Here is a 71,907-nt window from a genome sequence, read left to right on the forward strand (position 1 = left end):
TTAAATGTTGCTCTTGTGGCTTCCCTTGCAGCCCTGTGTGAATTCCAGGCCAAAAAACTCTTCTAAGGCAGCACCAGCCAGGAAAAAGACGTAATGAATAAAACAGGGCTAAATCAGGGGCTTTTATTATCTAGTCTCCACCCACCTACCACAATTATATATAATTTTATTTGGAGTAGATCCACTCAGAAAATGATTCCAGGACCTGGAAAATGGGCACCCTCTCTCCTGGTTTTGGAGAGGCTACAGTTCTTCCTTCACTCTTGGCTTCTTCTCCTGTCCTGGAGGTCCCTTTGGCTCAGCTACCTTCTCCTCCTCCTCAGCCATTTCTTTCTGCCCAGCTGGTCCTTCCAGCTTGGTCAAGTTCTCCAGCTCAGGCAACTTCTGTTCTGGTAGCTCTTTCTTCGTAAAAGGTACCTCCTTTTCCTCACCTAACACCTCCTTTTCTGTCACTTCACTTTGCTCAACAGACAGTAGCTATTCAAGAAAAGAAGAGTGGGAGGGACAGAGGGAAGAAGGTGGAAAAATAAACAGAAGCAAGAATTACGCGATAATTATTGTAATTGCCAAGCTGCCTTTCTCTGCTCTATGCCCACAGTTGCGGCTGTCCCAGGCCTGGCTACTGAGATCCATTCCAGGACATTTGCTAGGACTAAAGAGTAGGTACTTTCTTTCCAAGCGGAGAGGTTGTTAGCTGAGAACTGTGGAGCAGTCATTGGCCCTCTGTGGGGAAATGCCTACTTGGGAATGAAGCCAACACAGAGGAAAACAGAGATGGGGAGACAGAAAGCAACTTTGAGCTTCAGGATCCACCCACATCTGACTTTCTCCCAGTTATAGGGGATAAATTCCCATTGTTGCTTAAGCCAAAGAGTACTGTGGTTTCTGACATTTGCAACTGAAAGGGTCCTAAAGAATACAGATGACACCTTCCAGCAGATGGCCTCACTGAGGCATGAACAGAATTAGGAGAGAATGGAGATTGTAGAATGATGCCGGAGGGCAAGAGCCCATCAAGACATGTGGTTACCCACTCAGGAACAGTGGACCCAGGGAAGCAGCCTTAGGAGCTGTGTGAGACCTCAGAGCCTTTGCCCTTCTCAGTGTTTCTCAACTCCACCTTTCTGGTAGTATGTGTCCTTGAAATAAAGTCATCCAAACTGGATTCATCCTCCAATCTCTCCAAAGTGCACAAGATTATGGAAATCTTGGCACCCTCTTTCCTAGCCCATTGAGCTCCTGATGGTTCTGTGTGGGACATAATCATCTAGGGTACTGCTGTTTCGCCTTACCTCATCTTCGTCCTCAGTCTGGGTCTCGATTTGACTTTCCAGGAAGTCAGAAAAGCCCTTCAGGGTATGTTCTCCCTTATATAGTACAGCCTAGGAAGAAAATGGAGCAGGGTCGAAATGGTAGCCCATTCTTGCAAAATACTCAGGGATTGCTCCACAGGGAAATCCAGAGTCAAATTCCTAACAACCTAAGTGCAGTGAGCAAGTTCCTTAACTGCTCTGAGCCTCCATTACCATGGTTCTAACATAAGCATAATGAAACGTCCTCCATCCTAGGGCTGTGATGCAGTGGTTCAGAGCAAGAATTTTGGAGCCACACTATTGGGGCTCAATCCCTGGCTTCATCACTTAGCAGTGCAGTCTGGTTGCTTAACCTCTCCATGACTCAGTTTCCTTAACTGTAATATGAAGATAATAACAGTCCCTACCTCATGGTGTTGTTATAAGGATTTAATGAGTTACTATATGAAGAGCACTTAAAACAATGCCCGACTCATAGTCTGCACTATATATATTTGCTATTATTATTATTATTATTATTACTAAAGAATAAGAAGAGTTATTTTACAAAGTGGCCTATGTTCTTGCTCAGCCATCACCAGCTTCCTTTCCTCTTTCGGTCTTTAAGAAGATTAGGAAACTGCTTACTGCCCTCTGGCTGTCCAAACTCCTTTACAGATAACTGAAGATCTGTGCCAGGTCCACCCTTTCGATCTAGGCATGTGCATCTTTTGCACCAGGAGGATGACATCTCTTTCACCTTTCTGTGGCCAGCCTTCTGCCTATGCCCTTGTTCATGTTATACTTCCTCCCTATACTTCACGCCCTTCTGATTTAAATCCCCACCGTTCTTCAAAGTCTCATGTCTGCATGAAGACTTCCAGCCATATCTGTCCTCCAGTATCTGCCCTATCCAATTCCAGTTGCATTTGAAGATGAGCCCATATCATGACTTTTCCTCCACACTCAGTCATACTCTTCTTAGGAGCAGGGACTTTGGCTTGTGATTCTTTGATTGACATTCTTCCCCACGTGCCGAAGTGGCATGAAGAATGTGTTGCATGAACACTGGTGATGTTCGATGACTCTAATACCAAAGTGTAAAATACTTAATTGTCTCTATTATGCATTCTTTCTTCTTCTGATAGCACCATACCCCCAATACTCACACGGTGACTCCCCCAACCTTATTCCATATAGTCTGAATCAGGCTCAGCTCTAATACCAGAGGGAACCGTTTGACCTAGGCCTGACCATCAAAACACCCACATCGCCTTGACCACAATGACTGGGTCGGGGAGGACCCAATCAGACTGAGTCTTGGGACTTTTGTGGAAGCTAATGGAAAACAATCTTTAACCTGAATATGAGAAGATAATAAGGGCTGGAGCTGAGAATGAAGCTGATTTGGTAAAAGGCAGAGCTGGAGACAGGGAGAGACTGAGTCCATGACAATAATGTAACCTTTCAGTTATGTGAATCCCAAGAGCCCCTCACTTGTTGAGAGTCAGCAGGGTAGAGCCTGAAGACGGGGTACCGGTCCGGGTACGTCAGCTGAAGGTCATTTGCTGTGATGTCGATCTTGGCAATGGTGACTGTGGAGTGGTTCTGATACTTTCTACCCAACTCTTCCAACACTGGGAACAGCGCCCTGCACTTTTGGGACCAGGGTGCATCTGGAAGAGACGGGCCGTCACTCAAGTTCACACTAATAAAGACCCTGAGAGCCACACTCCCACGTAGACACGGTCACTGTATTCCACTAATGGTCTGTTGCCATGTAAATTGCAGCCCCCCTCTCTTCTAATAGTGTGTTAGGTTATTTTACATTTCAACCATAGTACCTGATCATCATGAACTAAATTAGAAAAAAAAGAATAACCTAGTCCCCTTCCACTCAGACACTAAAACTTTTTACATGTTGGGACATTTTCTTCTGTTCTCTGATTTTCCTTTAACATAGCCTTCCACTCCAGCTGAAGAGGAAAACCAAGAAAAATATTTATGATAGATGATTCCTCATGTTCTGCCAGAAAGCGTGTGTGTGTGTGTGTGTGTGTGTGTGTGTGTGTGTGAGATAGCATGAGAGTTTTCCAACAGAGGTTAAGCTCACAGCTCAAGGTCATTTAGTTAATTAAGCAGAGAAGGTGGCATTTGCAGACAGGTTGTTTTGACCTGTGACCATGGTATCACACTGCCTTTCAGTCCCGTGGAGGAGAACGCACCCAGGAAGTGAACATGAGCTTGTGACAAGTACAACTACCCCTGGGAAGGGGACACTGGACTTCCCCCTTGAGCTCTGTGCGTGGCCCAGTCACCGGGACCTATGGAGAAAAAGCTGGGACCAGCTCCAACATGGAAGGGAAACAACCTTGCCTGCTTGTTCCATTAAAATTTCTGACTCTGTGGGAGGAGTGGCGTCAAAGGTCCTGGTTATTACATTTGGATGATCATCCCTCCATTTACAAACCAAGTGCTTCTGTGACCATCTGCTCTCCCAGCTGAATCCCCGAATCTCCCTTGGAGCCCAATGGGCCCTGGGTCGGAACACGAGGGGGCCTAATGGCGGCGGTCCCAGGGAGCCAATCTGACAGCCCTGCTTCCAAGAAAATGAAGCTGCTTTTGCTTTTTACCGGAACTAAGTGGGCATTCTCACGACTCCCAGCGTCAGTGAGTACAGAAAGGCCTCCCTAGCCTCTCACTTAAAGGCAGCAGATCATGGTTATTCAGCCATGCAGACTTTAAACACCGGGCTCTGTGGGTGAGCATCCACTTTAATGAGATTTTTAAAGGCCTGCGTGATGTAATCCAGCCCTTGTTTCACCCTCCAGGCAATGATGGCATCGGAACTGGATTTGAACTTTTTGCCTTGCAATTTACTTACTATGTGACCTGGGGTAAGGTAATTAACTTCTCTGAGGCTTGGTTCCCTGATCTGTATCATGGGGAAATCCACTGGACCTTCCTGAGAGGCTTGTTTAGAGGAGGAAATGAGAGCAGGTGTATAAACTGCAAACTCATAAGTGCACAATAAATGGTAACTCCTCCTGTTAAGTAAAAGAGATGTCTGAAGTCACTGCATTACCACCCTTCTCTGTGTCTCAGGGTGGAAGAGAAGGTCCCTGGCTTTGGCTCTCACATGCAAATCAGAAACAGTGAGGGAAGGGCAGTAGTTCCTGGGTGAGCGCTGGAAATAATTATAACAACAGGGGAAATAATAGCAATAATACCTGTCATTTATCAAATGCTTACAAGATGCCAGACACTGTTGCAAGTCTTTTACATGCATGATGTGGGTCTTCAGTTTGGCTGCACCAACTCAGGTATGTTAAGCATGGGCCATTTGATGAGTTACTTAACTTACACTGGTCACTGGTACAGCAGTTACTAGAGTAGGCACTGGATTCAGGCTGACTAGGTTCGAATCCCTTAGTTACTTAAGTTCACATACTAGCTGCGTGACTCTAGTAAAGTTTCTTTACTTCCCTGAGACTCTGTTTACTCATCTGTAAGGTGGGAGCAATAAAGTAGTCACTTTCAAAAGTAAGGTGTGAGGGTTAAATGAGCTACACAGGCCTGGTTTATCTAGCATTCAATCAGCGTTAGCCATCAGCATTACTGTTGTTACAAATAGTCGCAGGCCTGATTATGAGAAGGTATTCCACACATTGCAAGAATTTGATTTGGGGGGAGAGTTGCTTTGTAGCTGATAGCATCTTTTTTTTTTTTTTTAACATCTTTATTGGAGTATAATTGCTTTACAATGGTGTGTTAGTTTCTGCTTTATAACAAAGTGAATCAGCTATACACACACATATATCCCCATATCTCCTCCCTCTTGTGTCTCCCTCCCACCCTCCCTATCCCACCACTCTAGGGGGACACAAAGCACCAAGCTGATCTCCCTGTGCTATGCGGCTGCTTCCCATGGAATCTAAAAAAATAATAATAATAATGGTTCTGAAGAACCTAGGGGCAGGACAGGAATAAAGACGCTGATAGCATCTTGATCCAAACTCTTTGGATGTCTGAAGACCATTCTTGGCATGGTGCTTTGATAGATTTTGGAGATTCTCGTACCCAAGAATTCAGGAGCTACACTGAAAAGTAATGTTGAAGCCACTGCCTCCAATGGCCTCTGCAGAGATACTTACAGAACATCACAAATACGTCCCTTTCCTTGTCAAAGACAATGACGTTGAAGTTCTTCCCGACAAGCTGCTTAACCGGCCCCTGGTCCCAATAATTTGGAATTTCTTCACTGGACTGATGTTTCTAGAAAGCAAATTTGAGAGATTTTAACGGTCTCCAGAAAGGGATTGGCAGCCAAAAATATAGCCATCCCCAACTACCCCAAGAATCAAACTAAGATCATTTTATGTGACCTCTAAAATATTTATCACACTTCGTTTCTTGACACCTTCTCCAAGCTCATCACCATTCTTCCCTTGCTTGCTTTCTTCAGCCACGCTGGTTTGTTCACCCAAAGGGCTAGCCTTCCACCCACTTCCTCATTCCCACACTCCCTTCTCTATCAGATTTATCTCTAACTCAGATTTATCTTTCAGACTGATCTCAGAGGAGGACTTCCCTGACTCTCCCCCAGACAAGGTCAGGCCCTGCTTTCATAAATTCTCATAATATTTGGTACTTTTCCTGCATCACTTATTTATCATTTATATTTATCTTTCTGGTTATTTGATTAATGTATCACTATCTCAATGAATGGAATGTCACACGGGACTTTTTCTTCCCCCATCATTGAGTACAATTGAGTACTGGCACGTCATGAGACCTCAGTCAATGTTTTGTGAATGAATGAAAGAATGAACCCAGCTCTTGCTTCTCTTTGAAGAAAGTGGTGAAAATCTCAGAACATATATTTTTCTCTGCAACCATTATTTTCTGAATATCTCTTGAATTCACACCCTCCTCTCTGTCTGCACTGCTACTACCCTTGGCCAGGTAGCTTTCATCTCTCGTCTAGGTCGCTGTAATAGCCTCCTAGTGTTCTCTCTGCATCTCCTCCTAATCCTCACCACACCTTTATTCTCCTACAAGCAGATTCTACCTTCACCAGACAAATCTGGCTTCCCATTGCTCTTAGGATACCATATCCTTTATATGCTTACAAGTCCTTGCTGTCTGGCCTTTGCCCAGCTCACCAGCCTTGTCTCCCACTATAGCTTCCCTCATCCCCACCCCAATCTCTGGAAAGGACCTGAAAACTCTTTGTGAGGGAGCGTAAAAAGTGTGGGGACTGGATATGAGAGATGGGGAATGGAGAATTAGGAATGGGCCAGATCAGGCACGTGACATATTATAGGTCATGCGAAGGATGCTTATCTTCATTCCAAGAACACAAGAGGATGTGCTGGCCCTTGAGAGGAAGATAGACACCTGAGATATAACCAGAGCGAGAGAAAGAGGACAGGCAGAGCTTCAGGTAGGTTTGTAGATGTGGTGATAGAAAATGAGGGGCTCCTGTCTGAAGCCTTCTGTTTTCTTAATGATATATGATTAGAGTACTCAGTTCAGGCTGCAAGTAGGAATGGGGTTGGAGGAGAAATAGACTCCAAGATTAAGAGAATGAACACACTAAGAGAAATTTATATAGAAATGTCAGGGCATTTCTAAGAGCCCACAGGGTATCTGGTTTGTGATTCCATGAAGCCAGCCTGCCTCGCGATGAGGTCTTTTTTCTCCAGGATCGGTCTGGAAGCCGTAGGGAAGTTAAGTGGGTTCAACAGGAGTGGTGATTTTGCCTGGTAAATACTACAGGGTGTAGAGGAGGTGGAAGGTGGAGGGGATCGAAGAGTTAAGGGAGTCATCATCAGAGCGATGAACCATGGAATCCAAGTTCATGAAGGAGGGCAATAAAGGGATGGTGAAACAGGATCAGGAGATTGGAGGCCATGAAAAGGGTTAGGGATTGTAGCAATGTGGCTACTAGAGGAAGGAACTGAGAGGACAGGAAGTGTGAAATCAGGCTTTCAGAGGGGCTGCCATCTCTAGAGTATGGCCATCAGAGCAGGTAGCTGAGAGGGCACGGACACACCATTACTGGAGAAAAGACCAGGGTTTTGGATATTGACATCTCTGTAAATGAGGGCAGAGTAGGGGTGGAGGGCAGGTCTGTGACGAGGAGCTTAAGTCCTCAGAGAGTGAAAGGGAAGCGATCAGAACAGCAATGGGAATCAGGAGCAGGTGGCCTAAAGTCCAAAGGCGTGGAATCCAAAGAATCTGGAGTGTTTGAAGGCAGAAGGAGGAGAAATGGTTTGGAAGTGGCATGGAGGACACCAGCCTTACCAACTGGCCTGTGATAATGTTGTACGTTAGACAAAAACCAGCTTTCATCTGAGAAGGCTGCGGGGGAAGCGGTGTCCGTTGGGGGGTGGACGGAAGGTAGTGGGAGCCCCCCGAGGTAAGGTGACCATACATTCTGGTTTGCCTGGAGAGTCCCAGTTTATTCCTGCCATTTCAGAACACTTTTTAAAATTGCTTCCATTACTCTCAAAAGTGACCCCATTTGGAAAATAAATAATATGGTCACCTAACTCAGCAGGACATAACTCAGCAGGAAGGTTGAGGATATAGCAAGAGCTAAATAAACAGCAGGAGGTTATGTTATGGGGCTACATAGTGTTATGCAGCCATCCTTTTGCAGCCTCTCCTCCCTGGTCCCTAAAGCCTTTGAGGTTAACTCCTGATTGCTTCACATATGCCACCCCATCTTCTCCCCCAAGCAAGCATCTACCCTGGGGCCAAGTAAATCTTTCACATTAGAGTCTGAAAGAAGAATAAGAACCTACTTTCAGAGGATGCCAGCCCTGGGAGTGCCTGCATTTCATTTGGAAATTCCTACAAAGAAAATGCCTTTACTTTAAGAATAAAGAGTTAATGGTGGAATTATAAGGTCAGGACAGATCAAAAGTTAAATAGATTCGAGCTGGGGAGATGGGGGTATTTCCTCACAAGAACCATGAGGTTGACCTTTATTCTGCCTCCCCATTCAGATGACTAAAGCCATCAGAATTACAGAAAAAGAATTATTTTGAGGCTCTGGATAAACCTTGTCCAAGGATGAGCTTACCTTGGCCTTTCTATTCAGGAAGCTCTGGCCAAATTTCTTGAGGTTTTCATAGGTTATTTCCTCGAAAGGCATTTTGTACCTTGCATCAGAGCTTAAGTTTAGGATTTGGACACATGGGATATCAGCCTCTGCGATCCGGAAGTATTCGAAGACACGTCCATTTCTGGGCTCGTCTGCATCCACAAGGATGAAAAGGATCTGCCAAACCAAACGAAACCTGTGTCTCTCTGGATCGGAGGCATGAAAAAGGTAACGACCCCCTTACCGAGGGAGAGAAACTGCTGGGAAGCTGTTGCGGGGGGGACACTAATGGGAAGCAAAAAGCAGACTCTATGGAGCGCTTCTGAAAGCCAGGACAAAAGGTCCTTTTCATCAGGCAGGTGCAGCCCTGCACAGACAGACATCAGCTGTCATCCTGGTTTCCCCAGCCTGGTGCAGGACACCATTCACACAACCGCAGGAAGTCAGGAGGTCCTGAGCTTTCATCCCAGTTCCTTGGGCAAAACAGTAATCTCCCCTCTCTGTGCCTCAGTTGCCTTATCTGTAAAGTGGTGATTATAATAATACCCACATTATAGGGTTGCTGTGAGAATGGAACAGGACACTGTATATAAAAGGCTTAGTTCAGTGACTGGGAGGTATAAAATGCTCAGAACATTTCACCTCATTATTATTCTAAATTATTCTTCTATCTAGGAAACTCACGACCTCAGTCAATCATGCATTCAACACCTATTTGTGGAGTGGCTACTAGGCATTTTGCTAAGCACTGGAGGATACAAGGCAGACAAAATCCATGCCCTCATGGAACTCACGTTCTAGTGGAGAAGACAGGCAAGAAATGAGTAAAGAAATTAGTCAATCAGATAGCAACGAGTGAGTGCCAACCAGATGATAGAACAGGGCACTGTGAGAGAGTGACTGCACAGATGGGGTGAGATAGAGGCTCAGTAAGACCACTCTGGTTGTAGAGAAGAAACAAGCATGAAAGAAGGAGACTAGTCAGAGTCTCCTGTAGACCCTGGATTTGGATACTCTCAGGTCATTCATCTATCAAAATATTAAGAGCCCTACTATGTGCCAGACACTCTTCCAGGTGCTAGGGAGATTGTGAAAAACAAAGCAGACATATTAAAGCCAACCATTTATACTTTCAATAAACATTTGTTAGAGGTGAACAAGATAAGATATGGGGGTATGACCTGTTGGAATAATATTCATCCAACTGTTTATCTTTGGCACGAAAATGGAGCACAATCAATAAATGGCATTCTAGAAGTTTCCTAACTGGGGTAAAGGCAATCTACAACCTAAACCCATGATATATGCCAAAATAAGTTCCACCTAAAGAGTTAAATTAAAAAACTTAATCTAGAAGAATTATGGCTAAGCATTGATTGTTATAACAGAAATAGCGTGAAAGCAATCAGATTGTAATCAATTTAATTACATCAAAATTCTTAAAGTTTAAAACTGAATAAACTAGGAAACGTATTTACAAGAGGTGTTTCTGTAATTAGAATAACTTTCCTGGAGAAAAATGAGGTGGGATGTAGCAGACATTAAATATGCTCATGCCTAGTGGCTTTATTCTGTATTTATTTGGGGTTTCAAAGTTTTTAATTGTTTTGTTTACATTTCAGAATAATTTTCTTCAAGAGAAAGAGAACCTACCATTACCTTACTTCTTATAAAAATAAAGAGAAAAGTGAAGTAAGTAGCCCCCAGGGTCCAGATGGTGCTAGCTCTATGAATATAGGTCTAATACTTAGGAAAAACTGATGTTTCTTTTTTTTCTTTTTGAAGATTTTTTTTGATGTGGACCATTTTTAAGTCTTTATTGAATCTGTTACAATATTGCTTCTGTTTTATGTTTTGGTTTTTTGGCCCAGAGGCATGTGGGATCTTAACTCCCCGACCAGGGATCAAAGCCCCACCCCCTGCATTGGAAGGCGAAGTCTTAGCCACTGGACCGCCAGGGAAGTCCCCTGATGTGTTTCTAATGATAATAATAACAATAAAAATAAGCACTATTTATTGTACATTTGCTCATTGCTTTACATATAGCACTTCTAATTCTTCCTATAACTCCCCATTTTACACGGGAGGTGACTGAGACTGAGAGGTTAAACTCATCTAAGACAAAATCACTTGTAAGAGGAAGAGAATTTGAACCCAGGTCTGTTGATGCTGAAGCCTGAACTACAGCAACTGTTTGTCTGTGCTGCTTCACACCTTCAGGCTTTTCACACTCCTTGACCTCAGGCAGGAGTGGTCTTTCCTTCCCCTCACCTCCAAGCTAGCCACACTGCAGTCACTCTTAGTGGAGCATGGTCCATTGAAAAAGCAGCCAGACCAATCATGTTCCCATAGTAGACTTCTCAAAAAGATGAGGGGAGAAGAAGCAAAGGTTTGGTGAGAAAGAAAGAGACACTGGGCAGGAAGAAGAATGCAAATCAGGAGATTGGTATGCAAATGAATACACCAATCCTTCCTGGATTAATTTATAATCGGTAAGGCAGATGGATCGCACTAGGTTCTACAGGTCTTGGATTCCTAAACAAAGAGCCCCAAGGAGCAGTGGCAACTTCCACAAACCTTGTTTTGGAATTTCTTCGATGCCAATTTATAATGCTGCATTATCATACGAAATGACTTGGAGCTTTTGGAGACGAAGAGCAACATGTGATTCAGGATGTTCAATTCGTAAATCAGATCCTTATTCTGAAATTAAAAGGAAAACAGGTCATTCCTTGCACACAGCTGCCCCAGCTACCCTTCTCCCGGGACCCTTTGCTCACTGACCTCAGTGTTGTATTCAATAACAAAATCTGTGAGGTGCTGTTTTATGAGTTGATTGAGGATATGTTTGTTGGTACTGTCATCGATAAGCTCCTGGCGGTTCACGATTTTTCCCTTGGACAAACGAAGAAAAACATTAGAGGGCAGTAGCATCCATGATGTAGGCACTTAATAAATATAATAGCACAATTTTCCCCTTGGATAAAAGGAAAACACCATGGTAACAGGTGTAATACATAATCTAGATACTTAATAAATATGGATGGTTGGGCAGATTAGCCTGAGGGTGGAATATGGGTATGTGGAAGCCATGAAAACCTCCAGCCTACAGACACAGGGAGTATACTTGACGGACAGCGCCAGCTGCCTTGCTCTGAAATCCATCAACATATTTGTGCTGATGCTGAGCAGTTTCTCACACGCTGCTCCTAACCAGTGAATTTGTCAGGGATACTAAGGCAAGCTCATCTCTGGGAGATACAGGACTTCTCTTATAGGGGACTTTGATGAACTTTCTTAGAACTACACTGCAGTCAAGGACTCTTCCATCCCACCTTCCTTCCTTCCAAAGGGTCAGATCTATTGATACATCATGGTCTGATAAGTTTCCCCCAGCTCCCTCTCTATTTTCCTTCAAAGGCATTTCCCCTAATCTTTCGCATGATTAATCCTGCTTGATGACTGCTTCTCAGAAGGACCTGGATTAGCACAGGAAATGACATAATTCTCTGTAGCCCAGGATCAAAGTCTGTGGGGGAAGGAGAAAGAAGCAGCTATCTCCTTATTTCTCTCTACTCCATCTCCTTCTCTTCATCTATGCCAATCCCACCCTCTAGTCCAAACCTATTCCTTGGACTCCTGCAAAAGTCTCCTAATGGTCTTCCAATTTCTCCCCCTGCTTCCCTTCCATCTATCTCCCACACTTCAGCCAGAGTGATGTTGTTAAAATGCAACTCTTGCTTAAACACTTCATAGGCCCTATTGTCCTCGGGATAAAGCCTATACTCTTTTCTGGTCATAACAATAGTTTAATAATCCTAATTAGACTTACGGAGAGCTCATGTTGTACCAGCCACAGTTCTAAATATATGTATTAACTCATTTAATCTTCATAACATCTCATTGTGCTATATACTATTATTTTGCCCATTTTACAGTTGAGGAAATTGAGGCACAGAGAAGTGAAGTGACTTGCCCAGGGTTGCTAAGGTAGTAAGAGGTGGAGCCAAGATTCCAAGCCAGGCAATCTGACTCTAGTGCCCATGTTCTTAACCATTAACAGAGACCAAATCTCTCCTAAATGCGTTTCCAAGTTTGCTATTTGGTTTTTGATTTTGTGATTGGGTTTATTCTGCAGAATTTTAAAATTTTTGTATGATCCAAATTTATCAGTATTTCTTTTCATACTTTCTGGGGTTTCTGTCATGCTTTAGAAAGGGGCTTTCCCCCTCCCTCCAAGGTTAGAAAGCAGACTCTCCCATGGCATCTTCTGGTCTTTCCACAGTTTTATTGTTATATTTTTAAATCAGGGATCAATCTGGAATTTAATTTGGTGGAAGGAGTGATATATAGATTTAGCTTTAGTTTTCTTTTTTCAAATGGCTACCCAATGCTAGTCATTGAATAACATGACTAGCATATTATATGCTATTTTCCCTACTGGTCTAAAATATCATCTTTATCATATACTAAATTTCCATATGCATTTGGATCTATTTCTGGACTCTATGTTCATTCAAAACACAAATCAGCTTATTTTATTCTCCAGCTTAGGATCTTTCGATGACTTCCATGGGCCTAAGTAAAACACAATGGCTCACAGTCTTCTCTATGAGAAGACTTCTCTCTGAGAGTCAATCAGCATCTGGGTATCACTCCACCTACTTCCTGTGTGGCCTTAGGCAAGTAACCTAACCTCTCTGAGCCATGCCTATAAGCAACATGATTATTGTAAGGATTTAGCTTTGTGTGGGGAGGGGGTAATGCATGTTCCAGGAAACAGACCACAGTGTCTAGAGTAACACCATTCAATAGAATTTTCTGTGATGATGGAAATGCTCTGTAAATCAATGCTATTGAATACAGTAGCCACAATCCACTAATAGCTAGCTTGACTGAAGAACTAAAATTTTAATTTAATTTTAATGTAAACAGTCACATGTGACTAGTGGCTGCCATATTGGACAGCTCAGATCTAGATCCCAGAGGGAGAGAGGAGGAAGGTTTGTAATAGAGGTTAGACTGTGGAAGGCCTTGTGGGCCTCATCAGGGACTTATCTTTATCCTAAAAATTATAGGAATCAGTTAAAGGGCTTTCAATTGGAAGGCAGAAAGGGACCATCAGATTTTAATTTTGGAAAGATTTTCCTTTAGAGGACAAAATAAAATGTGGTAGACCAGTTGGATGTATGTTGTATTAGGCTATGGAATATGAATGGTCACTTGATCTAGGATGGTAGCAGTAGAAAGAAATGGATAGATTCACAGGATATTTTGGATTTAAAAATCAATGGGTTTGGGCTGATGGATTGGTTTTGAGGGATGGAGAAGAGGGAGGTGTTAGAATGATGCCTAGGTGTTCTGGCTTTGCTTACAGAGGAGCTGGGAGAGATGGTGACACCATTCATTAAGAGAGAAAAAACACTAGAAGAGGATCTGGAGGGGAGATTATGACTTTAGGCATGGCCATGTTGAGACATCTAGTGATGGATTTAAAGGTCTGGAGATTAGAGAAGTCTGGCTGGAGATGGAGATTTGTAAGTCATGGGTGATGGGGAAAGGGAGATGGACCAGAGGAAAACTCAGGGCAGAAGATTGAGCCTTAATTAATGTCATTTACTGGTTAAGGAAATGAGGAACTCCCAAGGGAAAATGGCTAGAAAGGCCAGAGAGACAGCAGGAGACTGTGATTTCCCAGAAACCGACCAGTCCAATGCCCCTTAGTTCGCAAGTGCAGAACCAGAATTTATACCCAAGGCCCATACATACACACATAGTTCATTATTTTGAACTAGAGCCCCATCACTAGCAATAAGACCAAAGTCCTACCTTTCTGAACACCAGAACACTGTCAAGGGTGACGTGGAAACGTCCAATGGCATTTCTAATCAATATCACTCCAAACGTTAGTTCTGGGAAGTCTTTGATCACATCATAGAACAACTCTGCTACTTCTTCCTCTAAATCCTGTTTGGGGAGAGATGTCTGATGAGGCTTTGGTAGGAAGCAAAATGCCTGGATTTTTTAAGGACAGGGTGAAAATAGTGACTAATTCATCTCTTCACCTTTCCAAGTTCTGTGGTTTTGCTGGGCCACCTAAATCCACTTTCATGGATGTTTCATATCCAGAATACTTCCATGGCTATGACTAAGGCCAAAATACGCAAATCCACAGAGATGAACGGAGAGAATTGATAAACTTGACCTTTTCCAAGTATTAGAGTGAAGGCTGTTCTAACACAGGTGTTAAGACTTTTTAACATTTATTCCTTAATTGCTTTCAGAAGAGGCCATTGATTTGACCACATGTGGTACCAAATATGAACTTGATATCACGATATGGTTGTAGTTTCAGCCTTCTTCTTAAGCTTGAAAGAAAATTGGGGCCAAAAACGATGTCAAAATGTAGGATGGGAGAGAAAAAGGTACAAACTCTCCCCTTGTATAAATATAATCCCAAAGTTCTGACTTCTACTCAGAGAAGGGGAGGAGTCATCAAAGTTATAGGAAATGAGTTAAGATGTATAAGAAGCTCATTCTCCAAAAGCAAGAACAGTTTGCAAATCATTTATCATTCAGTGATATTCTAAATGGACCCCAAAAAGATCAGTTACACTATGAAAACCAGTTCAATATATGTCAATCTCCTCTCCTCTCTCCCCATTACTGTCCACCTTTGTAGTTACCTTCTCTTACCATTTCAGCTTCCATTTTTTCTTTATTTTTTATCCTGCAGTTCCCCCAGAAAACCAGTTCATTGAAAAAGGAAGAATGAGCATGGAATTAACCTAAATGGGAGACCTCTCCTCACCCCACCTACCCTCCCAGACACAGGACTCCTCATCAGTTCAGAAGCCACCTCCCACCTCTTGAATGCAGTACCTGGAAGAAGCCAACGATGACCAAGGGCCTGGAATTCACAAACTCTGCTATCTCATTGGCGTCAGAGAATGAAAATGCTTTCTGGCTAATTTGTCTTCTCAACCAAACAACCAAAGCAGTAGATTCAACCACTCCTGGAGAGAGACATACAATTAGATGGATCCCACAGAAGTTTCCTCTTGAACTGGAGCAAGTCCTGTCTTCCCCAAGTTAAATGAGTAGAAACCTCTTGCCTTGGATTCCCACCCCTTGAAGGCCAAGGTCAGTTTCTCCTCTCCTCCCCACCTGAGCCCCAAAACGTGAACATTAACAACAGCAGCTAAACTTGACTGAGCACTTACCAAGGACCAGGCACCAGGCTGAGCATTTTGCATGTATTACATCCCCACAATAACCCTGTGGGATACATATTCTCCCAATCTTGCAGATGAGGAAATTGAGGTTCAACTTTGCCATTGGCCACTCTGCTAGTGAAGCTGGGAATCAAACCCGGGAGGAAGCATGCCCAGCTGTGTTTTCTTATTCACCCTTCAAAGTGACAGGAAGATGGATTTATTTTTTTAAAACATAAAATTTTTAAATGTAAATAAAAAGGCCAGTTAGCTCTGCACCCTTGGGAGAATTCCATTATCTCCCTGTGTCTCCAGTTCCTTAGCTGAGACCTAGGTGTCCACTGAGGTCATATACCCTGACTTCCATTTCTCAGCTATCATATGGGAAGTGCCAAGCACACAAAAAGCATCTAAAATTGGGACACATCTACCACATCTGGGGAGACATAATGGTGTGCCAGAATGTATTCAAGGCTACAAATGGACTTGTGTTTGCTAGGATCATCAATTTCATATGGTGGCAGACAATGTAAAATATTATTTTCTGTCAAGGCCTTGATACAATGGATCGTTTAAAATGAGTTTATGAGCTAAAGCAATGTTTGTCGTGAGTAGCTTTGGACAACATATTGGGTTGGCCAAAAAGGCCAATACAAAGGCCTTTATTCTTTCTCTTATAATTCATTCCTTCACTCGTTCATTCATTTGATAAATATGCATTGGGTGCCTATTATGTTACTGAATGATGTGCTTAGTCCTGGGGATAAAATGGTGAGCAAAAACAAGACTATGCAGCTCTCATTCTGTTGAGGAGGACAGCTATCAAATAACTGCACAAACAAGTGTATAATCACACCCAAAGTAAGTATTCAAAAGCAAAGTTCTATGAACCTGTAGAAAAGATACACAACCTAGACTGTGAAGTCAAGGAGCGCTTCCTGGAGGAAATCACTTATGAGCTGAAAACTGAAGGATACATAGGTGTTAACAGGAAGCAACTGGAAAAGGAAAGGCAGAGAAAACAGCCTGTGCAAAGGCCCTGTGGCAGGACAAATTGCTGCCTGGGGCTTGAGGAATGCACACTGAGTTGCTAAATCGACTGGAAAGGACACTATTTTCAGTGTCTTTGCTTACTTTTCCTAAGAACATTAGGCCTTTTAAAAATTTATAATGCAGTATGTTTACATGCATAAAGGTATACAAATTATAATGTATAGTTTGATGAATTTTCATAAAATGAACACACATGTAAAAATATCACCCAGATAAAGAAATAAAACGTTTTCAGCCCCTCAGAAATCTCCATTGTGCCCCCTCCCAGCCACTACCCAACGCTCACCTAGAGGTAAGCATTATCCTAACTTCTAACGACCTGCTCTTGAGCTTTATATAGAGTCATACAGTATGTGTTTAGGATCTGGCTTCACTATATGTGTGAGTTCCTCCATGTTGCACCTGTCGATTCATTCCCACTGCTGTGTAGCATTCCATTGTGTGACTATTCCACAACTTGTTTATCCATTCCCTGTTAATGGGCATTAGGTTTGTTTATAGTTTGGGGCTATTAAGAATTAATTCTTGTGCATGTCTCTAGGGGCACATTGTATGCACTTCTGTTGGGTACATGCCCAGGAGAGGAATTTCTGGTCATGGGGACACTGTGTCCAGCTTTAGTAGATACAGATTAGACCATTTAAAAAGGCACAGTGAATCAGGCCTCTAGAAGTTCATAAGAGGATGATGTGGTGGTCTCAAGGGACAGAGGGGGCGGGGGAGGCTTCATGCCACCCTCTAACCATGGCTCTCCACCCACTTGCAGTCACCCCCTCCTCCTGGACACCAGCCGCAAGGTTGAGTTTCTATTTTCACAGTGGTCCAAGCCATCTTTTAAGAAGAAAGAGGAAAAAAAAAAAAAAAAAGAAGAAAGAGGCACATATCATGAAAACAAACTCTTTCTCTTAAAGGCTTTGCCTGAAAAAATTATGTCTTAAGTGACCTGAAAGGAATTGGTTTAGAAATTCTGAAAATACCAAAAAAAGGTGAATAAAACCCTTCCAAATGGGTTTGAATTTCAGGTCCTCAGAACCATTGCTCTGATTTCCCTTTGTGCTACTCTCTCCCTCTGTCCACACTCCAGCCATATCCTTATCACCCAGCACACTGGGCTTGGCACCCAGCAGTCCCTCTGCCTGGGCTGTCCTTTCCTCTCGGCTCTCAAGGGCATCTCACCCTGCTTATTTAATTCTCAATTTGGTCTTTTCTTACTCTCCCCTCAATCATTCCCTATTTTATGACCTGTTGTATTTTCTTCATTGAGTCTGTTTCTGAAGTTATGATTTTTTCCTAACTTTCTCAGTAGCTCCTGAGGGGGAACAGAATATGCCACCTCAAATTCTACTACTTTGGCATATTATTTTGAATTAAAGTTACTTGAGAAATAGCCTGTGCAAGAAGGCTATCTGACCCTCCTTTGTCCCTTCAAAAGCAGGAGATAAGTCTCCCACGTACAGGTACCCTCCCTATACCAGGAGGGTAGACTACATCCTTATCACCAGACACAGGGATTTAAGGTCAAGAAGGCTGTATAAACAAACCTTGTTACTTCCTCACTAATTTGCTACCCCAAGCCCAAACACCTTTGCCTTGTCAATTCTTCACAACTTTATTGTTTTTTTGTCTAAAAGGTATAAAAGCTGCCTGTTTTGGTCACTTTTTTGAGCCTCATATCTTTGGGACTCCTGTACATATGAGATTAAATTTGTTTTTCTTCTGTTACTCTTTCTTATGTCAGTTTAATTACTAGACCAGCCAAAGCACCTGGAAGGGAAGAAAGGAAAAATTTTCCTCCCCTACATCCTGTAATGTCTGGCTCATAGTAGGTGCTCAGGAAGTAATTATGGGGTGAATGAATGAGGTGAATGAATCATTAGATAACTCGGTTTGAGGGAGCTTGATCTTGGACCCTCTTCTCTGGGATGGATGAGCTCCGTTTGCCCTTCTGGACCGCATAGGACCGAGATAGCTCTGAACTTGGCAAACAGTTTGTTTCTGAGTGCCTGCCAGTCGGGCACTGTCCCCACTAGGCAGGTGCCTCTCCTGGTGCTCGGCTCTGAGCCAGAGGACACAGTGACAACCGAGGTATGAATGCCATGTCAATGATTGACCGGGGCCGGAGCTCCGCTACATATTTCCAGGCACAAGCTGTGAATGCATCATTAATTGAAGGCCTGGAGGCAGCCTGAGTCCCCCTCCCTCCAAGGAGATGGCCAAGGCCAAGTCTCCCACCATCAGTCCTTGGAGACGAGAGGAGAACCTGGACTTGAAACAACAAAGACTAAACCCCACCTGCCTCTGAGGGAAGTTTTCGTAAAAGTCACAATGCAGGAGGTCAGTAAGGTACCACCGCCCCCTTAGCTCAGGGAAGCCCTGTCAACTGGCAGAACTGGCACTGGTCATTCTTTTTAGGAAGCGAGCGATAGAGGCTGCTTCAAGTTCTCACAGCCAGTGCTCGTCCTAAACTCAGGGCTCTGGCTCCATCCCAGCACCCCACTGCCTCTTTCCATGGTTGGGGGTAATACTGAGGAAGAAGGGGATGGTCAAGCCCAGTACAAATATGGGCTGGCTCCTTAACTGCGGGGCCCTTGCAATTCCACCCCATTCAAACTCAACATATGCATTAAAAACCCAAGTGTTCCAGGCACTAGACTAGGGTCATGAAACTAATAGTTTGAGGATAATAATAACCACATCTGCTGGTTACTTAGAGGACAGCACGGCGTACAGCAGGGATCAGTCAGCTATAGCCCGTGGGCTAAATCTGATCTGCCAACTAATTTTATAAATAAAGTTTTATTGGAACACAGCCTTGCCCATTTGTTTGTGTATGGCTCCTTTCTCACGGCATCAACAGAGTTAAATAGTTTCAACAGAGACTGGCTTGTAAGGCCTAAAATATTTACTTTCTGGTCCTTTAGAGAAAATGTTTGTGGGTCCCACTGCTAATTAGCTGGGGAGCCTTGAGAGTTATTCCACTCTCTGCACCTCAGTTTCCCCATCTGTAAAAGCACCTCCTATACTGTGTTGTGACATCTGAGAAGGGACTAGAACAGCGCCTGGAACACAGTAAATGCTTCAGACATGTGCAGACTTATTCTTTCTTCCTAGGAACCCTTGGAGGTAGACGCCTTTACCATCCCTACTTTACAGATGAGGAAATCAGAATTCAACAGGAGGAAGTGATTGTTCCTCAGGTATGTAGTGAGGATTTGAAGCCGAGGTGTCCACCAGCTCTGGCAGCCTTTTCGGAGACCCCAGGAAATGAGGTGAGATTGACCTCTGCCCTGTGCTCTCAGTTGAGTAGACAGTGAGGAAGAGATACAATTCTGTGAGATATCTTTGAGGGGGAAGCACAGGTGCTGTGGGACCACAGAAACGGGGCAGTCAGGGGAGACTTCCTGGAGGAGGTGATAGTGAAGCTTCCTGAATGGCAGAGGAGGTTCCAGGCCTGGCTCCCAGCACAAAGGGGGCTCAGACAGTCTGGAAGTCGCTACGCTGTCACCTTCTTACCTCTAAGTGGAGTTGAACCTCACCTGTCCTTCAGGAGGCGAAGGCATCCCAGAGCCTGAGCCACTCCATGAGGAGATATGGACTTTGACAAAGTAAGTTGGGGCTTCTGGTTTCTTCACAGCCTTCCCTCAAACCAACACATCACAAAGGGCTTCTCGCTTAGGGTCAGTGGGTAGCCATTGAGGGTTGTCACTCGGTGCATAGGAAGCAGCAGTCTTTGTCCCTTCTCTCACTCCTGCCCTCTCTCCCCATCTCTTTCTCTTCCTCCTGCACACACCAGCCTCATACAAACCAGCTGGGAGCCTCAAGGCTCCAAGTCTTTTATGCAACCTGCCCTGAGTCTGGCTCTTCAACAAGTCTGGCCTGTGTGTCTCACACCCCCTTTGTGTCCATTCTGAGAACTGCAAGGCATCCTGCAGCCCCTGCACACGGTGGCCCTCTCCTCCCTGTCCCTTTGGTTCTTGTAACAACCCTCAAACAGGCTTATTGCAAACCTGCTAAACGCCAGGCCCTGAAAAATACAAACTCAGTTTTCTGAGATTCAATCATTCAACATACACAATGGGAACATTCTACCAGCATAGTAAGGGCTGTGCTGGGCACTTCTGTGTTCATTAGTTTTATTCCATCCATCCATCCATCCATCCATTGTGCATACATTTATGCATCCATATATTTAACACTCTTTAAACTTAGGACCTGCTATGTGCCACACTGAAGCACAAAATTCTTCAAATTTCCACAACATCAGGATAGGGCTTGACACATGGTAGGTTCTTAATAAAAGGGTGTGGAATAAGTAGATGAATGAGTTAACTGAATGGAGGATGAGAGAAGCGAAAGGGTTTGGTAGTGACCCTGTCTCAAACCCATCTTGTTCTAGCAACTCCCAATCTCCGTTTCGAGCAACTAGTGCTTCCTCGTCCTAAAGGAAGAGTGTGGTGGGAGTGGGGAGATAGGTGAGCGGGGAACTCACTCTCTGGTCTTTCTAGTTTATAAACCATGTACATCACTCTCCCACCTCATGGTGCCTCCAGAGCCCACCAGCTGAGATGCAAGCTGCGGTGGAGGCAGCTACATGTCCACCGAAATCTTTTATTTCCTTATAGACATAGAGCAGGGCCATATTTCCCAGCCTTTCTGTTGGGCGGAGCGATCTGACAGAATTCTGGTCAATGGGATGAGAATAGAAGTGATATTCGCCATCTCCAGGCCTGAGCCACGGACACCACTGGTGGCGCCCCTTTGCATCTCGGCACCAATAGCTGCAGATACAGAGGGAAGAGCAGGAAGCTCGGGGGTCTGGGGGGGGACAAAGTCACAGGCTGGAAGGGGCCTGGGTCCTTGAAAGAGCCCCCTCATCTCCACCTTCTGGCTGGTAACCGGGCTCGTGCAAGCAAGAAATAAACTAGTAATTCTGCTAAGCCACTGAAATGCAGATGTTTGTGTTTCCATAGTTAGCATTACCTTGATTGACGCAGAAGTACCATTACCTTTGCAGCTGATGGGCTCCGATCTATTGCCCTCAAAAAACAGCTTCAACTCTGGGGCCTTCTTGACATCAAACTCCTTCTGAAGGTCCTTCTCAACCGTGATGTCCACTTTGCCAAAGCCAATCCCGTTCTTGCCTTTGCCCATGATCTCCACGGCTTTGCCCAGCTCCTCAGCTAAGTTCCTGGATTGCTTTGAGGACGGGTTGTCTGAAAGAGGCAGTATGAAGACAGAACTCACTAGAGCTTTTCCTGCATCCCTGTCTCCCAAGGAGGAGGCTTTGTCTGGCCTGCTTAGCTCCTGGGCTTTTCTGGTGCTCCGCTGCTAGCGGGGAGATTCAGAAATGTGACAGGATGTGAGACACACGGTTCATGAAATTGGTCAGTTTGGGAGACACACATCAGGTTTCTCTGGGTTCGGCAACACTGAAAACAATACAACCTTGGGCAACTTAATCTCTTGAAGCTCCAATTTCCTCATAGATAAAGTGGGGAAATAGTGGCTACCTTGTGAAGTTGTCAAAAGATTTATTTTACAATCAGTTGTATTGTGCTTATTACTTTCTAAGAGTTTTACATGGATTAAGCCATTTAATCCTCCTAGTACCCTATGGGGTAGGCACTGCTATTATTATCTCACTGTTGTAGATAAGGAAACTGTTGCAGAATTGAAATGACCTACTTGCCCAAGGCCACAGGGCAGCAGGAGGTGTAGCAGGACCCACTCACTCCGGCTCCGGAGTGCTTGCTCTCTAACCTCCACTGGGCATGTCCAACCCTTAGCACAATGCCTGGAACTTGGTCAGTACATAATGCATTCTTACTAGCACTGTTATTACTGTAAATTTCTATCAGAAATTATAGTGAGGGGCAGAGAGGAGAGGAAGGGAGGTGAGAGGAGAGAAAGAGAGAGAGAGAGGGAGGGAATGAGGGAGGGAGGAGGGAGAAGAGGGGAGAGGGAGAAGGGAGAGAGGGAGAGAGAGAGAGAAGGGGGAGAGGGAGAGAGAGGGAGGGAGGAAGGGGGAGAGAGAGAAAGAGAGAGAGAATGCCATCTGGTGGAAATTCCTGGACCTAACAGGCCAAGTTGGGCCCCTCCAGTTGCCCTGTATCTGCATGTAATACGGCAGGGGACTCTCTCCTGGAAAGAAAGCCAGATGTGGGAAGGGTAAGGATGGAGGGAGGTTATGATGATCTCCTACACACTCAGCCCATCCCCTTGGTCGGGGGTGTTGAAGAGACCTGACACTATCACATTGCTGGGCAATGGGGTGGCATTAGGAGTGAGGAGTCCTTTTCTGGAAAGAGCCTCAGGGGCCTGGCATGTGATCCCAGCAGCAGGAGAGGTCTTCCTGGCCTAAATGGGAAGGGCTAAAAAGCAGTCAGTTTTGCCTCCCTTCCTCCTGAGAGGATTGTGAAACTGCAGGCCCCTCGCTGGTCCCTCACCGACTGGTGCCTGCAGCAGGTGTGCCGAGCCAGGGCAGGGGGTCATTAAATCCCTTTCAAGCCAGAACAGTTTATCTTTTTCCAACTCCCTTGTCCATCTGGAGCATTTGGAAAAAGTGCAAATCACTTCCAATGCTATGGGCAAGTTCCAAGTCCAACAGAGAGGGCTTTTGTAAAGCAAAACCCAGAAGGCTAGGCCTGGGACAGCTGGCACAGGCCCTATTGCCAGTCAGCACACCTGCTCCAGTGATGGAACCCGAAAGTGAATGATCGTTTTCATTAAACTCCCAATCAATGGACAGGAAGTGGGAATTTTCGCCTCTCTTGTAGATCGATGCCTTTCCACTGCCTGCTTTGTCACCATCATTGCCTTCGATACCCCCATCCATCACCACCAGCAGGTGCTGGCCTGTTGCCAGCCACTCTGGCCTGCAGGCTTCTCCTCTGCCTCCCTCGTGGATTCGGCAGTGCCGGGCTCAGGGCTGCTAATTGACGTAGCATCCAAATCTGAGTTTCTAAGGGTACGAGCTTGGGGCAAGAGAAACACTTGTCTAAACAGTGGAGTTTTTGAGGTTCCACACACAGCCCAGCGCTCTTCAGTGTCCAAAATGGAAGTGAGAGAAAGAGGTTGTGACAGCTGGGGTCTGAGAGCTGGATGGATGGGACCTAAAAGTAACAGTAATGGGATTCATTCACTCATTCTTCTGACAAATCTTTTTTAGAATCTTCCATGTGCCAGGAAATGTTTTAGGTATTGGGGACTTAACAACGAACAGATTGATAAAAAAATCACTGCTCTCATTGGAGAAGGCAGAAAATAAACAAAATAAAGAAGCAGACTATATTCCATGTTAGATGGTAAGTGCTATGGAGAAAAAAGAAGCAGAGGTGGAAGTTGGGAGTGTCAGGGGAATGGAGTTTAAGTAGAGAGGCAAAAGGAGGCCTCACTGAGAAGGAACATTTTAATAAAGACTGAAGAAGATAAGGGAGCAAGCTGTGTGCTTGCTCACAGGAGGGAGAGAGTTCCAGACAAAGGAGCCATACATGCAAAGGCCCTGAGGTGGGAGCACATGCAACATGTTTGAGGGATGACAAGAAATCCATTGGGTCTGGAGCAGAGTGAGCTGGGGTGAGGTCAGGTGACACGGGCCATGTAGACCACTGAATAAACTTTGGCCTTTCCTCCGAGGGTTGTGGAAATGTACTGGAGGGTTTGGAGCAGAGTTAGATGTGATGACTTACTTTTTTACTGGATTGTTCTGAATGTTATATGGAGATTAGACCAAAGAGAAAAAAGGAGACTAGCTGGAACCACTGTAGTAATCCAGGTGAGAGATAGTAATGGCTTGAACCAGGGGAGCGGTGAGAAATGGTCAGAGCCTAGAGAGATCTTGGAAGAGTTGACAGGATTTACTGATGGATTGGGGGTGGAGTATAAATGAAAGAAATCAAGGATGACTCTGACATTTTGACCTGAGCAACCAGAAGGATGATGATGGTGATGATGATGGTAGTAATGATAACAAGATAACAACATTTATTGAACACTTACTATGCCAAGTGCTTTGCTAAGTGTTACACGCATTATCTTGGTGAATCCTCAGAACAACTCTATGAGTCATCTACTATTACAGGTGAGGAATGTTAGACAAGGAAACGGAAGCCCAGAGGTTTCACGGTTAGTAAGCATTAGGCTGAGTTCAGCTCCACGGCTGACTGACTCCAAGATCCATGCTCTAACTGACCTTATAGGTAAGCTGGTCTGAAAAATGTTCCTTTTTCCTGGAGGGGTGGGTTTCCCATCTCCCCTGCTCTGAGTGGTTCTCATCAGAGCACATAGACTCTGGAGAGCCAAATCCACTCTTTATAATTTACAGTCCTATTTACTAATTTCTGTCTTTTTAAAATGTGCCTTTGGGGCTTTGGAGCCTTGAGTTCTGAGTGTGTAAAGGTGAAATGGATGCATTCACCCCTCAGGTCTTGGTGCCTGTGTCTCATGGGGCATGGAGACAATTCAGCTGTACATTGGAACCTGGGCAAAGCAGCGCCCAGCGGACTGTGGACCGGCAGGGAGCCTTTCGCTGGGAGGCTGAGAGCTCCTACAGGTATAGCCCTCCTCAGGTTCTAACTCCACCTACGGTTCATTTTCTGGCATATAGTGGGTACTCAATGAACATGAATTCCTTAGGTCGTCTCATAAAACAGAGACAGTTATGGTGGCTTACAGCACCGGTGGTCCAGGCAAGGTGTTTTTTAAACATCTCTGCACTTCAGTTTCCTCATCTATAGAATGGGGGTAGTAATAGCTCCCATACCTTAGAATGAGCCTACTTAGTAAGGCAAGGTATGCAAAGCTCTGGCACAGAAGTGCCCAATAAACATTAACTATTATGATGACATGGGGGAAATCCCTGGTCTTGCTCTGACCAGATGCTCTCTGGGGAGGGAGAGTCCTATGGAGATATCAGGATCTTCAGCGGATCTTCTGGTTCTGGGGGAAGGAAGACAATGGTGACCAGCACCAAGTCATCCAACACAAGGCTGAGGCCTATTGTGTGGCTCTCTCGTGGGTTTGGGGGTAAACAAATGGGACCCAGGGTCGCATTAGAGTTGGCAGTGGCTCTCTGACTGTCTGCTTGGTGTGTAAATGTGTTAATGGCTAATGGACCTAGATCAATGTTTGCCTGGGTCTTTAGTAGATAACCCCAGTCTCCCTTTTCTGAGCAGCCAATGTGGGTCAGGGGAGGGACGGATGGATGGGGGAGCTGTGAGTGTAGGGACTGGAGATTAGCTCCCAGCACAGGGAGCTGGAGTCTGCATTTCTTTAGACTGTGGTTCTCAACAGGGCATATTTGGCCATAGCTGGAGACATTACTTGTTGTCACATCTGGAATGCTACTGGCATCTAGTGGGTAAAGGAAGAGATGCTACTAAATATCCTACAGTGCAGGGACACCCTCCTCACATCACACACACACACACACACGCGCGCGCGCGCACACACACACGCGCGTGCGCACACACATACACACACACATGCACACACACACAAACGCACACCTCACACACACACCTCTCACACACACACTCACCTCACACACACACATGCACACACGCGCGCACGCACGCACACACACACACGCGCGTGCGCGCACACACACACACACACACACGCACACATACAGCAAAGGATTAGCCAGCCAGGCAGGGTCTTGGTGCTCCGGCCGGGTGTCAAGCCTGAGCCTCCGAGGTGGGAGAGCCGAGTCCAGGACATTGGACCACCAGAGACCTCCCAGCCTCACGTAATATCAATCGGCGAGAGCTCTCCCAGAGATCTCCGTCTTAACACTAAGACCCAGCTCCACCCAACGGCCAGCAAGCTCCAGTGCTGGATGCCCCATGCCAAACAACTAGCAAGACAGGAACACAACCCCACCCATTAGCAGAGAGGCTGCCTAAAGTCATGCTAAGTTCACAGACACCCCAACACACCACCGGGTGTCGCCCTGCCCACCAGAAGGACACAATCTAGCCCCAGCCACCAGAACACAGGCAGCAGTCCCCTCCACCAGGAAGCCTACACAAGCCACTGAACCAACCTCACCCACTGGGGGCAGACACCAAAAACAATGGGAACTATGAACCTGCAGCCTGTGAAAAGGAGACCCTTAACACAGTAAGTTAAACAAAATGAGAAGACAGAGAAACATGCAGCAGATGAAGGAGCAAGGTAGAAACCCAACAGACCAAACAAATGAAGAGGACATAGGCAGTCTACCTGAAAAAGAATTCAGAGTAACAATAGTAAAGATGATCCAAAATCCTGGAAATAGAATGGAGAAAATACAAGAAACGTTTAACAAGGACCTAGAAGAACTAAAGAGCAAACAAACAATGATGAACAACACAATAAATGAAATTAAAAATTCTCTAGAAGGGATCAATAGCAGAATAACTGAGGCAGAAGAATGGATAAGTGACCTGGAAGATAAAATAGTGGAAATAACTACTGCAGAGCAGAATAAAGAAAAAAGAATGAAAAGAATTGAGGACAGTCTCAGGGACGTCTGGGACAACATTAAAAGCACCAACATTCATATAATAGGGGTCCCAGAAGAAGAAGAGAAAAAGAAAGGGTCTGAGAAAATATTTGAAGAGATTATAGTTGAAAACTTCCCTAACATGGGAAAGGAAATAGTCAATCAAGTCCAGGAAGCTCAGATAGTCCCATACAGGATAAATCCAAGGAGAAACATGTCAAGACACATATTAATCAAACTATCAAAAATTAAATACAAAGAAAAAATATTAAAAGCAGCAAGGGAAAAGCAACAAATAACATACAAGGGAATCCCCATAAGGTTAACAGCTGATCTTTCAGCAGAAACTCTTCAAGCCAAAAAGGAGTGGCAGGACATATTTAAAGTGATGAAAGGGAAAGACCTACAACCAAGATTACTCTACCCAGCAAGGATCTCATTCAGATTCGACAGAGAAATTAAAACCTTTACAGACATCAAAAGTTAAGAGAATTCAGCACCACCAAACCAGCTTTACAACAAATGCTAACGAAACGTCTCTAGGCAGGAAACACAAGAGAAAGACAAGACCTACACAAACAAACACAAAATAATTAAGAAAATGGTGATAGGAACATACATATCAATAAATACCTTAAATGTAAGGTCTCATTGTAAGGTCTCGCATTTGCAGGTCTCAGTAAATGGTCGTCCCCATCATCACCACTGCTGTCCTCATTATCATCCTCATTCACCATCTACATCATCATCTAACCTGCTCCCAGGGCAGAATCTTGCCACCTCTGCTTTAGGGATGAGTACTAATTACTAATTAATGAACTAGAAACAGCTCTTGTTACGTCTCATTTTGACCTCTCTCTGCTAAACGTAGCCTTCCCTTTTCTCCTGTCTCATTCATGGAGAACATTGTGGGCCAAAGGAAAGCTCATTTACTCATTCAGCATCTCCTCAGGCCTGCCGTGCTCCAAGCACAATCCCAGAGGTTAGCAATCAAGAGGTGAATAAGATTTGACCCCTGTGCCCGGTGGAGCTCACAAGTTTAAAAGCATTTTCAATACAGTGTGGCAAATGCTATGAAAAGGAGGGTGCAGAGGGCTGAGTGAGCGTGGGAGGGCCTAGGTGGGAGTGAGGTGGACACAGCCTCTTGACAGGGCAATTCCATGAACTTAAACCTCACTATCCAGGTGAAGAAGTTCAGGAAGGACACTACAGGTGGAGGGAACTGCAAGTGTAAAGGCCAGGAGGCTGATGCCAGTGTGACCTACCTGGTGGCCACACTCAGAGCGTAGAGCACAGAGTTCAAGTGGAGTGGAGAAGGAGGCCTGGTTAGATCAAGCAGAGGACATTTTAGCCGTGTTAAGGAGTTTGGGGACTTAGAGAATCTTTGGGGGTTTTTAATCAGGGAGTGACCCAATCAGATTTTAGAAAAAAAAATTTCTCTGGGTACACTGTTGAGACAGCACTGGAGGGGGAAGGGAGACCATCTAGAAGATGCTGCAGTGGTTCGTGAACATAGAACTAAGGCTGTGGCGGGGGATGGGGAGAAATGGTGATTGCCGAGGGCTTCAGGACGTGGTTTCAACAAGATTTGGTGACGATTAGAGACGAGAGTAGAAAGGAGTTAAGAATGATCTTGGATTTCTGACTTTGACATTATGTGGATAACAATGCTATCAGTCAAGACAGGACGTGAGAAGTTTGTCGTTGGAGCAAATCAAAGATGCTGAGGTCTGTTTTGGACACACGTGGCATTGAGATGTGCGAGGGATATCCAAGAGCAAAGATCGCCCTGAGTGTTGGCTCTTGAGCCTGGGGTCCTTGGAGAGATGAGAAAGTGGGCAGCAGCTAAGGATTTGAGAGTTACCAGAGCAGTATTTCCCTGGAGACAATATTGGAAAGACCTATTTGTAAAAAGCCATTTACTCCTGGAAAAAAAAGCTTTTATAATGCTTGCCCCAAGTGATTCATTTTTCCAAAGGTCACTTTAAAGGGTCTGCCAGCTTTTGAGAATTCATTTTGATTTAAACTGTGTATTTGAAGGCATCAAATATTCAAATGAAATGAGTTTGAGTGTCTTTTAGATAGCATCTCTGCTGGTGTTCACCGCTTTGAAATACCTGCTGGTGGGAAGACTTTAAATTTAAAGTATTCAAATTGGTTGTTATCAAGTGCAATTAAAGTATATAAAATGGATTAGTTTCCTTTGTAGCCCCAGGTTCGATGTCAATCCAATCCCTAAGTTACAAGACAACAGTTAATGCCCCAAAGAGCCATGAACTTGCCCTGCTGCCGCGATTAAAACAGAGTAGTCAGGGCTTCCCTGGTGGCGCAGTGGTTAAGAATCTGCCTGCCAGTGCAGGGGACACGGGTTCGAGCCCTGGTCCGGGAAGATCCCACCTGCCATGGAGCAACTAATTCCGTGCACCACAACTACTGAGCCTGCGCTCTAGAGCCCCTGAGCCACAACTACTGAGCCCACGTGCCACAATGACTGAAGCCCGCGCGCCTAGAGCCCGTGCTCCGCAACAAGAGAAGCCACCACAATGAGAAGCCCGTGCACTACAATGAAGAGTAGTCCCTGCTCGCCGCAACTAGTTAAAGTCTGCACACAGCAACGAAGACCTAGTGCAGCCAAAAATAAAATAAATTAATAAATTTATTTTAAAATAAATAAATAAATAAAACTCCTCTCGCTGCCAGGAGAAAGGGGGCAGGTCTCAGCCCACCCATCACCCACTGCCCAGGAGTGAGGGACACTCACGGAAGAGCACCATCAGGAAGCGGGTCTCATTCAGCATCTGGGTCAGGCCGGCAGGTGTTAGCACCATCAAGTTTTTCTCCACCAGGATGTGCAAGGGCTGGGACATGTTGACGTCTATCTCTGGTGAGCCCTGGACAGTGCCGACACAAGAGGCCACCAGCAGCAGAGACATCCAGAGCAGCTCCATTGTTGTCCTGCAGGGGCAGGAGGAGGAACAAGAACCCTTATCAACACAGGTGGTGGGGCCCCATGTCATCACTCCCTCCCCATCTCCTTCCTGCCAGGTCAGTCCTGATGTGGAGAACATGGCCTGAGCATGTCCCACTGCCCCCCTAGCAGTGCCCACAGCTCAGCAAAGCAAGCTGGCAAAGGAGAGGCAAAGCGTTAGGTTAACCTCAGGGCCCATGGAAACGGCGCAGGGTTAGTTCAGAGGAGCACGGTCCCACTTGGAGCAGCTGAAAGCCAAATCACATGCCAGCCACTCAAGCCCACTGGCTCCCCAGACACTAGGTGAGAATTTTTCGGATATGAAACCCAGTCCAGAATCCCAGGGTGAGCCTCTGGGTCTCAGAGATGACTGGACCAATCCCTATCACAGCCTCTGCTTCATGCTCCTCCAGATCCTGCTTGAATACCTCTTTTGATGGGAGGCTCACTACTTGACAGTGTACCCCATTTGATTTTTGAGCAAATTTTCTCAAGTGTAAATATTTCTTTTAAAAGTAATCACCATAATGCACGCTTGTAAAAATTCCAAGCGATACAATTAAAAAAATGTTAAGTAGAAAATAAAAATTTCTCCCATAACCTCACCCCTGAGAAAGTGACTCTTAACAGTTTGGAATGATGTTGAAAATGCCCATATGAATGTGTATTTGAATGTACATATGTAAACATAAACGGAATTAGATATGTATACTGTTCATTGTTCTGATTGTCTTACTCAATGAGATGAAATATACCCCAGATACCTTCTGGTAAGAGTACATATTAGATCTATAACATGATTTCCTTTCCTCTTTTTTTCTCATTCTTTTCTTTTTTCTTTTTATTTATTTATCTTTTGTTTACAATTCTTATCTGTTAGAATGGTTTGGGTCAGCAGCTGCCTCTCTGTAAGTTCCACTCTCCCTGATAACATATGTTTTCCCTAATAATTTAAAGCATAGGATCACTGTCACAGATCTTTGCATGTTCTCCACAAACATAGAGCCATTTTCCTGTGTAGCATACAGACACCCAAGTGTTTTAAATAAGAAGACATATAGCAAGTTCAGATTAAACGTATAAGGACCTGAATTCCTTCGTTGAGTGCTGTATTCCTAGCATCTGGCGTTTACGATAGGAAAATGAACATGAATGAATAGATACTTGATATTTACCTGGGAAATATGGTTGGCACACTATCCGAGGATTTTTTTAAAAGTAGATCTTCTAAGGTAATTTTTTGGTCTAATATATAAAGAATTGTGACCAATTCTCAAGTGCTAAATTTTATAAATACCTGTAGCTAAACATACTTGTCATGTACCAGGTGCTGTTTTAATGCATTCCATGTCATCACCTCTCTTATGACAACTCTATAAGGTAAGTATAGTAATATTATAATCCCCATTTAGTGAGTATAAAATGAGGCACATAGAGGTTAAGCGATTTGCCCAAGGCCACACAGCTAATAAGTGACAGACTCAGGATTTTAAACAAGGCAATCTAGCTACAGAATCCATGCCCTTAACCACAATAATGTACTGCCTCTCTAGTGTCCCCCTGCAAAACTGATGTAGTGAACAGTGTTTTGAGACACTGACTGAGGCTTCTGCCCAACCACCACCCCTGGTATCCACCATTCAATCACATCCTTTCTCAGAGGGGAGGACTGAGGCTGGCCATAGAGAACAGAATCAGATTTTTGGTTTAGGGTTGCAGAACAGGCCTTTGAAACTCAGCAGGGACAAGGCACCTGCAAGCCAGAGCTCCAATTGCAAGAACTGGGCTTTTCAGAAAGAAAAGGGTTTTTGACAACTCAAAGGTTTATGCTATAAACTCTAGGTTTGGAAGAACATGTTGACAGAAGGAACAGTTACCTTCCCCAAAGGAGATAAAAGTGTGCCTTCCTAACAGGAGGGAGGAGAATGGGGAGGAGTGGCAAGAGTTTTGATGCTTCTGGGGTCCTGAGAAAGGGGTCCTACCTTCTGTCCCTTCTCTGTACTGAAACCCCAGCCCTGTCTCTTTTTGCGCACCACTGCAGACCCAGTCCCCAGTCCCATGCCTGCCCACAGTAATAAATCAATCACTATGTATTAAGCTAGTATTCTTTACACTCATCATCTCATTAACCCTCACAGCACGTCTGTGAGGTAGGTACAATTATGATGCCCACCTTACAAGGTGGAGACCCATCCAAGAAGAAGGAGCGAGACCTGAGCTCAGGTATATCTGAGCCCCGTGCCTATAGGTCTAAACGAGGGGTCGCAAACTATGGCCTGCTGCCTCTTATAAATACAGTGTTAGAGGATCACAGCCACGCCCGTTCCGTCACTATCGTCTATGGCTGCATTTACCACAACTGCTGGGTGAAGTAGTTGCAATGAAGTCCCTATGTGGCCAGCAAAGCCAAAAATATTTATTATCTGGCCCTCTGCAGGAAAAGTTTGCTACCCTCAGGTCTAAATCACCATGCCACACTGCCCTCATGCCCATACCTCATATTTTGGACTTTGGAAGTGGTCACAGATCCTCAGATTTGCAAAGTCCACTATCAGAGCACAGCACCTCCCTCTGCAGAATGGGTGAGTGGTCCTGTATCCCAGAGTAGTTGTGAGGATTCATAAAGAACTTGTGCTTGATTAGTACTTCTTAAAGTTGGATTCACATTAAAATTCTCTGGGGAGATTTTAAGGCAATAATGATGCTCCTCTCACCCTAGACTATTAATTCAAAATTAAAGAAGACATACAGATGGCCAAGAGGCACATGAAAAGACGCTCAACATCACTAATTATTAGAGAAATGTAAATCAAAACTACAGTGAGGTATCACACCGGTCAGAATGGCCATTATCAAAAAATCTAGCAACAATAAATGCTGGAGAGGGTGTGGTGAAAAGGGAACCCTCCTGCACTGTTGGTGGAAATGTAAATTGATACAGCCACTATGGAGAACAGTATGGAGGTTCCTTAAAAAGCAACAAATAGAACTACCATACGACCCAGCAATCCCACTACTGGGCATATACCCTGAGAAAACCATAATTCAGAAAGAGTCATGTACCACAACGTTCATTGCAGCTCTATTTACAACAGCCAGGACACGGAAGCAACCTAAGTGTCCATCGACAGATGAATGGATAAAGAAGATGTGGCACATATATACAATGGAATATTACTCAGCCATAAAAAGAAACAAAATTGAGTTATTTGTAGTGAGGTAGATGGATCTAGAGTCTGTCATACAGAGTGAAGTAAGTCAGAAAGAGAAAAACAAATACCGTATGCTAACACATATATATGGAATCTAAAAAAAAAAAAAATGGTTCTGATGAACCTAGTGGCAGGGCAGGAATAAAGACGTAGACATAGAGAATGGACTTAAGGACACATGGTGGGAGGGGGAAGCTGGGGCAAAGTGAGAGTAGCATTGACATATGTACACTACCGAATGTAAAATAGATAGCTAGTGGGAAGCAGCACATAGCACAGGGAGATCAGCTCCGTGCTTTGCAATGACCTGGAGGGGTGGGATAGGGAGAGTGGGAGAGAGATGCAAGAGGGAGGGGGTATGGGGATATATGTATGCATATGGCTGATTCACTTTGTTGTACAACAGAAACTAACGCAGTATTGTGAAGCAATTATACTCCAATAAAGATCTATTTAAAGAAAATTGCTCAAGGTGGGGTCCAGATATCTGTATGTTTTAAAAGCTCTCCAGATGATTCTTTTTTTTAACTTTCTATTTGGAAAATTTTGAACATAAACAAAAATAGAATGGTATGGTATAACATACCCCCAAGGTAACTCATCACTCAACCTCTGTTATTGTCATCACCAATCTTATTTCTTTTATACTCCCATTGACTCCCTGCCCTGGATTATTTTTGAAGCCAGTCCCAGATATCATATTATTTCATCCATAAATATTTCATTATGAGTCTCTAAAAGATGAAGATTTTATAATAAAACATAACCACAACACCATTATCACACTTAACAAAATTAACTATAATTTCCCATATCATCAAATATCCAGACAGTAAACTACTCTGATTATTTCATAAGTTTTAAGTTTGTTTAAATCGGAATCCAATTGAGATCCATGTATTGTCATTGATTGTCATGTCTCTTAAGCCTTCCAGGTAATTCTGTCCTGCAGCCTGTAGGCTGAGAACCACAGGGTCAGATAAAATCAATACAGAGAGAGTTGAGATAAGGATGAAGTCAGTGTGGAGAGCCTGGTTTTCTGGAAAGATGAGTGGTGCGTATGATTCACATCTGCATTTCAGCCAAAGGGCTCACTACTGCTGAGTCCCACGGCCCACCAGGTAACATGACACTTGTTAGCCCTGGGTAAGTCTGGTACAGTGTGATGACTATTAGATGGAACTTTTGTTTCTAGTATTAATTCACCTTTGTTGACTTGGGATAAAACGCACAGCATAAGAGCTGTGAGCTGAGCTTATTCAGTGTCTTGTTGAGGACTACAGCCTAGGGAGACAGCCTCTCAGATGGCTCTGAGAAACTGCTCAGAAGATGTAAGGAGGGAGGCCAGTATATACGTAATTTTGGTGAAGGAGTACATGCAATCAAACCCACATCTCAGCAAGGAACCAAAGCCCTAGTTATTGGTTTTAGTGCTTTTCTAAGTATGGGAAGATGCAAGAAATTGTGTTCATAAAAATTTCTCCTGAAAATATTTAACTATCTGAAGGCCTGTTCTGCCAGTTTTCCCTGAGCACAGAGTGCCTCATTCCTCATCTTTGCCCTGAGCTCCTTTCAGGGTGCGTTTTAGGCCAGCCACTGCAGTGACTAATGACGTAATTCTCGTGGAACTGGGAGGCGAGCACCATTCTCTAGTTGGCACCTGTTTGCTTATTTGTTCATTGAATCATTTACTTGCAAAAGAAAGTGTCATCTAAAAGTTCTTTGCCTAGATGGAGACATCAAAGTACTAGAGAGTTAATTTTATTTTACAGAAAATCACTAGAATAACCGCTTCTCAGTTATGTAAACATAAGGCAGTGAGGGCCACCCAGAACCTTCCTGCAACTGACTATCGGCGACCCCTTCCAAACCCCTTGGCACACAGAATCTCTTGTTTGGCAGGGGCAGGAGGGATTTGCAAAAACGCCAATAGGCCTTTTGGAAAGAGACCTCAAGACTTGAGGTTGTTAGACCCTCTCTGAGAGATCTGGATAACACCTGTCAGAGGGAAGGGAAGCCTGGGCCTGTGGTCTCACCTCCGCGCCAGGACTCGGGAGACCTGTGCTGCCGTGCCCTCCCCCCAACCCAGCGGGTGACCCAGCATCTGAGAGCAGCCGAGGCAGTGGAGACTGCCCTACCACGCTCTCTCCCATCACAGGTCTTTGACACAGGATTCCCAGGGACTCCTCATCAATTCCTGGGGAGGGGGAAGTGGGAGACCCCCGAGAGGGAGGTGCCAGGTTTCCTGCTGGCTGGAAACGCTTTCAGAGCCCCAGGTCTCACGGGATGGAGCTCGAGCCCCTTGAGCTGTGCGGAAAGCCCTCCGCCGTCAGACTTTGCCCACTTCAGTCTTCCCAACTCCTGATCATTCATTCATCCACTCAGTCACTCATTCATTTGTTTGTTCATTCATCAAATATTTTTTAAGGTCTCCATGTGTGCTAAGTACCATTCTAGGTACAGAAGTGAACAAAATAGACAATAGTTCTTGCATTCATGGAACTTATATTCTAGAAGAGGGAACAAGTGAATGAGATAGAAAGAATACCGAGTATGTCACATGCTGGTAAGTGCTAAGGAGAAAAAGTAAATCAGAGAAGATTTGAAAGGGATAAGGTGAGGGGGGTATTGACATTTTAAATAGGGTCACATAGAAAGCTTCACTCCGAAGCTGCCATTTTACTGAAGGAAGCAAAGATGTGAGCTATTTGCATTGCTGGGAGCAGGTTGCAGATGGGGGGTGGCAGGGGAGTAGTCTCTGTGTCTCTGTCTCTCTCTCTCCCTCTCGCACTCTCTCCTGAAACTGACTGTGGCCACAGCTCCGTCCTACCTCATCCCAGGGCTCCCGTCAAACTCTGGACCACATTCTGGCTCAACCCCTGGCACTGTTCCCTCAGCCCCACCTGGGCCCCTCTGTTCTCTGGGCCTGTGGACCTCCGTCCTCCCTGTACCTGCCCTTCTGGCCGGGCACCTCTTGCTGCCCCTCTGTGTCTCCTCAGGCACCGGCTGCCCCAGCCCCACAGATTCCAGCATCCTCCCCCCACCACCTACTCCAGGGGAGTGCCGTGATGGGAAACTTTTATTAATAAGACCGAGAAGAAGAAGAGCTAACACGGAGGGGCTTCCTACCTGCCAGCCGGTACGCTGACCCCTGAGTGTGAGCTGTCTCCACCAGCGTCCCATAGAGAGGGCCCCTGTCCCAGCACCGCGGCCTCCTTTCTGATCCCTCGGCTTATTCCCTTTGCTTCCCCAATCCAGCCCCCACACAGCAGTTAGCAATTTTCTTTTTAAACATAACGTAGATCGCATTGCTGTCTTACTAAAAGGTCCGTGGCTTGTCGTCTCAGACAACCCAACCCTGCGTCTGTTCTCTCAGGCCCCTCTGGCCAGCTCTGGCCTCCATAGCCCTTTTCCCCTCTGACGCTGGCACTCCATTCTCTCCCCCCAATCACAGGGCACCAGTCATGCTGGTCTCCTTTCCTCTCCTCAAGCACATCCTGCCTCAGGGCCTTTGCCTCTGCCTGGAACCCCCTCACCCTGATCTTCATTCAGCCCTTTCTGAAGTGTCCCAGTACAAACACCAGCAACTCAGAGGGGTCTCTCCAGGCCATGCTGTCTCCCCCGCCTCAGCTTTGAGCACTCTCAGTCACATTACCCCTGCTTGCTTCAAATTTTGTATTATTATATCTGAGTGCATCTTGTTTATATCTCTAACTTTTTAATATAAGGGCCTTTGTTCACGGCTGTTTCCCCTCCTCCTAGAATGGTGCCCGGCCCAGATTTGGAGCTCAATGTATGTCGAATTAATGAATGAACAAATAACCTAATTTAATTGTCACACAAACCCCATGGTCTGTTTCAGTGGTTCTCAACCATGATTGTGCATTTCAGTCTCCCGGGGCACTTAAAAAGAGCTTGAACTCAAAACACATTGGATTCAATTTCATTGATCTGGGGTCGGGTGAGTCTGGGCATCTTTTTTTTTTTTTTTTTTTTTTTAAGCCCCCTTGGTGATCCGGATGTGTAGCCATGTATGCTGAAATTCACACTTAAATTTATAACCTTCTTGGCAGAAGGAAGGCTACCAGGGCAGGGCCCTTCAGTCAGAATTGCCATTTTTACTCCAACTCATACCTGCAGGAAGCCTGGTTTTTCTCAGGCCCACGGGGGCCAAGCCAGGGCCGGGGCAGCACACTCTGTGGCCCTTGAGGGGGGAAGTTCGCGCCTGAAGAGCAGGCTCCCGGCTTCCCTTTGTGACCAGAGCAGGACCCGAAGGCCGCTGGGTGGAAATCCAGAGGCAGCAGTGGAGTCCCTTCCTGGACACCCTGAGGCCAGAGCGTCCTCAACAGCAACGTTCTGAGTTCTGGGGTTCCAGCCCTGGAGAAGAAGAGGCCATTGTTGAGTAAGAGGGGGCCTTGCCCTGCCCATGCTGAGTGGGGGGCAGGAGGGCTGCAGGTCACAAGAAGGGCCAGGAACAAAACACACTATGGGGTACTGGGTGTGGCATCAAAGGTGCCTATAGATTGGAATCTGGATGCCAGCTCTGTTCCTAAGCAGCTGTGTGGTCTCAGGCATGTCACTTATGCTTTCCAAGGCTCAGTTTCCTCGCCAGTAAAATGGCACACAACACCTAGGAGGATTGTTAGACGAGACGATACATGCAAAGTGAGCAGCACAGCACCTGTGAGGCAGGAAGCCCTGTCCCAGTAATCACTTACACCATGTACACACGTAGCAAACCAGCACAACGTACGCCTTAGGTATATACAATTTCATTTGTCAGTCGTCGCTCAATAAAGCTGGAAAAAATAAAAACATATTTTAAAATATACTGAGGGCTTCCCTGGTGGCGCAGTGGTTACGAATCCACCTGCCAACGCAGGGGACGCGGGTTCGAGCCCTGCTCCGGGAAGATCCCACATGCCGCGGAGCAACTAAGCCCGTGCGCCACAACTACTGCGCCTGCGCTCTAGAGCCCGCGAGCCACAACTACTGAAGCCCACACGCCTAGAGCCCGTGCTCCGCAACAAGAGAAGCCACCGCAATGAGAAGCCCGCGCACCACGAGGAAGAGTAGCCCCCGCTCGCCGCAACTAGAGAAAGCCAGGCGAAGACCCCACGCAGCCAAGAATAAATAAATAAAATAAATTTATAAAAAATAAAATAAAATATACTGACTGTTAGAAAGTGATAAATCCTGGGGAGGAAGATCAAGCAGAGAATGGCGGGCAGGAAGTGTCAGATGGGAGAGGGTTCCACTTTCGATGAGGCAGTTGGTTGAAGGTCCATGAGCTGAGCCCTGTGGGTGGCAAGGCAGTGAGCCATGTGGATGGAGCCTCCTGGCGGAGGAGCCGCAAGAAGGCCTGAATCAGTGCTGGCTGGAGCCGACCTGCAGGGCCACCTGAGAGCCTCTTAATATTCAGAAACTTTGCAGGCCGGTTGTTAAACTTTGATAAGTTGAAACTGGTGGGAATCAAAACTGGCCATGGTGGGAATTTTTAACCATAGATACTGGCAAACACTACAAGTCACTTGTGCAGTTTTTGTTCTCAGAGAACCACTTTACCAACAACCCCACCCCAAGCCAGGACTTCAAAGCCACAGGGAGACCGCTGTGGCTGCAGCCCGGCGAGCCAGGTGAGAGCGGTTTTCAAGACTTTGCCTTTGAGCCACACAAGGAGCCAGAGGAGGCTTTGTTCTTGTTAGTAGCTTTATTTAAGTATAATTTACATACCAAAAAATTCACTCATTTCAAGTGTACAACTATTTGTATTACTATTAATTTCTTTTAGTAAGTTTACAGAGTTGTGCAGCTCTGACCACACTCCAAATTTAGAACATTTCCAACAAAGAGGTCCCTTGTGCCCATTTGCTCCAGGCAACTGCTAATCTACTTCCTGTCTCTAGAGGGTTTTGCACAGAAAAGGGACGTGATCTGATTTATATTATTGTCACTGTTGTCTCCTTTCTGCTAAAATATAATAAAGTTCCTGTTCTCTTTTTGGATTAGATGGTGACCTGAATTTTCAGGGAAAATATCCCCTAGGTCCGGACACCCAGCAGGTGCTGGGGCTGGAGTACCATCTCCCAGCTGTGAGAAAAGGTGGCGGGGCCGTACCCGCTGGCTCAAGTGTGCTGACCAGCTGAAGCCACGTGTCCCCTGCTGGCTTCGGGCTCTGCCTTCTCTTGGCTGCGTTTGGGGCCAAAGTTCCCGAGGGAGGCTGAGTCAGCAAATTGCCTTTACTGACGTTCCCAGGAGCCCGAATGTTTACAGGCATTAAGGCCTGCATTCAGCTGAAGCAAAACCTAGAAGTCTTCTCACTTCCTGGGTTCAAGAACAAGGCACTGTGGAGAGAAATCCTTCAGCAGGGGGTGTCAGCTGCCCCTGAGGCCTTTGCTGATTAAGCCTAAAGTGGGCAGGGCCTGAAATGGCGTTGTGCACTTGGGAAGGAGGCCTGGGATTCTAATTATCTGCTGTCAAGGGGCTCCCGGAATCCAGGAGTGAAAGGCACAGGAAAGGGCTTGGGGCAGAGTTCAGGAGAGGTGAGGAGTGGGGGAGGGAGGTGAGGGAAAGGGAAGTCCTGCCCCACACGCCGACCCCTGTTGCAAGGCTGGTGGCCACAGCAGAAGCCGGGGTCTAGCTTTCTGGGAGGTGAGAACTGGAAGTCACTTTTCCCCTCCAAGCCTCACTTTCTTTATCTATAAAATAGAGAATATAGCACATCATACAGTTGTTATGAGGATTTAAGGAAATATAAAGCACTTTTCAAATGCTTAATACACAGTAAGCCTTCAGTAGATGACAGTTATTATTGCTTTTCCTGTTACCATGACACATTATTATTGTTGATTATTATCTTAGCCCGTTTGGGCTGCTATAACAAAAATACCATATACTGGGTGGTTTAAACAACATTTGTTTCTCACAGTTCTAGAGGCTGGGAAGTGCAAGATCAAGGCACCATGGGCAGATTGGTGTCTGGTGAGGGCGTGTTTCCTGGTGCATAGCTGTATCCTCAGCAAGCAGAAGGAACAAGGGAGCTCTCTGGGGTCTCTTTTATAAGGACTCCACCTTCATGACCTAATCACCCACCAGCAGCCCAACCTCCTCACACTATTGCATTGCGGGTTAGGATTTAACATATGAATTTTGGGGGAACACAAACATTTAGTCTATGGCAGTTATTATTCCCATATTCTATTATTATTATTACCAAGAGGAACCTGGCAGAAAGAAACTGGGGATACAGTCCCGAGGCCACTGCTTCACTTCTCAAACTTTAATGTGCTCGACTCACCTGGGGTTCCTGTTAAAATGCAGATTCTAATTCCACAGGTCGAGGGTGGGGTCTAAGGTTCTGCCTTTGTAACCTGCTCCCAGGTGATGCCGATGTCCTTGGTCCATAGGCCACACTCTGAATAGCCAGACACTAAAACTTCTCTGTCCAATACAGTAGCCACTAGCCACGTGTAGCTCTTGAGCATTTGAATGTGGCTGGTCTAAACTGAAGTGTGCCTGTAAGTGTGAAATGCACATTGGATTTCAAAGAATTAAGAACAACAACAAAAAATGTAAACTATCTCTCTAATAATTTCTGATATTGATTACATGTTGAAATTATAGGATATAGCTAGTTAAATAAAATGTATTATAGTGAATTTCACCTGTTTCTTTTTACTTTTTTGAATGAAACTACTAGAGAATTGTGTATTACACGAGTACGTGTGGTTCACATCACATTTCTTTCGGAGAGTGCTGCCCTGGAGTTTTCTTTCGCATTGTCAGGCCAGTTCAGGATTTGCCAAAGGCTTTTTGAGGGATTCGCTTTGAAGGACTGAGCCTTGGGAAGCAGGCTCTGAGTTCCTGCGCTCAGATCCACAGAGATCCACGGACAGTGAGAGGTGGAAGGGCTAGACCTCATGTCCAGGGAGGAGAAATGATCAAAATCACACCATGGAACTCAGACTAAAGCCCAAGACTCTGCTCTACAAGCTGATATGTGCCATGCTCACCCTAGGGCTGACCACAAGCTTCTCTCCAACCTCAGAGTCTCCCTGAAGCCCAGAATTCATGACGATGCTCTCTCTCCTCTTTGGTGACAGGCAGGAGGCAACATGAGGCTATGGCTAAGAGGACTGGTCCTCCAGGCTCTGAGAAATGCCTGGGGCATCTGTGCGTCTCATGGGCAGCTGCCGCCTCTATCTGTCTCTCAGAAGATTGTGGCCACCTGGGAAGTCATCAGCCTGGGCAGGCAGCCAGTGCCTGAGTACTTCAACTTTGCCCATGACGTGCTGGACGTGTGGAGTCAGCTGGAAAGGGTGAAGCTCACTGTGTCCCAGGGTCCATCTTGAGCATCAGATTCCATCCGCCCTTGGGCACCCCAGTGAGACTCAGGGCTACAAGACATGTGGACATTTTGACTTGGGAGTTTCTCAAGTCCTAAAATTTAAACTGTTAGCATTTAACCTTAGAAAAACAATTACGACCAAGTCTTCGAGCCTTAGACACCCTTGCCCAATCCCTAGTGTGTCTCACATTCCGGAGCCCAAATCACACAGGGAGAGAGTTACGCCCCTTTTGATTCCCTTCCGATCATTCTGAGCAAGTGAAGGAGAAAGTTTTGTATTACTACTAGTCTGTTTTTAGTATCTTCCTCACGTCGTGCACATCCCTTTTAAATAAGGAGAGAGCTTGGCTCAGACTCAAAGCTTTTCACAGATCACAGCAGATACATAGAATTGAATTCAGATGATCTCTACTTCTTTGGGTGTCTCTGTGCATTTGCTTCCTTCTTCATTTTCCCTTCCTTATGTGTCTGTTGTGCTTCTCTCTGACTTCTATGTTAAAGGTACTTTTTATTTGTAGTAGGAGAATGTAAACTTTATCTCAAAGAAATTTATTTACGTTAATTTTAAGAAGAGCTTGTTTAAAAAAAAGATGAGACAAGTACTACTGTGAGTAGATGTAATAACAGTCTACTGTTAGTGGATGTGGTAAAATTTATGGAGGTGGCGTGAGAATGACTGAGATGTAAAAGCAAGCTTTGCTGTCAAAGAGATGTGGTTCATCCGCTTGAAGTGTGACCTTGAGCAAATCCCTAGGCTCCTTGGATCTCAGTTTTCTAACCTATAAAAAGGGACCCATATGCCACTTGGAGCTGTGTGAATTAAATGAGAAATAAGAGATGGACTCAGGGTGCTCCTTTCCTGTCTCCAGAGTGTAAGCAGAGGGAGCCTACACTAGGCTCGTCCTTAGAAGACTTCTCCTAATGAAAAAAATCAAACAAGTAGGGTTAAGTCAGAAAAAATGATGGAATAAGGACTATGTAAAATTTTTTTCTCCATAATAGCAGCAACAAAAACCTTAGAAAAGTGGTCATAATCAACTTTTCAGAACTCTAGAAACTAGCCAAAGGCTGGAGTATCCAGGGAATATTTATTAAAGAAAAACTTGTTACGATTTTGGTGTATCTCAGTGAGCACGCCCCTGAGATACTACCTCATTATGTAAAAATAACATATCCTTCATGACTATTCTGACAAAAGTTTAAAACACATCTGATGTTTAACTTTCATGAACAAAGAACTGCCAGAAAATAATAGCCTCTACATTATGCATGCATTTAAAAGCTTACCTGAAGTCTGCCTTTTATAAAGGAATAGTATGAATAAGTTGAACTGCACTTTTAAAAACTTAATTACCATTAAGGCAGAAATTATAAAGTTGCAAAAAAATGACAATACATCCCAAAGTCATCTACATACTCAATGTAAGCTTTACAAAAATTCCAGTAGACTTCTTTGCAGAATAGACAGTCTTGCCCACAGAGTCACGTGGAAATGCAAGGGACCCATAATAACCAAAACAATCTTGAAAAAGGAACACAAAACTGGTGTATACACACTTTCTTATTTCAAAACCTACTACAAAGTTACAGTAGTCAAGACTGTGTGGAAAAAAAAAAAGACAATGTGGTACTGGCATAAAGATTGGAATGGATGAATGGGATAGACTTAAGAATCCAGAAATATACCCATAAATCTATGGTCAATCGGTTTTCAACAAAGGTGCCAAGAAAATTCAATGGGGGAAGAATTGTTCTTCCAATTAATGGTGCTGGCACAACTGGATATTCACATGCAAAAAATGAATGTGGTCCCTACCTCACACCACATACAAGAATTAACTCAAAAATGGATCAATGACCTAAATGAAGGAGCAAAAACTATAAAATTCTTAGAAGAAAATATAAGTGCATATCCTGAATTAGGTAATGGTTTCTAAAGCATAAGCAATGAAAGACAATCAATAAATCAAACTTCATGAAAATTTCTAGTATTTGTAGATCAAAGTGAAAAGATAACCCACAGAATGGGAGAAAATATTTGCAAATCACATATCTGATATACATATATAGATCATATATATGTACACACCTATATATATGTTGCACATATCTGCAATCTATAAAGAATTCAAACTCAACAATAAAAATATAAATAACCCAATTAAAATATTGGCTAAGAATTCAAATAGGCACTTCTCTAAAGAATATAAACAAATGGCCAATATACACATGGCAAAATGCTCAACACCTTTATTCATTAGGGGAATAAAATCCCAACCACAATGAGACACCACTTCACACAGAGTGACACAGTTAAAAACAAAAACAAACAAGTGTTAAATAAAAGAAATAAAATAAAACAAAACAAAAGAAAACAAACAAAAAGTGTTTGCTAAGAAAGGTTAGCAAAGATGTAGAGAAATTAGAACCCTCATACATTGCTGGTGGGAATGTAAAATGGTACAGATGCTGTGGAAAACAGTTCGGCAATTCCTCAAAAAGTTAAACGTAGAATTATCGTATGACCTAGCATTATGCTCCTAGGTGTATATCCAAGAGAATAGAAAACATATGTGCACACAAAAACTTATACACAAATGTTTATAGCAACATTATGGAAGTGGAAGCCACCCTAATGTCCATCAGCTGATGAATGGATAAACAAAATGTGGTCTATCCATACAGTGGAATATTACTCAGCCATTAAAAAGAATGTAACACTGACACATGCTACAACATGGATAAACCTTGAAAACATTATGCTAAGTGAAAGAAACCAGACACAAAAGGCCACATATTGTATAATTCCATTCATGTCCAATATCCAGAATAGGTAAATCCATACAGAAAGTAGATTAGTGGTTGCCAGGGCCTTGGTAAGGAGAGAATAGGGTGTGACTACTGATCTGTAAAATATTTCTTTTTAGGATGATGGAAAGGTTCTGGAGTTAGATGGTAGTGATGGTTACATAATTCTGTGAATATACCAGAAACCCTTGAACTATGTGCTTTAAAATGGTGAATTTTATGGTAGGAGAATTATATCTCAATGTAAAAAAGGCGAGGACACAACAGTGTGAATTTTAGTCTATCTTTTGCATTAAAAAGATGGTATGGAATATACGTAACGTTTGCCTAAAGAATATACGTAACGTTTGCCTAAAGAAACACTGGAAGGATTTGCAAGAAACTAATAATATTGGTTCCTCATTGAGACAGGCGAAATGGGAAGCAGGCGGATAGACACAACGGTGGAAGAAGACTTCTCAATGCATATCTTTTCATATTTTGATTTTTGAACCCTGTGAATTTAATAACTATTGTAAAAGTAAAATTAAATTTGAAAAACAACAGCAAGCACACAAAAATCCCCTCCAATGGTTTCTACTTCTTTTTTGCCAATACCGCTGCCTAGGCTGGGCACCGGCCCCCAATCCCTGCCTTCTGGTGGGTCAATGGCATGGGAGCAGAGGTCAAGGGGAGCCTTGAGGAGTTGGGGGAGCAGTCCAGGAAGGCAGCTAACGTGCTGGGGGGGCACGTGTGGCCTGCAGCCTGGAGACAGAATAATACTGGTGCTCTCTCAGCTCCCGGAGTGGCGGCTGGTCAGTGTGGCTTGTATGCAGACAGGTCAGTGAGCAGGGCTGAGACCCCCAGTTGGGGCTGACACAACCTGCCCGAGCTTTGGCAGCATCCACAAGGTTTGGGAGATGGAGGAAATTGAACCCCATGTGGCGTTTTGTTTACTTCCCCTTTGCCCAACAGTCACAAACTTGATTGTGCACAGGGGCCAGATAGCACTGTAATAGATTAAAACAGGCCAGTGTGAGGCAGTAGGGAGCGCTGAGGACTGCACTGAACTGGAGCTCACGTGCCTCATCCAGCAGGGACCACCACTCCTCCAAACTCCAAACGCATGTTTCCATGTGTGAATGAGGGCCAGTGTTTCCAGAACTTCTGATTTTTGTAATTAAAAAAACTTGGATTTTTACGGAAAAAAAACCTTCCGGTCTTTTAATGTTGACAAATAAATAGATTTTTTGAACGATTCCAAATGGATCAAACCAATCGTTTATTTTTTTGCGGTTGTGGTTTGGGAGCTGCCAGTGTGGGGAGAATAATGCAGTTATAGATGAGAGACCTTCATAACCAGTCTAAGTTAGTTTAGCAGCCCTGAAAGGTTTGTGTTCCCGCTGTCATGAACGTTGGGGTAGCGAGCCATCCATCTTGGGATGGTTCTTCCAGCAGAGGAGGAGAGGAGGCCAAAGGACACAGCCCGCGGAGCCCTGAGAGCCTCTGCTGGCCCTGTCTGGTACACTTGTTGAAAGGGCTGGAGTTTTTAGGCTGATTTTACAAAAACAAGACAACTACTTTCGGTAGAGTGCTGGTTTCTCCATCTCCTGGGAACTTTCCACCACTTAGAATGTTATCCACTCCCTTCCAGTCGTGTCCGTAGAACAATCTACCTGAAATTTGTTTTCACAAATAATGTTTGCAAAACAGAGGGGTACACACCCACATCAGAGAATTAACCTTTCTGTATGAACAAGCTTAATCCAACCATTTTGTTAATAGATTGTCTCTCCAAAAAGGAGGCAGAAGCATTCATTTATTTTTACATATTTTGCACAGTATATAAAAGTGAGCACCCTTAGTGTATCCAGCTCTGAGGAAAAGAAACAGACACACAGGGATTGGCTCTTTCCTCTGTCTTCTGTCCTCACTCAGTGGCTGGGCTGTGGCCGGATGACTGATTATTTTAGAATCTCTTTCTTCTCACCTGTGAAATGAGAATGTTGGACTCAGTGGAGTGCGGAGTGTTTACAGCCTGCATTCTGAGATACTGAAGTGGTTTTTCAAGTGTCATTAAAATCTGTCCCTGCTTTCTGCTTCCTTGTCGCTTCCCCTTGGGAGCAGATGAGCTCAGCTACCTCAGAGTGGCTTCGGTTGAAGTAATATGGGGTCCTGGAGCTCCCACTGCTATACCCACGCCCCTGTCCCAAGGGACCTACACCCAACACTAAGATTCATTGTAGCCTTTTGTTTGAAAGGCACGGAAAACCACTGAACTAGGTAATCTCTAGGGCAATATAATACAGTGCTCAAGATCATGGACTTTTAAGGTTACCCCTGCCTCAGTTCACAATTCCAGCTCTACAACATATTAGCTGTGTGATCTTGGGCAAGTTATTCATTTATTTAAGGCATAAAGGTCTAGGTCTTAGTTTTTTTGAATCTGCAAAGTGGGATTAATAATAGCATCTACTCTCCAGGATTGTAAGAATTAAATGAAATAATGCATGTAAAATTCTTAGCGCATGTAAATGCTCTGGAAATATTTTCTGAATTTCAATATTTTGTCATTAATAATGCTTTTTCCAGTTCAAGCATTCCAACTCTCTCCAGCCCCTTCTTGCTCCTATCTGGGGATATCTGGTCTGGACCTGTTCACAGGGGTCTTCCCTGTTGCCCAGGCAACATCCCCTCTCTGTGTGGTATCAGGGGCCGTCATGATTCCCGGCATCTCTCAGCTGACAGAGAAGGACCTCAAATTCTGGCTGCAGACACCCAGGGCTAAGTCCATTATCACCAGTGAATCCCTGGCTCCAAGGGTGGACGCCATTAGCGCCAGTGGCCCCTCCCTCCAAACCAAGCTGCTTGTGTCAGACAGCAGTGAGTCATTTAACCATTTTGAGCCTCAATTTCCTTATCTGCAAAGGGTTATAATGATAATACCTACCCTGTGAGGTGATTGTAGGGATTAGCGATAACTCAAGCTGGAGCTTCCAGCAGGTGCCTCACACGTGGTATTTACCAAATGTAGCCGGTATTGTTGTTATAGATATTACTGTGACTATGAGTGTTTTCACTATTAGCAGTACCCTCCTAGTATTTTTATATTTTACAGAGAGGCGTCCACAGAGCACAACTGTGCGAGGACCAGGAGTCAAGACCCACCGGCTGTCTACGTCATAAGCGGCACGACTGGGGCCCCCAGGATGGTTGAGCACGGCCAGGCCAACTATGGACTGAGTTTTGTGGCCAGTGGAAGGTACCAGGGGACAGCTCATCTAGTGGGTCCAAGGAACAGAATGTAGGTAGGTGAGATGGGGAATGTGGGTAAGGGTGAAAGTGGCAGGATTTGAAGTTAAGAGCTAACAAGGGGGTAAATCAGGTAAGGATCTGAAGGCTTTGGGCTTTACTCTAAGTGAGGTGAGAAGCCATTGGAGGTTTTTTGGGGTTTGTTTTGTTTTGTTTTGTTTTAATGGTATGTATGTAAACTATACATACTATTAAATGTACCATTTTAACCATTTAAGTGCATAGTTCAGTGTCATTAAGTACATTCACATTGTTGTGCAATTGTCCCCACCATCCATCTGCAGAACTTTTTCATCTTGCAATTCTGAAACTCTGTACCCATTATACAAAAACTCCCTATTGCCTCCTACCCACAGCCCTGACAACAGCCATTCTAGTTTCTGTCTTGATGAATTTGACTACTCTGGGAACCTCATAAAAGTAGAATTGTACAGTATTTTTCCTTTTGTGTCTGGCTTATTTTACGTAGCATAATGCCTTCAAGGTTCATCCATGTTGTAGCCTGTGTAAGAATTCCCTTCCTTTTCAGGACTGAATAATATTCCATTGTGTCTCTACCAATTTTGCTTATCCATTCATCCATTGATGGACACTTGGGTTGCTACCACCTTTTGACTCTTGTCAGTAATGTTACTATTGAACATGGGTGTACAAAGCACCTTGGAAGCTTCAAACATTCCTGACACTCAAGTTCCACATCAGTGAGAGCCAACTTTCTGAGAATGTGCGTCAGTTCCCCAGGTGATTCAAACGTGCAGCCGAGGTTTATAGAAACTCCATCTGCTGTATATACCAAGCCATCAATCAGCAACAATATTGGAAGGAGCAGATAAAAATCAGTCCATTTGTTTTTGAAATGCTGTATATGTATTTTGTGGTTTTTTTGTGATTACAACAGAAATAATCTTTCATGGTATTTTATTGAAAGTCATAGAAATCTACCTACAAAACAATGACAATAACAACATAGTAATTCCATCAAGCAGAGATAATGTGAAAATTTAAATGTATTTTCTTCTAATCACTTTTGTAGGTGAAAGTAAATCCTTGACTTTCCTGAAGAATTTATTCCTTATTCACTGAGTGCTTACTTCTTGCCACTAAGTATACAGCACTGGACAGGGAAGGTAAGACCCTTGTCCTCATAGAGCTTACATACAGGGCCTCTCTGGTCTGTGATCATTCCATTGAGAGAGTCAAGTTGTAAAGTTATTTGCTAAAAAGAACCTTTGTTTTCTTCAACTTTTTCTTTTCATCACTAGCACCAGCTGTTAGTTTTCTTTCTGGGTCATTTTTAACTAAGAAAAAAATATTAAATCTCTTCATGAGAATCATGGAACATTGAAAATTAATAGAGATTGTCAGGCCACAGTTGCTCTGTGCTGAGTGGTCAGTAGGACTGACCAGGTAAGCTCATCCCCCCTCATTAGCATATACATTCCATATAGCTGAGATTGCACACGTCAATTAAAGTAATGTGCCTATTTCAATTTTATACCCAGTATAAGGAATCTACTTATTTTCCTATGGAAACAAACTGTCAAATGCACAGATGTTCATTACAGTGTTGTTTATAACAGATGAAAAAGGTGGAGGTACTCTCTGAATTTCTAACAGTGGGAAATTAGTTATATAAATAATATTACAGTATTGTATATTTAAAAAAAAGAAGAAGAGAGAGAAAGAAAAAGACGAAAAAGAAAAGAAAAGGAAAGGGAAAGGACTAAAAAGAAAAAGAATCCAAATTTCTAATAACATGAAAGTGTTTAAATAAATAATATTACAGCCACACAGGGTAATATTATGCAAATATTTTATATTTCATTACATTTTTTTACTCTTGTGAGGAGATGTTCATGACTGTTCATGATTGTTAACTGTAGTAAAATTGGATTGTAGAAATACATGTATAGAATATTTTGTATTCACACAAATGCGTATATGCATAAAATCACAGATAAGCCATGAAAAGGTCCCATACACAGATCAAATTTTTAGCCTTGATTATCTGAGTAGTGAGACTGATCTTTTGTCATCCTTCATCTTTAGTTTCTATTTATGCTATAAGAGATATATAATTGTATAATACAGAAATGATAAATTTTTTAAATGAAATCTATGCAAGCAAAGGGTCCTCAGGTATAGTTTCATATATAATTGGCACCACACCACAACTTTGTACTATGCACATTTTAACATTAAGTTATGTCATGCGTCTTTTTTGTGGCACTTAAGTATTTTGGGAAAAATTCATTTTCTACGGCTGCTTAGAGCTCCCCCAATTTGAGGGTGAATATGGTTATTAAGCTTTGTGTAGCACATTCCCTTCTGAGGGCCTTGGCTCTGCTGGGGGCACTTTGAATACATCTCCCAGTGCCCAGCCTGACAACAAGCGTCATTACCCTGAGAAAGATAGAGCCTTATCCACAAAAACATTATCATAAGTCTCAATATCTAGTAGAGCAAGTCTCTCCTTACTCAACTTCTTTAGAAACATTTTACCTATTCTTGGTCCTCTGTTCTTTCATATACACTTTAGAATCAATTTGTCAAGTTCTGTGGAACTGTTAGCATTTTAGTTCGAGATGCATTGTTTATAGATCAATTTGGGGAGAATTAACATCTTTATGATATTAAGTGTATCTTTTCACTTATGTATATCTTCTTTAATGTTCTGTAGAATTTTACATTTTCTATGTATGCTTCTTACAGATTTTGTGTTACATTTATTTTTAGGTATTCACAGCTTAGCTTTTTTCTTTATTTCTCAGAATGCATTTTTAAAATTAAAGTATAATTTACATGCAATGAAATGCTCTTATGTTAAATGTACAGGTCAATGACTTTTGACAAATGTATATACCTGTGTAACCATCACCACATCAAGTTATAGAACATTTTTTATCACCCCAAAAAGTTCCCTTGTGCCCCTCTGCAGTCAATCCCTAGGCCTCAGGCAATTGCTAAATTATTTGTTGTCACTGAAGATTAATTTTGCCTTTTGTTAAAAAAAGAACTTCATGTAAATGGAATCAAAGTATTCATTTGTTTGTGTCTGCTTTCTTTTACTCAGTGTAACGTTCTTGAGATTCATGTGTGTTGCTGCCTGTGCCAGTAATTTGTTTCTTTTTCTTACTGAGCAGTAGCTTTACTTTAAAGCTTTGAGAAGCAGAGTTTTGTGTTGCATCTCTCTCCCCTACCCTTGCTCTTGGCCAGACACTCCCTTTCTATCTTCAGTGATTGCTGAGCCCAAAGAGTATCAGTGTGCTCTTTTATCCTAAGAAACAGAGCCAGTAGCCATGTGCCCACCCCCCTGCATGCAAGTATGCTGCCTAGATCCTTCTACGGGTGGCAGTGAGCGGCTATCCTTAATCATTTCCTGGCAGCTTCCTTCCAGTTAAAAGAGGGAAAACCCACAGATTCATGGCTCCCTGTCCAGTGGGGACTTCTAGCCACTGGACTTCCTGTTGAGTGGTCCCCAGCCTTCCACGTGGGGCTGCTCAGGCCATGTGTCCTGAGTGACTGTGCCCAGATGGCCCTTCATGGACTCACTGTGTCTTTCAGGGCAATTCTGAGAAGACAGCAACATCAGAGCGAGGGGACTTCTACATCACAGGGGACTGAGCCCACATGGACAAGGATGGCTACTTTTGGTTCATGGGAAGGAATAATGATGTGATCAATTCCTCAAGGTCAAGTTGTCTGCTCTTTCCTTCTCCTTTTGAAGCTTCATGGGAGAGGGGAGGACACTTGGAAGAGTTTGTTTTTCTCTTCCAGCTACCGGATTGGGCCCGTTGAAGTGGGGAGTGCACTTGCTGAGCACCCAGCCGTCCTGGAGTCTGCTGTGGTCAGCAAGCAGCCTGGACCCCATCAGAGGGGAGGTAACTAGTCCAATCAAGAGCATTACTTCCTGGTTCTTTGCCTATTAGCACCCAGCAGAGTAAGCTGGAAGGCCCAGATTCCCCCATATCTCACCCCATCCAGGTACTGCAAAGTCTGAAATGCCACCATCAGACAGACACACATTCCTTTTGGTTAAGCATTGCCCTCATGTCTTTAGAGATACAAATATGCTCTAGAGGGACACCATGGGAAGATATCAACACTTTTGGTGTCAAGTTGACATGGAACTGTGTCCAAAAGGGGATATTAGGTGGGAGATGTTAGTGGCAGGTGCTGGCTTTGTCATCCATCCTGTCCAATAAAATGTCCTTTTCCATTTGCAGATAAAGATATAGTGAGCACACCAAACATGGTTGCTGATGGCTCTAACCTGGGAGGGATAACTGACTTGAGGGATGACAAAATAAGTATCTAAAGTGACCTTGATATGTCAGAAACATGGACCAAATTTAATAAGATGGCTTTTCTCAGGAGAAATGCAGATTCCTTCCCGTGTGTCCCAGAAGAACAGACAGTATGAGAGAAATAAGCTCATAGGCAGACCTATGAACTTTTCACTGTCTGTAAATCCAACATAATCCTAAAGTGTAACGTAGTTACCTTATGAAAGTTAGTGCAAGATCAAGCTGCATTTTCAGAAGCCTCAGGGCAGAGGAGCGATTTGCAAAGTCTGGGCCCTGGACTGCTCACAGTTGCGTCTTCTGGGATTTTTGTTTAAAATATAGAGTTCTAGACCTAAAGTGAGACTTGCTGAATCAAAGTGACTGGGAATGCAGCCTTAAGGAATCTTCATTTTGACCAGAAGCCCCTAGTCAAGTGATTCCGACGCCCACTAAATTTGAGGCCACTAATATAGAGTGAGCGAGGTGAGAATCCCATCTATGGGGTAGAGAAATTGTGCCTGGAAAAGTATGCCTAGCCCTGAATGCCTCACAGTAACTGGGGCTATGACAAATGGCTGTGTGCTGAACTTTAAGCCAAGTATAATGCTCAGAACAGAGCCTGGCACATAGAAAGTGTTCGATAAATGCTTGGTAGTTTTCGCAGTAAGAGAAAGCCCTTCCTAAACACCAGATCTATCTGAACATGAAATGGTAGTGAGACGCCCACCACTGGGAAGTATGCAAAGACAGTGAACCACCACTTAGGGTGTTGTTGACAGAGTTGTATGCTGGCCTTTGAACTCTTCCATTCCTGTCAGAAACCATGTTCTGTTGTACCTGAGGTTGGGACTATTTCTCTTCCTTGGCAGGAGGCAACCTGCAAGAAAGATGTGGGCAGAGAGAGCCAAGGTGCAGAACGTCCCTCAGGATGCCCGAAACAGCTGTGCAGCAAAATGCTTGCCGATTGCAAACACTCATACATGCAGTCTCAGAAAGACCCACCTCCCCTTGCAAGTGGTACACGTTTTCCCCCAACCCTGCCTGTCCAAACCTGTACCTAGCTGCCTTCTTAGTCAGGAAAACCTATAAGTAATGAACCCTAAGGAGTTTGTGAATCTCCTGTCTCCAAAGTATTGGCATCTTAAGGGAAGCATGTTGGCTTCTAACAGTGTCATTTCAGGTATGGGGAATAGTTTGGAAAATAGGATTCTAAGATCACTCCATAAAAACCATAACTCCTAATAGTTGATCCTGGAAAGGCAGGCAACAGAAAAAACTTGGTATCCAATTTGCTGGCTGAGTCCAAGTCACTGGTAGAACTTTCATGTTGGGCTGGTGAATGTGAGCACTCATTCACAAGGCTAGGCTAAGGAGAAAAGAGTTGTAACATGAGGCCTTATTCTTTGTTTTTTGTTTGTTTTTGTTTTTCCCAACAGGTGGTAAAGGCATTTATAGTCCTTTCTCCAGCCTAATCCTCACATGATCCAGAGAAACTAACCCAGGAGCTCCAGGAGCACGTGAAAAGGGTGACTGCTCTGTACAAGTACCCCAGGAAAGGTAAACATCTGCGGGTTCGAGGACTTAATAAGCTGGGAAATCAAATGGGCACGTGCTCCCTGGGCTCCCACTCAGGGTCAAGCACTGGGAGGTTGAAGGTACGAATAACCCTGGCTGCTGCTTCAGCCCTGTCTCCCTGCTTCTTCACTGGGCCTTCCCCATAGCACACTGTGTTCCCACTCTAAGAACTGACATAAAGGAGATTCAGTGGGTGGTACTGAAACACTGTTGGAAAGAGCATGTGCTCCAGGCTAGCTGTTTTCATTGTTGCCGTTTGGAGAAAACCATGAATCATGGAGGCTTTCCAGAAACGTCAAAAGGCTTTCTGTAAAATGATAATTTCAAAGTGTTTCTGTTTTATGGTCACTAGATGGCCTCTGTTTCAGAACTGCCGAAGACGGTTTCTGGCAAGATCCAAAGGAGTAAATTGAGAAGACAAGAGTGGGGAGATAAGAGGCAGCCCCCAAAAGGCCCCATAGACCTCTGAAGCTTCTAAAAGGAATTGGTGGGATCACTGGTTAGTCCCCACTTGGAGCATCATCCCTTCAACCCTACAGACATCAAAGGCTTTCAGTTTCCAAATGAGCATCTCCAGAATCATTGGATGACCCTGGAAGAGAGCAGAGAACATCTGCTCTCTTCTGAACCCAGAGTTCCGAGCCACTGCCTGGTCTAGCAAGTGTTTGGTGGCTTGACTTCCCCGGCTATTTGGAGACATCCTCAGCAGCTGGCCACTGGTCTTACTTCCTAAGAGCTTTCAGCTGGTCCTCCAAAGGACAGGTCACCAGAGTATCAGGGCGCTTGTGATCTCACTGCCATTGGAAGTGTAACCACTTGGCCCTTTTGATAAAGCTATTTGGTAATCATATCTGGGGCCATAGAAACTGGTCATACCTTTTAATTCAGAAACTCCGTCTTTGGGAATCACTACAAAAGAAAGTATTCAAAAGATGTTTCCTGTAGCATTGTTTAAAACAGTGAAAAAAAATGGAAAAAAAAATTAATGCCTAACTAATAGGGCAATGACTAACTAAATTGTGGTAGGTTAACTCAATAACATATTATGTGGTCATTAAAAACACGTGTTGGGGAAAACTTGAGCTAAATTAATTTTAAATCAGAAAAAAAATAATATATGTATAGTGGAGAACCACAACTTGGAAATGCAAAGGAAAATCTACAGATGGAAAAAAGACTGGAGGGAGATACACTAAAACGTTAATAGTAATTTTCCTGAGTATTGAAAATAATGAACGATAGATTTTTCCTTTCCTCTACATTTCTCTATTTTCCAAATTTTCTCAGTAAGTATATTTAACTCTTTTAATGAAAAAATTATTTTAAAGAAATAATCACCCAATACCGTACTCTGACTCATGTCTTGTCCTTCCTCCACATACCAACACATCAACTCCAAATGCTAGTGTGTTATGTCTCACCCAGGAAAGATACAGGGACCTGAAGCCATGTCTCAGAAGCCCAGAAACAGAGAGGAGTGACTCTGGGCAGCTGAGACCAGCCGTGCAGAAAAGAAGCAGATGGAAACTGAACCTACTGCTGCTTATCCGACTCTTAGCACTTCCGTTCACTCATCGACCAATATTTATTGAGTGTCTACTCCGTCCCGGGCTCGGGGAACACAGTGATAAGCAAAGCCAACAGTCCTTTCCTGTATTAGTCTGCTCAGGCTGCCATAACAAAGTACCACAGACTGGGCAGCTTTAATGAAAGAGACTTATTCCCTCAGTTCTTGAGACTGTAAATCCCAGATCAAGGGCGTTGGCGGTGTTGGTTTCATTCTGAGGCCTCTCTCTTTGGTTTGTAGATGGCTATCTTCTCCTGGGTGTTCACATAGCCCCTTCTCTGTGCATGTCTGTGTCCTAATCTCCTCTTCTTATAAAAACACCAGTCGTATTAGATTAGGACCCACCCTTATGACCTCATTTTAACTTAATCATCTCTCTAGGCCCCGTCTGTGAATGTAGCTACATTCAGAGGTACTGGGGGTTAGGACCTCAACATATAAATTTTGACGGGACATAATTTGGCCCATGACAATACCCTTAAGGAGTTTACAGTCTCATGGGGAGGTTGATATTATTCATCAAAGGATAAGGCAAATAAGGCACAACTGTGATAAATGTCATGAAGCAAAGAGTACAGTTAAAACACAGATGAGGGGACTGACTGAGACTGAGGGGGACTCAGGGTATCAGAGGAGACTTCCATAAGGAAGTCCCCAGTAAGCTGGTATCAAAGGAAAAGTGGAAGTAAACTAAGTAAGGAAAGTGGGGATGAGCTTTCTGAACAAAGGATACAGCATGTGCAAAGGCCTTGGGGTGGGAAAGACAGGTTTTGTGTTTCTAAAAACAGCTCACAGCACAATTCTAAATTTTTTAACTCTCAACTGTCCTGTTGGACAGGTACCGATAACACCCTCGTTTTATAGATATGCTGACTGAAATAAAAATGCACGTGAAAGCTGTGAGTTCCAGTTTTTTGTTTGTTTGTTTTTTGAAAATAATTAATTAATTTATTTATTTTTGGCTGCATTGGGTCTTCATTGCTGCGCGCGTGGGCTTTCTCTAGTTGCTGCGAGCGGGGACTACTCTTCGTTGCAGTGCACTGGCTTCTCACTGTGGTGGCTTCTCTTGTTGTGGAGCACTGGCTCTAGGCACATGGGCTTCAGTAGTTGTGGCGCATGGGCTCAGTAGTTGTGGCTCGCGGGCTTAGTTGCTCCGCGACATGTGGGATCTTCCCAGATCAGGGCTCGAACCCGTGTCCCCTTCATTGGCAGACGGATTCTTAACCAATGTGCCCCCAGGGAAGCCCCTGAGTTCCAGTTTTATTTGGGAACTTAACTGAGGCTATAGCTGAGGGGACAGTCTCTCAGATTGCTCAGAGGAACTGCTCAGAAGAGGTTGGGGAGGCCAGTATGTGTGTGATTTTGGCGAAGGGGTGTGTGCACGCCAGCGCATATCTCGACAGAAGATTGCTGCTAGTCACGAGGAACAGATATCCCAGTTAATGATTTTAGTGCTTTTCTAAGTATGGGAAGATGCAAGGATCTGGGTTCATAAGAATTTCTCCCGAAATATATCTAACTATCTAAGGGCCTGTTGGCTGTTAATACCTCTTCCTGATCTTTGCTCTGAATTCCTTTCAGTGTGTACTATAGGTCAGCAACTGCAGTGGCTAATGACTTGATTCTTGTAGAACTGGATGGTGGGCAACGTGCTTTATTTTACAGATAGAACAGAGAGGTTAAGCAATTTGCTGAAGTTCACACAGCCAGTATCTCACAGAGACAGAATTAAAAGCCAGGTGGTCCAGCTCCACCATCCACACGTGCGTCACTTTTCACGACCTATTCAGGATGGCGCGGTTTAGGAATTTTGTTTTTCTCCTGTGAGCGCAAGGGAGCCACTGAAGGTTTATGGCAGAGAAATGTACCTCCTAAAATTTCACTAGTCCTTAAAAAGAAAAAAAAAAACTTGTCAAAGTGATTTACTTGTTCTTTATGTCTTTTGTCTTTATGGCATTCCTAGACTGGGCAAATTCGCTTTATTACAAAGGTGGAAATTCAGAGGACTTTGGTGATTTGCACAATACCTAACAGGAGGGGGCACCAGAGGCAAGGAGAACATGCAGGTCCAGCTCAACATCACCAGTGCTCTTGAGCCGAGGCTGTCTTGTGTTGGGTGCCGCTGGAGTTCCTAATGAGTCTCCAAAATGTCAGTTCCCCGAAAGCCAGGGGCTTGGATGGAAGTGACACCTGGGGAAGTGGCACCTACCATCTCTGTCATTGTGGTTACACTGCTTTCTTCTCTAAGCCTCAGCTTCCTTGCTTGCAGGGCTGATGTTCTCTGGACTCCCTCCCTGCCCTGGGCTGAACCAGCCTGTTTTCCAGCTATAATCAGAGCTCTCCACCAAGGGGCCTTTTTTCAGACTTCAATCAGAACGAGGCAAAGATAACAAAGCGGGGTGGGGGGAGGCCCAGTTTCTCTCCTGTTAGGACTCCCCTCCACACCCCGCAACACACCGGACTCCCCAGCCAACTCCGCCACAGTCACCTCAGCCCAGTTCTGCTCCAAAAAGTCAAAAGCAAAGCTCTCAGCTGCATTACCATAGGGAGCCCCCAGCACACCCAGACCCAGAAGTCACTGGTAGTGAGAGCAATGACAAGTGCTGTCACTTTATTGGCAATTTATTTCACACTGTGCTTTGTGCTACAAGCTCTGCTGAAATATTCACCTCAACCTTTACTCACTCCCATTCTACCATCAGGAATGTAGCTGTAGCCACGCACCATCTGTGCTGGAAATCAGCTCACCTTTCAAAGAAAATATCTAAACCCTAAGCAATATAATATGCATTGAAAGAGGACTCTGTAGTTCAGTTAACTTTTTTCTAATGCACATCAAAATAATCATGAACATGAAAACTGCTCATGTAAAATCACCTTGCAAAGCCCACTTTAGGGAAAACTGATCCGATCTAATTTTACTTATTATAAGAAGTAAGAAAGAAGAAAAGCACTATAATCTCCTAAGGAGAAAGCATTATAATCTCCTAAGGAGAAAGTATTATAAGCTCCTAAGGAGAAAGTATTATAATCTCCTAAGGAGAAAGTATTATAATCTCCTAAAGAGAAAGTATTGTAATCTCCTAAGAAGAAACTATTATAATCTCCGTTTAACAGATAAAGAGACTGAAGGCCAGTGGGGACTTGCATAGCAACTCCTCCCTGGGTCTCCACCCCTTTTTCTGTCAGGAGCTGGAGACCCTACCAAGACCCCTTCCAACCTTTCCGGTGGGAAAACAAGATTTCTAAATTCTTGTTAAACAACAAAATTCAACCAGGTACATTTGAAGATCTCATTGGCTTTATTCAATGGCTTATGAACAGGGCAGCATCTCGTCGAGCAATCTGGAGGGTTCTCCCAGGACTGCACAAAATAGAAGGTTTTTAAGGAAGAAGGGTGGGGCAAGGGAGCTATTAGCAAAAGAAAAGAAAGGATTATTTTTAGGCCAGGGCATCTTCTTTGGGTGGAGAAGGAAAGGCAAGGGCAAGGGTTTTATCATGCAGATGCCTCTTCTTCCTTTGGAGGGTAGAGGGGGCCCAGGGTATTACCTCATTGGCGCTACTAAGAAAATTCCAAACTGGTTGGTTAAGATTACATTTCTGGTGAAGGCTGAAACTGCAATTTGGTCAGGTATTAAATCTAAGTTCGGTATCATGGCTTTAACACAAGTGATACCATTTGGGGCCTGTGATTTTTCTCTTTAACAGTCTGCCCTCTTGGACTCTGCCCCTGTCCTCTTCCTACTGAACTTCCCGTTGTTCAACTTTGCCTCTTCCTGGCCTGAGGGCTCAACTTAGCCGCTCACGTGGCTTAGCTTTTAAAGTCATTCCTTTTGCAAAGCTCCCCTGGATCCCCACGTTAGGAACTTTTTGGGCATCCCAGGATACCCTACCTAACCCGATGGTGGCAGAAATGATGGAGACATTGAGTGGGCTGGGCTTGATGGGCTACTGTCAGAAAATAGCTCTATTTTTTACTCCTGTCACTAAAATTCAGTGCCACTATGTCTTCTCTCTCTTCCTCACCCAAAGGACTGTATATCCTCAGGCAGATCCCTTATCTTTTTATTTCTTCTCAAGCCTCATTTTCAGGTATTAAAATGTTTAGTCCAAACTAAATCAAAACTTAAATCCAGCTTAGAGCTGCTCCTCTTCCCCAGCCCTGCCTTACCCAAGGCATGTGTTGTGTTTTTTTCTACACTTTTTTCTACACGTCAGTCTGTGTTTTTCTTCATAGCCCTTATTTATTAATCCAGATATTTACTGAGCACCTACTCGGTGCTAGATACTTTACAGAGTTCTTGAACTAAATCAATGAACAAAACACGGCAAAGAGCTCTGTCTTCATGTAGCTTAGATTCTAAAGCAAAGAGACAGATAAAAAATAATGTGTAAGTAAATTCTATAATACGATAGAAAGCAGTGAGTATTAAGGAAAAAATAGTACTGTATAAATGTGGGGAGGGAGAACCAGTGGATGGAAATTTGAAGTATGTGGTCAAGGTAACAAAGAAGGTGACAAAAATCTTTGGCAAAGATTTGAAGGAGGAAGGGGGTTATCCACAGATACCAGAGAAAAGTAGTCTGAGAAGAAACAGCAAATGCAAAGGTCCTGAGGCAGAACGTGCCTTCAAGGAACAGGAGGTCAATGGGGCTCTTTCGCAGTGAGTGGTAAATGGACAGAACATAAAGCCAGAGGATGGGAGTGTGTATGAAGACCATGTGAGGCCTTGGATGGTGTGGTAAACACTTTGACATTTCTTTTGCATGAAATTGGGATTCACTGGTAGGTGCTGAGTAGAGATGTGACCTATCTGACCTCTGACCTATCCTTAACAGTATCTAAAATGAACTTAACAATTTTACATGTTATTAGCTGTCTCACCTCCGCACTGGGAGGGAGCTGTGTTGGTTACCTCTGTGTCCATCTGAGAGCAGCAGTCAATAAATATTTGTTGACTAATTGACAGGGACAGATATTTCCAGGGAAGACAGTGTTCCATGGCTTATCATGAGGAACTTGGCTCCAGAACGTCTAAACCAGATTATCGGGTGGGTCCTTTTGCCTCCATTTCTGGGAGGACAAATGACTTTTTCTTAGGTTCCCTTCCATTCGTGGGACCCTAACTACTGTTCCCGGATCAGGACCATCATTCTTCAAATCTGCTGCATCCACATGATCTGCAGGAAGGTTAATGACCCCAGGCCCCCTGCCCAGGCTGCTGTGTGAATTTAAGTCCAAAGACTCCCCTTCAAATCTCTCCCATTGTGATTTACTAAGTGCTTACTATGTGCTATGCATTTGGTTTATTTTTTAACTATTAAAACTTTTAAGTAAATAAAAATTCAACTTTGAATAAGTTTTAAAAACAAAAAGGACACTTTGACCTGTTTCAAAGTCAAACTAGCTCCCCTCTCCAGAAGCAGCTGAAGTTAGCAATTTCTGATACTAGAAGTGTTGTAAACATGTTCATGTGCTGGATGCTTGATGTGCATTATCAAGTTCAATCCTCACACGTCTAAGAGGTATTTTAGAATTATCCCCCATTTTCAGACGAGAAGACTGAGGCTTGAGGTGTGGCAAGGGTAACATAACTTCTTCAAGAGCACACAATTCAGTAATAGAGGAGGCCAAATTCAAATCTAGACAAACTTCAGGCCCCCGATACTTAACCATGAATCCTACTGTATAGTCATGAATGAAGAGATTGCCAGCCACTGGAGCTGAAGAACCAGAGGGTATTTGTACACAGAAGAGGGGGTGACTGGTACAGAAGAAAGCACAAATCCAATCTCAGGCAGAGAAGCATTTAAGGCACTCAGAGCAGCAGTGAGGAGGAATGGATGGGACAAGGTGAAATCCCTCCTCAACCCACGGAAGTAAATGAGGCAGAGGTGAGAGGCCTTGATGTCTCTGATAGACACCGAAGACGGAGTGGGGAGCCTTTAAAAGGAGAGAAGGCAACAGGAGAAATAGCTGACCATTTCAGGACTCTTGGTAGACCCAGAGAGAGCCTGAGATTCTCAGGAGACTCCAAGAACTGACAAGGAGGTAATTCTTATGTCTTGCCACCAAATTCCTTCAGAAAGCCTCATCTCCCTTTCCAAGCATTTTCAACTATTTATTAAACAGAGCTTTAGCAGGGACAGCAACTCAGGTGTCTTATTCTTCAAGATCTAGGTCTCCGCTCTAGGTATTCTCCTACTCTTTGTGGCAAATAGGTCAAAATAAAGGCAGTGACTGGAAAGAAGGGAAGGACTTGTACAGCTGTCCTCATGGTCTTGGTTCTCTGAAGCCTCTCTGTCAGTAGGTAGTGAGAGGGCACAGAGCAGTGACAGCAAGAGGGATTTAGGGCAGACATTGGGGAGAACTTCCTGGAAGAGAATTGAGTCTCATGACTGTGTGATTTTGAGACATTCAGAAATACCTTTGGCAGGGGTATTTAAGAAAGGATGGATACCTTTAGGACTGGAGGGGCTAGGTGGTGAAATTCTATGAATTTCTCCAGAAAGGGTCCGGAATTCTTCCCAGGACACAGCTGCTGCTCTACATAAACAGGTTTTTCAAGCGTATTATTTCTAGGGTTGCCCAGAGAAAAGCCAATTGCTTCGGGTATCCTCTCCAGATCTACCTCTTCTCTTCTCTCGCCAGACCCTGGACCCTGGCTTCTAGGATCTTTAAGCCCTTCTGGCTTCCCTAGATGTCCCCTAATGTGGGTCTCTGTCACTCGTGCCCTCAGCAGTTAGTCACTGCCAGGTAACCGGCACCCTCGTCTTGCCCTTGGCTTGTGAGCCTCCAACAGAGACATCTGTTTTCAGGGAGCCCCCATTCCTGCCTGTCATGGGGCTCTTTTAGCAGATGTATGGCTGGTGGCCAGCACATGGAAGGAATAACTCTCTAAGGCTGGGCACGGGGTGCAGGGGAGCAGGAGGGGAAGCACTGTGGCATCAGGGGTCCTTTCCCCATCTGCGAGGACACAGGAGCCAAGGTGGCCTGAGATACTTTTCCTCTGGTGGGTGTTCCTGGAACACAGTGTGTCTCAGCAGCTTAGAGCCCTCTGATTTCCAGCTCTAATCTTGGCGCCTGAGGATCCACTGTAAGTCAGCAACCCGCGCATGAGCCACCCTTCCAGAGGCTAGGATTCCAGGCCTGGGCCTGAGACTGATGTTCTGTGTGGCCTTAAGCAAGTTACTGTTCCACTCTGAGTTTTTATATTATCCACTCAATGATCTGGAAAGGGTTTTGTTTTTCTGACCCTGTGACTCAAAAAGAGCTGCGTAAGAGGTAACATTCACTGAGATGGCCAAGGGGGCAGGCGGAGTGGGATGCTTCACCGAGGGGGAGAAGATCAGGTGCTCAGCTCTGGGCAAAGCATGTTAGACATCTGAGGGGAGAGGTCAAGCTGGTTAGGGTGCAGGAGAGAGATCCAGGCTGGAGACACACGTACGGTCATCGGCAAGGCAGCGGGGGTTCAAGCTACGATACTGGATGAGATCATGTACGGAGTGAGTGTGAATAAAGGAAATGAGGAGGAATCATTAAAAGAGACTGAGAGTAAGAGGGAAATCAGGCGGAGGAAAGGGCTAAAGGAAGTGAGAGGACAGGATGTACATCAAGTCAATGTGAGCTCTGTTTCTCCCTTCCTGGTCGGAGCATGAGCCTGCTGTCAGTCTTGTACATAAATCTCCTTTTGGGCCCCTGGGTTGGAAGAACAGTTCCTGCTGGCCCCAAGGCTGTAGGGCTGTGCAATACATAAACACAGCTAGGAAGACTGATGTTACCCCAAGTTAGGCTTGGGGATTGTCCACAGTTAATGATTAGCTGTGCCTTCTTTGAAGGTTGCAGGGATCCTGGAGTTATCTGCTTGATTAGCTGTGCCCTCCTCCAAGGCTGCAGGAGTTCTGGCACTGTCTTCTCAGGAGGGAGTAGACCAAGAGATCTCCAGAGAGACCTCCTGAAAAGACTTGGCAGGTGAGCACATCGTTAGGAATGGGCAGAGGGAGTCGTGCCTCACGATGGCACTAACCAATCTTTAGAAGTCAGGGCTAGCAAGGAGAGTGACAGTCCACAGGGAAAAGCAGTCTGCCATCTCCAGGGGCTGAGGCAGGTCTTCCAGGTCTTAGTGAGGAGGCAGCAATGGGCAAAAGAAAAAGGAGTGTTTAGCACAGCAAAAGGGAGGGACTGGGGTGGCTGGGAGAAGGGCGGTCAAAGTGGGATGGGAGTTGGGTGGTGGTCAGGGAAGGAAGCCTCTCAGAGGAGGTGAGGCCAGAAGAATGAGAAAGAGCCAGCCACAGAGGAGAGAGAGATCAGCAGGTAGAAAGGCAATAAATATTCCTGCGTAGGAGCTGCTAAGGAAATCTTCATTCCTTATCCTTTTAGAAAATAGGAGAGGAATCCCAAGTGTCAGAGACCTTAAGCATTCTGACTGCTTCTGCCCAAACAACAGGGAATGGGAATCTGGCCAGTTGGTGGGACTCCTGGCTGGATTCCTTGAGTCAAAGGTCATTAGACTTAAATTCTGCAGCTCCCATCAGGGCGCACATGTTGGAACTCAGAGACCAGTAGCCTTTGAACTACTTTCCCTGGAACCAATGCAGAGATAGAATGATAATCACAACAGTTATAATTTCTAAAGTGATACTGTATGTTAGGTCCTGTGTGCTAAATGCATAGTATTCTCAGTGGAAGGAAATAGATGCTACTTGTATTAGTCAACGTTTGCTATAATAACAAGCATCCCGAACGTCTCAGGTGCTCATAACCACACATATTTTTCCCATGAGTCTGGGGATTACCTGTGGCTGTGCTGGGCTCAGCTCTGCTCCACGTGTGTTCTGGAACCCAGGCTGGAGGTAGGCCCATCTGGGACATGCTACTCTCATGGCAGAGGGCAGAAATGCAAGAGTCTCTGACCAGCCACACAATCACACCCACTCATATCTCACTGACCAAAGCATATCCTACGGACAAGCCAAAGTCAATGAGAGGCACAAATACACTCTTCTTCAGAATGCACTGGGCAAGTCATGTGAAAATGAATGAGGACATACATATAATTCTACCTCAGGGAGTTGTTGGTAACAACAATTCAGTCTACCACACCACTGTGTTTGAAGCACAAAAGGATTTATTACATGGAATTGGATGTTCACAAAATTGCCAGAGGTGTTAGAGAAATAGGATTTAGAGCAGGTGTTGTGCTTTTGGAGAATGGCACATCAGAAGGCGACTGAGATGGGTGCTGACTGCCAATTCACTCAAAACCACAACAAATTAATTTCTGGAAGAACCCTGTAAAGTTGAGATGAATCTCCTGAAGCAACTGATGACTATACAGAAAGACTCACCTCTGTTTTTTCTTTCCTTCACAGGTTTGAACGTGCATTGGCTGCAGAAACTCCAGGGGCTTTGCATCCTATGGGGAACTCAGATATCCAGTCGCACTGTCCACATTCATACCAGGCAACTGGCATCGCTGCCATGGGGCCACCAGGAAATTCCTGCCAAATTTAACTTTGCTAGTGATGTGATAAATCACTGGGCTGGCATGGAGAAGGTAATGGGGCAGAGAAGAGGCACAGAGTTGGAAAATTTGGCTGAGTTCACTAATTCATCCATTCATTCAATAAATATGTATTGAGCAATTATTATGTGTCAGGCACTGTGCTATGAACGAGATGTTTATCTTCCGCGGAGGCAGCATAGGGTAGAAGCAAGAGAACGTGGGCTTGGCAGAAAGAAGGGCCCAGGAGGCTCGTGGAGCAATCTGAGAATCCCCCCAGGTAGCTGATACACAGTTGGCCTGCAAATACTGCACATGCTCCGTTGTCACCTCCCACGGTGGAAAAAGGACTAGTGGGTTGGGGTCATAGAGGCGGTAGATTTGGGTTTAATAAAAGAAAATCAGCATTCTCTTATTAAACCAGCACCAGCCAAAGACTCAGTCAGTCTTCTCAGAAAGCTATGTGTCCTTGTCATTAGGGGTATGCAAGTAGGATGACTGCTAGGCAGGGATTGTCAAAAAGACTCCAACCTGAGACATCAGAGAAAGAGAGTGATGTGGGAATTCCTAAACCAGGAATGTGGTGAGGAAGCCATGCTCATCCCCCTTTGTCTCCTAGTGGGATAGTGGGCTCTGAGAGGGATGAGGGGAGTCCCAGAGTTACCTACCTACCAAGAGGCATTGGTAAGAAATAGGGACAAGGGGTGTTCAGCATCTGAGAATGGGCACTCTGCCTAGAGAAAAGACTGACTATTCACCCTGCCTTTCTTAGCCTCTCATTAAGATTCCATTTGAAGAATTATCTTTCTCCAGTAACCCTTTTCTGCCCCCAAGAGTTGTTTTATGACAGAAAGCTTATTGCCCCTGAACTATATATAGCAACATTCTCCCAAGGACAGCCCTTCCCCCTCCCTAAAGTACCATCCCCCTGCTCTATGCCATTGACCTCCTTTAGAGCCATGCAAGATGCTTCACGCTGAGATTTCACCATAAGCTGGAAGCAGTCCTATCTTCAGATCTTGGAATATTAAAAATAGGTGATCCTTGAATCCAACTGCCTCACTATATGGGTGAGGATGGTAAAGTCAGAGATTGCAAGACTCATTCAAGTCCACTACAGTGAACAATGGGCAGGGAAGAACTCAAACACATACCTTCTGACACCAAGATGATTAAATAATAAAGTAAATAATAAATCCAATAGTAATAGTTGCTGCCATTTATTGCAAGTGTACCACATGGCAAGCACTCTCCTAAAGCAGTTCACATACATTAAACTCATTTAATCCTTCCAATTACCCCATGAAGTCCTTGGAGCCAAATTACTTGAGTTTAAAACCCTGTTCCACTAATTACTGTGTGATCTTAAGCAAGTTATTGATCTCTCATGCCTCAGTTTCCTCACCTGTAAAATGTGTATTATAATATCTCATAGCATTATCATGGATATCTAAAGGCATTAATATTTGTGAAACACTTAGAACGGTGGTACATAAGTGTGTAAAATGAAAGAATTGTAGATTGAAAATATCATTCCCATTATACAGATGAGGAAAACTGAGCCTCAGATATGAAGGCACAGCTACACTGTGCACTTCTCCAAGCATTTCCTGTCCATTGTCCCACTCTATTCTCACATGCCAGTGAAGTAGTTAAGGCATAGGATTCTCCCCATTCAACAAAAGAGGAGGCATCCTCAGAGGAGTTAACAGATTGACCCAAAGCCACAGAGTTAATGCCAGCAGGGGCTGCATAGTTGTCAGGAGAAAAAGTCAGGCTGGAGGTCAAGAGACTTGGCTTCTGGTCTCAGCTCTGCCATCTGTAATGGCTGTGTGACCTTGGACTTACCTCTTGATCTTTCAGATCTTCAATACCCCATCTTCCAAATGAAGGAGCTAGGCTACGAATTCCCTATGCCACCTTTTAACCCAGTGACCAAACATTCAATCTGGAGCTCACACCCCTACCCTTGAACAAGATATAAAGTTGCTCTATCAAGAGGTAAATCTCAATCCTTCTCACTGCTCATAAACAAGTGCCTCAGCTGAACAGAGGGGTTCAGCCATTATAGAAATATGCACCTTGACTCAGTCCCTGGTGGCTTGCTGGTGTATCTCTAGAACTTTCAAATCTAAAAATCTAGACCCAAGAAAAATGTCTAATAAATCTTGGTGCCCTTGAGTGGTGTCGTGGAGTGGAGCAGGGGTTAGGCTGATGATTGAAGGGAAGGTAGAATCAGTTGGGGAAAAGGCCCTAGAGCATGGGTGAATGAATTCATCAATATTATCCATCAGACCGGACCCAGGGGGGTAGGTGAGAGATCCTGGGTGAAATAAAATAAAAGGGGAAGTTCCAGTTCCACCTGGGGGCTGAAGTTGGTGAGTTCAGGGCAGTCCCACCATGTGTAGTAGTTCAAGTTGTAAAATGAACAGTCTGCACATCTGGTCATGGCAGATCCCATATTCATGGAACCGGCAGGTGATATCGTTAACTCCAATGGGTAAGCTTGGTTTCTGGGCTGGAAAGGGTAATCTGGTCCTTTATTCTGTCTGATTCTAGACTTTTGGGCTGAGCTAGAGGTTGAGAGTCCAGTTTTCTCTGAAGGACAGGTTCTTCTACAGGTACTGGATTGGGCCCTCAGAAGTGGAGAATGCACTGATGGAGCACCTACTGCGGCTGAGACAGCTGTAGTAAGAAGCCCGGAGCCCATCTGAGGAGAGGTGATGGGGAAGCTGTAGCCTGGGGGTGTGCAGATGGTAATTAAGAGTATGGACTCTGGGGCTGGACAGTCTGCGTCCAAATCTTAGCCCTGCTGCTTACTAGCTGTGTGTCCTTGGGCAAGCAAGCTACTTAGCCTCTCTGCCTCAGTTTAACCATATGTAAGATGAAATATTTTTGTGAGGATTAAATGTGTTAATATTTGTAAAGTGCTTGAAGCAAAGCCTGGCATGTAGCAAGCACCATATAAAGTCTACTGTTTGGGGGCTTCAGGGATTCTATCCTGTTGTTTGGCATTTGAATCAGAATCTGACCTGACCAGAACAGAGGAGGAATTTGAGCCAAGAGACAGAGCCTTCGAGACGTGGGGTTTATAGTGAAAGTAGGGGAAGAAAAAAGACCCTTATAATGCCAAGGTTAGAGAAATAGGCCCAGATAAAATCTAAAGGAGCTTGGTGTATGTGAAGGAAAAGGTTAAGGTGGAGAGATGTGGGTCGATGTCCAGGTATATTTCTGCAGGGTGAAAATTGATAATATCATACCTCTGGCACGCGTGGGAAATATCATAGGCTCCACTAGGCAAATGGGGTCCAACCCTGGGTGCCAAGAACTGAGTTAAGCCATGCTATATATGATTTCTTTTTATTTCCCATTAATTATGACAATTGGATCTCTATTTTATAGGTGAGCAAACTAGTTTGGAGAGGTTAAACAAATCATTTATGTTTATTGTCCCCAGTCTATTTTCCTCTCTTCTCATATAACCATTTCCACCCCCCCCCCCATCATTCTCTACTGTCCCTGGGATATGAGGTGATCCTGGTCTCAATCTACAGTCCTACCTGCTCAATCAGTAAACAACTTGAGAGAGAGTTGGAACTTTGGCCATGCTTGTCCGCAGTTCCTCCCTTTCCCTTGCCCCAGATATCTGGAGGAGCCAGTGAGGGGATATAAAGGTGGTGGCTGTGATGGTAGTCTTGGCACCGATTTCCCATTATCCCAGGAGACAGCGATGCACTCTGATCATTCTCTCTTGGCCCTCATCCTTGCTGTAGGTAGTCAAGGCATTTGTGGCCCTGGCTCCACAGTTTCTGTCCCATGACCCGGACGAGCTCACCAAGGAGCTGCAGCAGCATGTGAAGTCAGTGACAGCCCCATACAAGTACCCAAGGAAGGTAAGGTCTCTGCATCTCTGGATTCCCATGCTCCCCCTTACTTAGGGAAGGAAAGATGGTTCTCCTCTTGTATTTCTATTTTTCAGGCTGAGGACAAAGACTTTAAAGTTCTGCCTGATTATGACCAAGAAAGTCCAAAAAGACAATCCAGTAACTGTCTAGATGCCTGAAAATTGGCCTTTGATTCACTCTGAATTGAAAGTCATATTCTCCCATGGGAACAAGTTCTAGCCAATACCTGGCCTATATTCCCACTCTTGATATTGAGGTCTTGCTATATTATTCAGGATTCTCTCAGTTGCATGTGACAGAAATTCAACGTGAAGTGTATTGCTCACACAACTGAAAAGTCCAAGGTTGGGGAAGCTTTCTTGTGGCTGATACCAGTCATTCAAATGATGTGATCAGGGATGTCTTTTTCATCTCTTGACTCTCCTTCTTTCTGAATTGGCTTCATTTCTTAAAATGCTATCCCTTTGAGATAGCCCCCAGCAGATCCAAACAGTTTCATCAGCTTAGATAATCCTGGTAGAAAAAAAAGCATCTTTTCCCTCAAAGGCACCAGCAAAACTCTTCAACTTGATTCTCATTGGACCACTTTAGGTCAGGTGCCCATGATTAAACCAATCCTGGTGACCAGGTGAATGGGCACTCTGATTGGCCAGTTCTGAGTCATGTGATCAACCCTGGAGAGAGTGCAGGAAAGATGGGAGAGAGAGCTGCCCTACACCCATGACATGAACTGAGTGAGGAAGGGGTGGCTCCCCACAGTAAAAGGGAACTGCTCTTACTGGAAAAGGTAAATAGCATAGAATACACTCTACCTGTATTCAGCTGTTTTTACTCTGGGGCAGGGAACTAAGGCATGGAGGTTGATGCAGAAGGGGAATCCCAGTTTTTGGAGGTGGGTACAAAATAGAACCTTGCTCCAGGGAAAGAAAAAATTACTTTATTATTTATTTATTTACTTACTTACTTATTTATTTATTTGTTTGTTTGTTTGTTTATTTATTTATGACTGTGTTGGGTCTTCGTTTCTGTGTGAGGGCTTTCTCCAGTTGCGGCGAGCGGGGGCCACTCTTCATCGCGGTGCGCGGGCCTCTCACTATCGCGGCCTCTCTTGTTGCGGAGCACAGGCTCCAGACGCGCAGGCTCAGTAGTTGTGGCGCACGGGCTTAGCTGCTCCGCGGCATGCGGGATCTTCCCAGACCAGGGCTCGAACCCGTGTCCCCTCCATTGGCAGGCAGACTCTCAACCACTGCGCCACCAGGGAAGCCCAGAAAAAATTATTTTTGTGTCTGGGGTAGAAAGTGAGAGCAATCACGTTACGCCTAACACCCCTCAGATTCTTATGTAACCCAGATTCTCACTGATGCTTTGTCAGCACAGGCTAATTATCATAGGTGGGTTTTCTGAGAAGCGAACTCTGGGAAGGAAATTAACATGCAAAGGTTTATTAGGGAGTGCTTTGGAATCAACACCTGGGGATGGAAATAGAAGGGAAGGGAGAGAAAGGTGTTTACCCAAAACAAATAGACTGTCAGTTATTCCTCCATCAAAAACGGGTTTATTTGAGATCAGCAAAGGATTGCAATTCGGGGTCTGCAACCATGGCAAGCCATATGCAAGTTCACCTGCAACAAGGAGAGGAGGACTCTTTTGAAGAGGAGAAAAGGAAGTTGGCAGGGCTATAGTAAACAAAGCATCCAGGGAAGGAGCTGAGAGTTCAAAGTATAGTGTCTTTTCCTTGGCTGAGTTGTGGAAGTCTCTCATTGGCTGAGCTCAATGGCAAGAAGAGGAAGTCCTTTTTCTTCCCATTGGGCTCTGCTCTTGTCATAGGGCATGAGAGCTTCCCCTTCTGGTCTTCCAGCTCTATTTCAATTGAGGTTTTTATTTATTAAGCCCATATGTTACCAAGATCATAGATATTGAGGATCGTTTGAAATGTTATGTCATCATCAAAGGTTTGGTGAACAATCTTCCACCAGGCCTGGTCCAGTTATCTTGGGAAAGTTTTCTCATCAGATGTCATTTGATTCAATTCCAGGAAATCTTTACTTTCAGGCCCTCAGATGGGCACATCCAGTCAGGGTTTGGTGCTTTCTTTAGTTGTGTCCCATGAATCCAAGAGTCTAGTTACTGGAGTTTGGCAGCACAGGGTCAGTTGGCAGTACCTGATAAGAGCCTTTCCAGTGAGGTTGAAGAGAATCTTTTTCTGGATGTGTCTTTTTCAATAGACAAAATCTCCAGGCTGCAAGGTGTGATGCTCAACATCCTCATTTCCTGAGTTCACTGTGAAATGATTGCTCTACCAAAAAGTGGTTATTTTTAATAGAAGCACTTAGGTCTTTGAAATGTTGGAGTAGCGCTCCTTTTATTAGTTGTCAGTCAAAAAAGGCAGGTGCATTTGGTGGCCTGTGACTATCTCAAAGGGTGAGAGCTTGTGAGTTCCAAAAGGAGTGGATTTAAGATTTAGAAGGACCAACAGCAATGACTTTGGCCAAGGTATTTGGAAGGCCTCTACAAAATTTTGCCAACTGATTCTTAATAATGCTGTTAGTGTGTTTGAGTAAACCAGAAGTTTGAGGGTGGTAAGCACAGTGAAAGTGTTGCAAAACTGGCCAAAGAGTGCAGACTTGTTCAAGTACCTGGCCAGTAAAATGGGTTCTTCAATCACTGTGACGTTCCGGAGGTGTTCCCCAGGTAGGATAATCTTTTCCTATTGTATCAGCCACAGAAAAGGCAGTAGCCTGTCTGCAAGAAAAGGCTTCAGTAGAGTGTGAAATATACAGCCCATGATGAAAACATACTTATATCCATTAGATGGATTCAGTTGTATGAAATCCATTTGCCAGACCTCAAATGAAACATTAGGCAGTTTAAAATGTCCAGGAGCAATATGAACAGGCTTTCCTGGGTTGTACTTCAGACAAGAGGGACAAGTGAGGTAGGCCTTTTCTTTTTTTTCTTCAGCCTTGTCAATGTTTCCCCATCAGTATTGATTCATGAAGGCTACTGTTTTGTTAGTAGACCAATGGTTTAATACATGTACAGTGGTGAGGAGGAGGAATTTTAGAGTCTCTGGTAGGACTGGGTTGTTATTTGGTCCAAACCAGAGCTTTCTCTTTCTATCAAACCAACAATTCTTGAAATTTCAATCTTGTTTTCCTTTTATGAGGCCAATTATTTGGTTTCTGTAGCCAGTTTTTCTAAATTATCATTTGGGGAAATATCCCTTTGGACCATGACAGAGGTTTGGCTGCTGTTGGTCCCTTTAAGGGCAACATTTCTTGCAGAA

General features: G+C 44.4%; 2 protein-coding genes across 2 annotated transcripts; one reads left to right on the top strand and one right to left on the bottom strand.

Moving 5' to 3' along the window:
• Window positions 1-243: 243 nt before the first annotated feature.
• Window positions 244-30,137, bottom strand: PDILT (protein disulfide isomerase like, testis expressed). The gene is made up of 11 exons (XM_059897969.1): window positions 29,921-30,137; window positions 21,680-21,886; window positions 15,289-15,422; window positions 14,236-14,373; window positions 11,191-11,301; window positions 10,984-11,109; window positions 8,386-8,583; window positions 5,447-5,567; window positions 2,790-2,968; window positions 1,293-1,382; window positions 244-477 (listed from the first exon to the last, which is right to left on the bottom strand). Exons 1-11 carry the CDS (start codon window positions 30,105-30,107, stop codon window positions 244-246), a joined length of 1,725 nt encoding a protein of 574 aa, XP_059753952.1. The 5' UTR covers window positions 30,108-30,137.
• An 11,316-nt stretch (window positions 30,138-41,453) lies between these two features.
• On the top strand, window positions 41,454-64,861 carry LOC132349883 (acyl-coenzyme A synthetase ACSM5, mitochondrial-like). Its single transcript, XM_059898699.1, is given in 11 exon segments — window positions 41,454-41,657; window positions 45,102-45,215; window positions 45,217-45,313; window positions 47,186-47,409; window positions 47,590-47,757; window positions 51,350-51,477; window positions 51,563-51,635; window positions 51,637-51,666; window positions 53,508-53,628; window positions 63,053-63,185; window positions 64,586-64,861. Coding segments are annotated over 11 exon segments (1,434 nt in total). The 3' UTR covers window positions 64,728-64,861.
• The last annotated feature ends 7,046 nt before the right edge of the window (window positions 64,862-71,907 follow it).

Source organism: Balaenoptera ricei, chromosome 15 (assembly GCF_028023285.1).
Source record: "Balaenoptera ricei isolate mBalRic1 chromosome 15, mBalRic1.hap2, whole genome shotgun sequence".
Taxonomy (NCBI): Eukaryota; Metazoa; Chordata; class Mammalia; order Artiodactyla; family Balaenopteridae; genus Balaenoptera; species Balaenoptera ricei.

Excerpts from the sequence above, each read along its gene's own strand:
- PDILT (XM_059897969.1), bottom strand. The coding sequence starts at position 30,107 with ATGGAGCTGCTCTGGATGTCTCTGCTGCTGGTGGCCTCTTGTGTCGGC. Across the intron at positions 1,383-2,789 it reads ACCCTGCTGACTCTCAACAA|GCTGTACTATATAAGGGAGA; the intron begins GTGAGGGGCTCT and ends TTTTCTTCCTAG. Across the intron at positions 478-1,292 it reads AGACTGAGGACGAAGATGAG|CTACTGTCTGTTGAGCAAAG; the intron begins GTAAGGCGAAAC and ends TTTCTTGAATAG.